This window comes from Xenopus laevis, chromosome 2S (assembly GCF_017654675.1).
Source record: "Xenopus laevis strain J_2021 chromosome 2S, Xenopus_laevis_v10.1, whole genome shotgun sequence".
Classification (NCBI taxonomy): domain Eukaryota; kingdom Metazoa; phylum Chordata; class Amphibia; order Anura; family Pipidae; genus Xenopus; species Xenopus laevis.
Genome location: NC_054374.1, coordinates 68,586,730 through 68,658,818, shown reverse-complemented (window position 1 = coordinate 68,658,818; position 72,089 = coordinate 68,586,730). Strand labels below are relative to the sequence as shown.

Sequence of the window (72,089 nt, the reverse complement as noted above, 5' to 3'; positions counted from 1 at the left end):
GTGTGACCTTGTTCACATTTTGTCTAAATATTGATAATATTATCGTCTCTAGAAAAACCACTTGAGTTACTTTTTTTCAAGCAGCATTCATATATTTTACGTAATCCGTATCCACCGCTGTAGTAGTGTATACGTTGACTTTGTAGGCATTATTTGCACAGTGTTTTCTTCAACCCGCCATCTAGCTGTGTGTATTATCGTTTCCAGAAAAACCAACTGAGTTTTTGTTGTTGTTGTTGTTTTTTTAAAAATAATGCCAGGCAAAGGCAGGCCGCCACGCAGAGGCCGTGCTAGGGGCCGTGCTGCTATGCAATCCTGTGGCCCTAGCAAATTTCCCAGTTTTAAAAAGCCAATGACCCTGAACTCCCAAAATGCTGAAGAGGTAGTTGACTGGCTTACACAGCACACCCCATCCTCTACCGTTTCTAACTTTACCACAACATCCTCCTCATCCTCCACTGCTATGGCCACCCCACGTAACACTTCCTCCACCACCGGTGCCCCTTCTTCACTGGGGTCAGAGGAGTTATTTTCCAATGAGTTTCTTGAACTGAGTAATGCGCAACCATTATTGCCAGAAGAAGATGAAGGAGATGAGGACCTTACACCAGATTTAATTCTGGCAGAGAACACGATAGAGATGGACATAATGAGTGATGAGGAGGAGGTCCCCGCTGCTGCTTCCTTCTGTGATGTGTCAGAAGAAATTGATGCATCTGAGGAGAATGATGATGAGGAGATTGATGTTTTGTGGGTGCCTAGTAGAAGAGAGCAAGAGGAGGGTAGTTCAGATGGAGAGACGGAGAGTCAGAGAGGCAGTAGGAGAATAAGACTTAGAAGAAGCAGGGAGGACAGCCCGCAGGGATCAGCAGGGCAACAACATGTATCGGCACCTGTGTTCAGCCGGCCAACGCACCCGCCATTGCCGCCAATACCGCCAACTCCGCCAACTTCTACTGTTACCGCCAGATCGCACACTTCCAAAAAGTCAGCAGTGTGGGATTTTTTTAATGTGTGTGCCTCTGACAAAAGCATTGTAATTTGCAATGAGTGCAGTCAGAAACTGAGCCTTGGTAAGCCCAACAGCCACATAGGTACAACTTCTATGCGAAGGCACATGAGCGGCAAGCACAAAGCACTTTGGGAGCAACACCTCAAAGGCAACAGGCAAACTAAAAGCCACACTCCTTCTGGTCCAGCATCTTACTGCTCTACCTCTGCTCTCCTTGACCCGTCTGAACCACCCTCCACTCCGCCTTCCACCTTGACCACCTGTTCCCATTCCCAGTCATCTGCCACCAGCCAAGTTTCTGTGAAGGCCATGTTTGAGCGTAAGAAGCCAATGTCTGACTGTCACCCCCTTGCCCGGCGTCTGACAGCTGGCTTGTCTGCACTCTTAGCCCGCCAGCTTTTACCATACCAGCTGGTGGACTCTGAGGCCTTCCGCAAATTTGTAGCAATTGGGACACCGCAGTGGAAGGTACCCAGCCGCAATTTTTTTTCTAAAAAGGGAATACCACACCTGTACCAACATGTGCAGAGCCAAGTTACCGCATCTCTGTCACTTAGTGTTGGGCCAAAGGTCCATATGACTACTGACGCATGGTCCTCCAAGCATGGTCAGGGCAGGTATGTCACCTACACTGCCCACTGGGTGAACTTGGTAATGGCTGGGAAGCAGGGAATGGGTAGCTCAACAACAACAGTGGAGTTGGTGTCACCGCCACGGATTGCACGCGGTTCTGCCACCACCTCTACTCCTCCATCGCTCTCTACCTCGTCTTCTTCTTCTTCTTACTCTGCTGCTGGGTCCTCCTTCTCCTCCTCCACACCTGTGCACCCCCAGCTCCCCCTAGGCTATTCGACGTGCCAGGTACACCGTTGTCACGCTGTCTTGGGGATGACGTGCCTGGAAAGCAAAAACCATACCGGATCTGTACTCCTGTCATCTCTGCAGTCACAGGCCGATCGGTGGCTGACCCCACACCAACTGCAGATCGGAAAAGTGGTGTGTGACAATGGAAGCAATCTGTTGGCAGCGTTGAGACTAGGCAATTTAACACATGTGCCCTGCATGGCACATGTGTTAAATTTAATAGTCCAACGTTTTGTCTCCAAGTACCCAGGATTCCAGGACGTTCTCACCCAGTCCAGAAAGGTGTCGGCCCATTTCAGACGTTCCTACACAGCCATGGCACGCCTTGCTGACATTCAGCAGCGCTACAACATGCCAGTCAGGCGTTTGATTTCTGACAGCCAGACTCGCTGGAATTCAACGCTCCTTATGTTGGAACGTCTGCTGCAACAACAAAGGGCCGTCAACGAGTACCTTTTTGAACTGGGTGGTAGGACTGGATCTGCACAGCTGGGGATTTTTTTCCCCCGTTACTGGGTGCTTATGCGCGATGCCTGCAGGCTCATGCGACCTTTTGAAGAGGTGACAAATATGGTCAGTCGCACCGAAGGCACCATCAGCGACCTAATACCCTTCGCTTTCTTCCTGGAGCGTGCCGTGCGACGAGTGACAGATGAGGCTGTAGACCAGCGTGACGAGGAGCTGGAAGCGCACGATTTGTGGTCGGAATCACCAGAACGAACCCAGGCACCTGCTGCAACGCAGGGAGAGGTGCCAGAAGTGGAGTCAGAGGAGGAAGGTGGCTTTGTGGAGGAGGAGGAGGAGGACCAACAGGAGCAGGCTTCCCAGGGGGCTAGTGGTGACCTTTTGGGGACCCCTGGTCTTGTACGTGGCTGGGGGGAGGAGACCGTGGATGATGCAGTCCTTGATAATGAGGAAGCGGAGATGGATAGCTCTGCATCCAACCTTGTGAGAATGGGGTCTTTCATGCTGTCATGCCTGTTGAAGGACCCCCGTATCAAGAGGCTTAAGGAGAAGGACCTGTACTGGGTCGCAACGCTACTAGACCCTCGGTACAAGCATAAAGTGTCAGAAATGTTACCAACATACCACAAGTCCGAAAAGATGCGGCATTTACAAACCAGCCTGCAAAACATGTTGTACAATGCTTTTAAGGGTGATGTCACTTCAGGAACTCATCAACATTCCAGGGGCAGAGGTGCCAGTAATCCTGCCACGAGCACACCTGCAAGGACAAAGCCCTTTGGCCAGTCTGTAACGTCAGACATGCAAATGTTTTTCTGTCCAAGGCAGCGCCACAACCCTTCTGGATCCACCCTCAAAGAACGCCTCGACCGGCAGGTAGCGGACTACCTGGCATTAACTGCAGATATCGACACTCTGAGGAGCGATGAACCCCTGGACTACTGGGTGCGCAGGCTTGATCTGTGGCCAGAGCTGTCACAATTTGCCATGAACCTCTTGTCTTGCCCAGCCTCAAGTGTGCTCTCAGAAAGGACCTTCAGTGCAGCAGGAGGGATTGTAACTGAGAAGAGAACTCGCCTAGGTCACAAAAGTGTCGATTACCTGACCTTTATTAAAATGAATGAGGGGTGGATCTCGGAGGGTTACTGCACGCCGGAAGACTTGTTCTGACTTCTATGCAGCTGTCCTTCTCTTCAAGCCTCATGACTCCACACACAGCTGTCCTTTAGCGTCCTCCTCCTCCCTCCGCCACCGTTACAAACTAGGGTGCAAACCCTACTGGTTTAATTTTTTCTGGCCTCTGTGCTTCAGTGGCTGCAACCAAAAAAACTGGGCAAACAATGTCTACAAGGTCAACGTATGGCAAAAAATGACTATTTTCAGCATTTATATGGCATATTTTTTCTGGCAACTGTGCTTCAGTGGCTGCGTCCAAAAAAATGCATATTTTCTGCATTTATATGGCATAATTTTTCTGGCAACTGTGCTTCAGTGGCTGCGACCAAAAAAATGCATATTTTCTGCATTTATATGGCATAATTTTTCTGGCCTCTGTGCTTCAGTGGCTGCAACCAAAAAAATTTATATTTTCAGCATTTATATGGCATAATTTTTCTGGCCTCTGTGCTTCAGTGGCTGCAACCAAAAAAATTTATATTTTCAGCATTTATATGGCATAATTTTTCTGGCAACTGTGCTTCAGTGGCTGCGACCAAAAAAATTACTATTTTCAGCATTTATATGGCATATTTTTTCTGGCCTCTGTGCTTCAGTGGCTGCGGCCAAAAAAACTGGGCAAACAATGCCTACAAGGTCAACGACGTTGACCTTGTAGGCATTGTTTGCCCAGTTTTTTTGGCCGCAGCCACTGAAGCACAGAGGCCAGAAAAAATATGCCATATAAATGCTGAAAATAGTAATTTTTTGCCATACGTTGACTCAACGTATATGGCAAAAAATGACTATTTTCAGCATTTATATGGCATATTTTTTCTGGCAACTGTGCTTCAGTGGCTGCGACCAAAAAAATGCATATTTTCTGCATTTATATGGCATAATTTTTCTGGCCTCTGTGCTTCAGTGGCTGCAACCAAAAAAATTTATATTTTCAGCATTTATATGGCATAATTTTTCTGGCAACTGTGCTTCAGTGGCTGCGACCAAAAAAATGCATATTTTCTGCATTTATATGGCATAATTTTTCTGGCCTCTGTGCTTCAGTGGCTGCAACCAAAAAAATTTATATTTTCAGCATTTATATGGCATAATTTTTCTGGCAACTGTGCTTCAGTGGCTGCGTCCAAAAAAACTGGGCAAACAATGTCTACAAGGTCAACGTATGGCGAAAAATTACTATTTTCAGCATTTATATGGCATATTTTTTCTGGCAACTGTGCTTCAGTGGCTGCGTCCAAAAAAACTGGGCAAACAATGCCTACAAGGTCAACGTATGGCAGTTGTTTAAAGAGAACAGTAGATTACTAGCCAGCAAAGCTACCTAAGCTAAAATGTCCCTCAAATCCCTGCAGACTTCTGTCCCTCCAATACAGAGCAGTATCAAGCAGATTACTAGCCAGCAAGCTTACTATCATCTGTCCCTGAAATCACTAACAGCTCTCCCCCTACACTATCTCTTCCAAGCACACACAGGCAGATTTTTCAGATACATTTTTGCCCTTGATCCCCCTCTGGCATGCCACTGTCCAGGTCGTTGCACCCTTTAAACAACTTTAAAATCATTTTTCTGGCCAGAAATGTCTTTTCTAGATGTTAAAGTTCGCCTTCCCATTGAAGTCTATGGGGTTCGCGAACCGTTCGCGAACCGCTCGCATTTTTGCGCAAGTTCGCGAATATGTTCGCGAACTTTTTTTCCGACGTTCGCTACATCCCTATTGTAGACATGCAGCTCAGTGGATTTACTCCAGTCTCCTATTAATAATCTGTATATTGACAAGAGATGCACTGAAACTAGGATTTGGCTCATATACTAGTTATACACATACTGTATATACATTTGGCCGAGTCTTTATACCTTGATGAACTAGTCACTGGTTAATGTATAATTAAAGCATTCTGCAATTGAAAGCTAGGCTTTTTTTATATATTTTTATTATATATGTTTTTTTTATGATATTTGCTAATTTTAATACAGACAAGGGAAAGTTGTGCTCACCACTATTTTTTAAAACCATTGTTTTGTTTAAAGGGTAAGGCATTTTTTAGTAGCAGTATGCACAAAATGTCGCTGTCTTAAATATATTGATAATGGGTTGAGTGCAGAGGACTCTTGTATTTGACTATATGTATTTTGTGGTCACAGCCTCATTGCACCCCCGCCTAATGGTTTTAAAAAATAGTGGTGAGCACAACTTTCCCTTGTTTGTTATAGTTTATACAGGAGCAGTGACCAGCTCCATGTTGTAGCTCCCACCCTTCCCAGCTATAGTCAGGTGATCCCACTGGTGTCTAATAAAAGGGCAGCCAAGTATGGAGGTTTACTTTGAAAGCAGCAAGTTAAGTTGCAGGTAAAACCAAGTCCCTTTGTAAAATGTATAATGAAGCAATAGAATTCTTAATGAATCAGATGAAAATTGAGCATAGGACTGGCCAGATATGGGATGACTTTGACGTAGTTGGCCAGCTTAAATATATTGCAATATATGGACAAACAATCCCTGTTTTGTTTAAAGGGTAAGGCATTTTTCAGTAGCAGTATGCACAAAATGTCGCTGTCTTAAATATATTGATAATGGGTTGAGTGCAGAGGACTCTTGTATTTGACTAATTTTAATACAGTTCATAATCAGGTTTGTATTAAGGCAAATTTTTTGTGGAGGATTCAGTTCCAAAAATAATGGGGGGACTGCTACTATGTATAGCTGTACTGCCCCAGGGCGAGAACTAGGGGTATTCAGAAGGGGCATGTGCCTCGGACACAAAGCTTAGGGGCGCCATAAGCAGCCTACCCCCAGACCGCCACTATAAAAGGGGGTGCCGCTCTCTGATGTCAAAGCATGCTGACGAAGGCCTGTCCACAATAGGACGCACAGAGGCGTGATGTGGCAGGCCGTGTTGCCTGGGGCTCCCAGCTAGCATTGCCCGGCACTGTACTGCCCACTGATTTAATGAGATTCTTCTCATACATCACACTCATTTCACATGCATTACCACCAGCTTTTTACTACTATTATTATTCTATAATCTGTGGCACTTCAGCTGCTTCTCCTATCAGCACTACACACTTGGGCACAAGGAACATTAAGACCTAAGACACGCAGATCAATTTTCAAGTTGTTGCGTCTAATCTGCAGGTGCAACAAATTATAGATTATTCGATTCATTAAATTTGTCTATCTTGTGACAAACCACTTATCAAGGGTACATTTTTTCCTGCCTAGCTGCAGCATAATAAGCTTGGTCAATGTAACCCTAGGTTATGCATGTTAGTGCTAAGAGCACAGCTGATGCTGCTAGGGTTTTTGCTGCATTTATTGGTAAAGTAAAAATGACGTATTATGTGTTTTGACATCTCTGATTGTTAGACATGTCCTACCTTTGTATCAAGGATGGGATTTGTGTTTGTGTTTACTTTGTCTGAGAGTGGGTTATCTATATATATATATATATATATATATATATATATATATATATATATATATATATATATATATATATATATATAATGCAGATATAATGCAAATTAGACCTCATTATTATACAAAATAACCAAAAGCAGCTGTCCTGTTCTAACAATTGGACTAGAGGACATACATAATCATTAATTATATTACAGTATATATATATATATATATATATATATATATATATATATATATATATATATATTCACTAATGATATGAGGTGGGCTGGTACTATTAAAACAATATAAATTACGGTTATCCTACAGCGCAATGCATTCATATGAAAATAATATTTTGCACATTATACCATCCGGCACTATCACTGTCAGTTTATAGATCAAAGGGATTATTATACAGCAATTAGAATAAATATAACAAGGTTTGCATCAAGCAGCACACTTTGATCATTATCAGTGTATGCAAAATCCACTGTGCATCTGTTGGGAGAGGGTTATCGTTCAGAAATAAAACTAGATCATTACATAGCGCTGCTTCATTATACAACACTGCATAGTGCAATGGTAGAAAAGCTAATTTAGGAGCCTTGCAACCAAAATTTTTAGAGCTGTTATGTTTTGGTAGCCGAGGATGAGTAGACTGTAACATTGCATTATTAGCAGGTTCATGCAGCCATTACTTCAACAATAGCTTCAACTCTAACACTTTAAACTGTATAGAAAGTACTATGTATACACAGTATAACTCTTGTGCACAGTGATGCCTACAGGCCATTTGTATAAACACCACATATTCCCCCTATAGTAGGAAAGAATTTGGGGGAAATGTTATAAACAGCAACAATGAAACAGTATGCATCTTAAAGCAATATTATGCATTATTCACATCACATAGTCCTTGGTCCATCCAGGTACGCCTTATAGGTTCACTTTCTTCAGGTCTATTGCAGTTGGCATCAGGAGTAGGAAAATGTCCTTCATCAAATGGAGCTTCTCCAAAGTAATTTCTAACAGAAGCAAGACGACTTGCCTTACATATGCATCCATCAGACAGTTCATATGTGTATGGTCCTCGCTGGCGTCTCACTTCAAGTGGTGTAGTAAATTTAGATTGTCCTTGTTTCAGTAGTCCTGGTTTCTTAATTCTGACTAAAGATCCAGGCTAAAAGTGCACTTCTCTTGCACCACGTTTTTTGTCAGTATAAACCTTGCATTTGGCTTGCTGACATTTGACAATGTCAGCAGTAGACGTTTTTGTAGGTACAATATTTTGTGGAAGTTTGATGTAAAGGTAAACGTGACAAACAGTCAGCAGTAACATTTTTTTAAACTTGGTTTGTATTGCATTTTGTAGTTGAAATTCGTGTCCATCTAGCTATATGCATTCCAGCTCTTCCTAGTCCCTTTGCTGTAAGCAGTGTAGTTAAAGGACTATGATCAGTGCATAAGGTAAATTCTCTACCCCATAGGTAGGTTCTCCATTTCTCTGCTGCCCAAACACATGCTAGAGCTTCTTTTTCAACAGTTGAATACTTAAGCTTTGCCTCTGTAAGTGTTCTGGATGCAAATGCAACAGTTTTCTCTGTATGATCAGTATGGATCTGTGTGAGAACTGCACCAACACCATAGTCTGAAGCATCTGTAGTAACCATAATGGGTAGTACAAGATCAAATAAAGCTAGCGCTGGACTGTTCACTATTAGCCGTAGCTATGTTTAGCAGCCTCTGACCACACCAGACTTAAAGTTCTACGTAGTAGTGCTCTAAGTGTCTCCACAACTGAAGCATGGTCATGGTCAGGCAGTAATCCCCCTTGTGAAATCATATGACCGAGAAATGACAGCTGAGTTTGTCTGAAGTGGCATTTGGAAAGGTTCAGTTTCAGTCCTGCAGAATCAATGCATTTCAGAACATTTTTTAGGTACTTGTTATGAAGATCCATAGTTGGAGTGTATACAATTATATCATCCAAGTAGCATTCTACACCAGGTATGCCATGGAGTATAGAAGACATCAGTCTTTGAAAACAACTCGGTGCTGATGCCAGTCCATAAAGTACACGCTTGAACTGAAACAAACCATCATGGGTGATAAATGCAGTGAGGTCTCTGCTTTCCTCGTGCAGTAATACTTGATGATAAGCACTCTGAAGATCCAGGGTAGAAAAGGAGTTCTGAAAATATTTCCTCTATGTGTGGCAAGGGTTGATTATCCATAACAACTGCTTTAGTAGGTTCACAGAGATCAAAACACAATCGAATACCTCCAGTTTTCTTTGTTGTTACAACAATTGGTGAAACCCATTCAGAGGATTCTGATTTTTCAATCACATCTTGCTCTATAGAGTAGGGCAATCGCCTCAATTTCTGGTGTACTGGCTTTACATCTGGTCTCAACTTAACTTTGTGTACAAAGTTGCATTGTGGTGAAATTTAATGCAGCAAAGAGATCCCTTCCAAGTATAGCAGTACCCTTATTCACAATGTAAAAATCACATTTTGCAGTATTTGATTCAAATTGTACAGTCACGGGCAAGCAAACAAGCACAGGGATTGGATCCTTTAAGTAACTGACCAGTTTCAGGGCAGGTGCAAGAAGCGGATCTTTTGCAAAGTATTTCAAGAAAATATCCTTTGGTAGTATAGAAACAGCTGAACCTGTATCAAGCATCAGGTTAATGGAGTGTCCCTTGTCAGCAGAAGCAGTACTGACATTGACAGTGCATATAAACTTGTCTGGAACAAATGTACCAGCTTTATCCACACTTAATACTGTAACATTTGGAGCAGTGACTTCATGAACATCTTTAGCAGATCTTAGCAAAATGTCCTACCTTTTTGCATAATTTGTAGTGCGTTGCATTGAACCACAGTGGAAGCAGTATTTTCTATTTGTATTTGCTGCACGGTTTTGCAGTCAATCCCTTTCCTTAGCACTGTATTTTGCCTGTGACTGTGCATTATTAGGCCACAGTGTTGAATTCACAATCTGTACATTCCCAGCAGTTCCCTGACTGAGAGTTTTAGCCTCTGCCACTGCTGTTTCAATTTGGCTAGCAACTGTAATAGCCTTTGCAAGGGTTAAATCCTGCTCTAGGAGCAGTCTCTCTCTAATGCGAGGTGAGTTTGTTTTTTCCACTATTTGGTCTCTTAGCATTTCATCTGTTAGATTATAGGCTGTCTCTCTGCTCCCAGGCAGTGAATAAGTAAAGCACCCTTTCTAGCTCCCCTTGGTCAGCAGTTATAATGTAATTTTCAAACATACGAATCCAAGCAGTAAAAGGTATGGTAGGCTCACCAGGGTTTGGAAGAAAAGGTGCAGGATGCTGCAGAGGTAGAAAAGACATCTAGTCGCCGATTTGTCATAATTTGGTAGCCGAGGATGAGTAGAGTATAATAGTGCTTTATTAGCAGGTTCATGCAGCCATTACACTTCAAAAATAGCTTCAACTCTAACACTATAAGCTGTATAGAAAGTACTATGTATACACAGTATAACTCTTGTGCACAGTGACACCTACAGACCATTTGTATAAACACCACAGAAGCCTAAAGATAGAAGCCAAAATTCCTTCCATTGCACTCTATGTGAAGTGACTGAAAATGCTTTGTGGGTTATTATTGCCTGAAAATTTGGCAGCCAGCATTTCCAGTTTTGACTCAAGTGATTGAACAAGCACTTTCAGGTAATTAACATATTGTATAGAACAATAGATGATCTTGGTTATTTGTGCCTTTCATCGAAAGCACATTAGTGGCCTGTCATGTAGCTTAATGCTGGAGACAAGTGTAAATATTAAAATCCAAATTTATTAAACTGAAGGTTAAAATCTTGACATGAACACATGGATGTTGCAGGCATGGCTTGACGCGTTTCGTGACCGTGATAATCACTTCCTCAAGAAGTGCCTTGTCTGTGTTATTCCTTATAATTCCGTATACTCCAGAGTGCCTAGAATCACCTGATACACCTGGATACAGATTTCCAGTATCATTACAAAGAGATTTAACATGGTATGATTACAGATATATAGTTATATAAGTCAAATTGCCACCATTTTGGAGTCCTAAGACCACCCAGTACTTGCCTACGTACTACACTCATACTTTATTGCTCCTGGTCTGCTCTCTTTGTTATGGTCAGATGGAAAGTGGGGCATGGTACTGACAGTGTTAATTAGAATATTTCCATTGGAATTATCTTTTTGCAAGAGAAAGCAGTGTTAATTATTTTGATAGAACAAGAGATTCCTCTATAGCCAACACTATTTTCCTTGGAATTATGCTTCTTCCCCTGTGTGCATGGGTAGAAAGCAGCCTAGGAGTATTAAATATAATGGATAAACCTACTGTATATTATTCTGCAGACCCTGCCTGCTAAAGTCGATTCAGAAATATTTTTGTTGAATGTTATTTAAACAAGTAAGTAAAACCAAGATGAAAATGTGGATCTCTTAGCACATGGGTGTCATTGGCACAGCAGGTGTGGGATTGGGGTTTGTATAAGTAAGGGGTATGAGGCAGGAGTGGTCCTTAGTACCCCAGAGTTCCCTGATGCATATGGCCATGTCTGTGTCTGGCTTTGGATGTAAACCGGTTCTTTCCTTTCTGTCCTGTTGCTCTTCAGGATTCTCCTGTCCTTACTGCTGGTGAGGATCCTGCAGGAGAACTGTGTGACTTTGTAACCGGTGGTAGAAGGAACCAGCTTGGGATGTTGCTTGGGTTCATTCATAAAATATTTAATTTAAAGGAAAGTTCCAGAGAAAGTGCTCAAATATGGGCAGAGTCTGTATTTTTGCTTTATTGGGTAATACAGTCATAAAACACAATCTGCCTCCAATTTAATACCTGTGTAACGTCTGTTTTTTTTTTTACAAATGTGGAGCTTTGGATTTGCTAATAGTAACTGACGTATACAAACAAAATATTACTGGTAAGATTGATTGATGTTTAACCACCTTTATACCAATGGCTGCAGGAAAGATTGCAGTTGTTACATGTATGGTCACCTTTAAACATAATAAAAAATGTTATTGTATCCACACACCACTCGAGCAGGGCATGGTGGGCTTAACCTTAGCTCCATCACTAGGGATAAGGTAACAGGACTTTTCCCTTTTTAGGCAGTGTAAATCACAATTTCCATCTCCTGTACGATGTTACACATCCAGCACAGTATACAGTAGTGTTCAATAGATTATTATATAAAGGAGTTGGACGAACTCGCTGCTAAATGATCAATAGTGAGTGCAATGCTTTACTTACCTTGCTACACACATTCTTGCCACCTTGAGCTTCTGTATTGATTTCTGCAGTTGCTTTTTTGGGTATATACATTACATGGAAGCTTTACAGGGAATAGTTTGATATCACTGTATGGAATAGTATGGCTGACGCCAAGCCCTGTTCCATGCATGCAAACCTCCTATATGAAGTAAAAAACAAGAACATTTTGGTCCATGTCCCAATCTGCTACAACTAGGATTGCCAACTGCTCTGTATTTCACTGGTGTAGCCACTGGTGTAGCCAGTATATCATATATCATGTATAAGGACAGGGCCTATTTGTAGCATTGCTCTGCCTACTTAAATCTTTGTCCCATCCATGATATCACAATGCTCCCCCAGCTGGTAAGTTTGTTTTTAAAAAGCGGAAACCCTAGCAACAGTTTACATGGAACAAAGCCTGCATAGGGCCGAAGTGAGGTTAGGCAGGGCTGGATGGCCTAGCCAGGGGGCAGGTAAGCCAGGATGAGGTTCTTAAGGAGAGGTAAGCGGTCAGCAAGGCAGATAACTTTGTTTTTTCTTTCTCCCACCCTCCCATTCCAGGTAAAAAGGAAGAAGTTTACGAAAGATGGTGCTCCAGGGTTCTCGCAACCAATCGCCTTGAAGGGGTCAGGAAGGAATTTTTCATCAAGCTGCTAATTAGCTGAGCGCCCATGAGTTTGTTGCCTTCCTCTGGGGTAACATTATCTGTGTTGGTCAATAGGTACTCCCATGACACAGCTGTGGCTCCAAGTACTTGGCATCAGTGTGGCTCCAGGAAGATGGACGGTTTTCAGTGAAGTGCAGGCCTACCCTTGGGAAGTTACGAGTGTGGAGCAGACTTTGACTGCACGGTCTTGTCTGAGTCATGCGAGAGGCTGGGTTAGCGCCATTATTGCACATGATGGGGAGCAGGAGGATGGACTACAGGTTGGTCAACAGAGAGCGCTCTGCCCCATGATCCCTGCTCCCTAAAACGGTTACAGTATGGGCAGCAGGCCCATGTTTTTTGTGATTATAGGAGCCGCAGTTGGTGGTTAGGGTGTACCTAGTCCTTTATATATAAGATTGTTAAATAAAAAATGTGACCTCCCCAGATTTTGCCACCATAAGAAGTCTCTGTGTTTTTATTAGGTTGGTGGGAAACACAACCGAAGGGGGTAGGGGGATCCTTTGCCTAGTTATGCTCAGACAAAATCCTACACCACTCAAAACTAGTGATGGGCACGAATTCGTGGCGAATTTGCGCGATTCGCCGCCAGTGAATAAATTCGCAAAACGCCCGCGAAAATTCGTGACAAAAATTCAAAAACGGGCGCTGGCGTCAAAAACGAGACGCCGGCGCACTTTCGCAAATTCGTCCATCACTACTCAAAACCCTACCCACTTCCAGGTAAGCCCTGCCCTTTTTGACATACAAAATTTGGGACTACTGTCTCTGGGACAACTGGGAATGAGAGCAATGGGAAAGAGAGCAGCCCAGGAGCAAGATGTACAGAGAATAAGAGGTCTATAGCTTGATAAATATTAGTAGGAGATTGTACTCAGGGGCAGGATAGACACATGCGTATGGTGCAGCTGTGGGCACGCTTTTACAGTGAAGTTGTAAACTCCATGAGTAGGGAAGTGGGTAAGTAAGCCAATGAGTATCAGGGGAGGGGGGTTGTGGCAGCAGTGACAGCATCTGTGGTGGGGGAGGTTGTTGACTAGAGTTTTGGTGGGAGCACACAGGGGGCAATCTGATAGGGCAGTAATATTAATTGGCACCTCTCTGCCCAGGGAGATGGACCCTGCGTGATCATGGGAAAGCAAGCAACTCAGGAGCAGGATGTACAGAGTGCAAAGTCCAATTAAAGGGGTTGTTCTCCTTTGAGTCAACTTGAGTGACATTCTTATTTGTGTTTTTTCTGTTAAGCAGCTCTCCAGTTTGCAATTTCAGCAATCTGGTTGCTAGATTCCCAATTATCCTAGAAAAAAAATAAAAATAAACCAGTCCTCAATAAAGCTATGTACACTAACTAGCCTTCATGTTGACACCCTCCCGATTCCATTACTTTCTGTTAAGAGTAGTGATAATGCAAATGTACACAGTGGTTGATCCAATCTATGTATAAAAGGAATCCATGGCAAACATCAGAAATGTTTCTTTTAAAAAATGGGGCAGCAGAATTTAATTTACTTTATATATGCCAACATGATATAATAATGCACAGTTTTGTGTTTTCGAACTCTGATACATTAAGAGCACTGTTAAAGAATATTTATTCCTGATGATATATATATATATATATATATATATATATATATATATATATATATATATATATATATATATATATATATATATATATATATATATATATATATATATATGCAGGTCAGTGTTAGTGTAAAGATCATTTGCATCATAATATGAAAAAGCTGTATTTAGATATGCCATTTCCATATATAGGTATGGGACCAGAATGCTTGGGACCTGAGGTTGTCCGGATAACAGATCTTTCTGTAATTTGGATCTTCATACCTTAAGTCTACTAGAAAATCATGTAAACATTAAATAAACCCAATAGCCTGATTTTGCTTCCAATAAGGATTAATTATATCTTAGTTGGGATCAAGCACAAGGTACTGTTTTATTAGTACAGAAAAAGGAAATCAATTTTAAAAATCTGGATTATATGATTATAATGCAGTCTATGGGAGACAGCCTTTCTGTAATTCTGAGCTTTCTGGATAATGGGTTTTCTGCAACGGATCCCATACCTGTACCGCAAGACAGTTATTGCTCTGTAAGTGCTACAAGCTCCCGGCTGCCTAACATTGTACATAATTACTGTGACAGTTAAAGGTCATAGCAAGACTATCAGCTACATAGGGACATTGCCAGGACTACTACTATTATTATATTATGCAATCCTCTCTTTTAATCTCTATATATAATTTGTTCCTTCCCCTATCTATTGCTTCTCTACAGCAGCACTTTCATTCACCTAAGCTCCCAACAGCAATCTCCCTCCTCTTGCCTGGGTTGATTCCAGGTAAATCACAGAACATTTGGTAAGAGAGTAACCCAGGCCTTGACTACTGCCAAACTCGTTCCTGTGGGATAAAAAGCATGGCTTCTTGGGATACAGAACACTGCACATTTCCAAGTACTGTATCTCTCTATGTACACCTGAACGCCAACCCTGACACCCCTTCTATGCCATTTTTATACCATCCTAATACTCACAGCAAAACACTGAACTGAAGCAATTACAAACACATTAGCGAGAACAGCCAGAACCTCCCCCATCCAACAGTTGAGCACTGTTTGTCACAATCTAAAAAAAAAACCTAATACAATTAGTTTCAAAATGCATTAAATCTAATATTGTCATGGCTCTGCGTTCTCCTGGGTCTGTATGATGTCAGACATGCAGGTGGAATGAAACTATATTGTACTGTATACTCTAAACGGACAAAGCATCATTTTCATAGTAGGTTTCGGCATATCTGAAATGTAGGAATAGAAGTATAATGGCATTAGTGCAAAAGATGTAGCTAATGTTCTAATATTTTCATTACAAAGCTCAAAATATCACAATGGGATCCCCCAGGAACTGTATGCCCAGCAGGCAGAGGATACTGTACATGTGTGTAAAAGCTAACAAATGAATGATAATTTGTTTAGGTTATACATATAGATGACAGTATGAATATTTTGGCATATGTGGGTCCCAGCCATTTCGATGAAAACTCACAAAGGGATACTGGTGTATATAATATTCATATCCTGTTTCATGTAAGTGTTGTATATTAAAAGGCAATGCAGAGTGGTAAATGTATTAAGTCTGGCTCTCCTCTTCCATGTGGTGCACTGTGTGGCCATGCAGACTGAATTCCCAAAAGGCTGGCTCTTCTGTTTTGCTTCAGTATTTGTAAATCATATGGCCTTTACAGAAGTACAAATATAAGAAATTGTATCTGATTTTATTATCTGCACAAAGACCATGTTCTGTATTCCCCCTTTATATAAAACTATTTTATGATAAAATGCTGTTTTATTAGTCTGAGCATTTAGCACTTGTATTAGATATTACCTAGAGATATGTGTGGGCTTATATCCGGTGAATGTGTGTGGGCTAAGCCTATGGTAACAAATTGCAAATTAAAAAAAAAAAACAATTCCCTGTGCCCTATAAATGGCTCAGTTGTTTGTCAATTTCACCTGCTGAATAATTAAAGAAATGCTTGATGGGCCTTCATTATTATCTGCCCTCCAAATGTGTTTTAAAATGAATGCAAATTATCTGTCATTAAATTGCATGAATTAACATCAATATTCTTTGTGACTTTATCATTAAATTGCAGGAATTAGCATCAGTATTCCTTGTGATGGAAAAAATCGCAACTTTCACAGGAAACTTACTTTGTTTTCTTTAGGTTGAATTTGGGGGGGGGGTATGGGGGTACTGAACTAAGGATTAACTCTGCCAATAATTCAATTCATAATTATTTGTAAATTATTAAGTGGGGGCACCAACCCATTATTCTACATTGGGACCAAACTTGTTTATCTTCAGCCCTGCTTTCCACCCCACTTATAATTTCGGTGTTTCTATTTAATTTTGTCCAGTGGGGAGAACTCACAATAATGCATCTGTTCCTTGGAGCTGCACCAAGCTTCTATTACAAACTGATACCAAAGCTTAACATGGGGCCTGGTAAGATTAGGAAGAATTTAATAAAGGGACCTGCTTGGAGCCCAGTGCCAACCCACAACTGAGGATATTGCATTCTATAGTTATATACTGTATAGCTCATACTCCAATAGCATAATCACAGCTACACTGAGCTACAATGTAATTTGGATAATCAGTGTTTTGATATGTGGATGCATGGGCATATGATATTGAACTGGGTGAGACATATGTAACTGTGTATACAAACTGTGGATACTGACTCTAGCCAAACTACTAGCCAATTGTCCCAGACACTCACTGCAGTAGGGATGGTAATTTGACCTGATATTACTCCCCAGAGGGTCCCAAAGTTAATAGCAACCAATATCATCTTATGAAGCTTCCCCTACTTGTTTGATTTTAAACAAGCATACATATGGTGCATACATATGTCATATACATCCTGTGCGCTGATGCATGATAGTCTTATTGAGATTTACACACAATTATTAGTGTTCATATTTTTACTAGTCCTTTGTTTTTTCTATATATTATTATTTATATAGCCCCATCATTCTACAATACATAGCCCCATCATCATACAATACATTTGTGGCAGTTACATATACAGACAAACATTTCACCAGAACAGTACATATAATTATATTTCTATATTATTAGGAGAAAATAGGGGGAGCTTACAATCCATATAAATCTATACAATTTTATATAGTGTTTTTTTGATACTGTACCCAGGCAAGTTAAAACCTTTATTCGCGAGTGCTGGCTACCCTGTGTACTATATATATATATATATATATATATATATATATATATATATATATATATATATATATATATATATATATATAACAAACAAGGGAAAGTTGTGCTCACCACTATTTTTCAAAACCATTAGGCGGGGGTGCAATGAGGGTGTGACCACAAAATACATATAGTCAAATACAAGAGTCCTCTGCACTCAACCCATTATCAATATATTTAAGACAGCGACATTTTGTGCATACTGCTACTAAAAAATGCCTTACCCTTTAAACAAAACAGGGATTGTTTGTCCATATATTGCAATATATTTAAGCTGACCAACTACGTCAAAGTCATCCCATATCTGGCCAGTCCTATGCTCAATTTTATCTGATTCATTAAGAATTCTATTGCTTCATTATACATTTTACAAAGGGACTTGGTTTTACCTGCAACTTAACTTTCTGCTTTCAAAGTAAACCTCCATACTTGGCTGCCCTTTTATTAGACACCAGTGGGATCACCTGACTATAGCTGGGAAGGGTGGGAGCTACAACATGGAGCTGGTCACTGCTCCTGTATAAACTATAACAAACAAGGGAAAGTTGTGCTCACCACTATTTTTCAAAACCATTAGGCGGGGGTGCAATGAGGGTGTGACCACAAAATACATATAGTCAAATACAAGAGTCCTCTGCACTCAACCCATTATCAATATGGGATGACTTTGACGTAGTTGGCCAGCTTAAATATATTGCAATATATGGACAAACAATCCCTGTTTTGTTTAAAGGGTAAGGCATTTTTTAGTAGCAGTATGCACAAAATGTCGCTGTCTTAAATATATTGATAATGGGTTGAGTGCAGAGGACTCTTGTATTTGACTATATGTATTTTGTGGTCACACCCTCATTGCACCCCCGCCTAATGGTTTTGAAAAATAGTGGTGAGCACAACTTTCCCTTGTTTCTTATAGTTTATACAGGAGCAGTGACCAGCTCCATGTTGTAGCTCCCACCCTTCCCAGCTATAGTCAGGTGACCCCACTGGTGTCTAATAAAAGGGCAGCCAAGTATGGAGGTTTACTTTGAAAGCATATATATATATATAAACCACAGAAGAAAAAAACGCACTCCAAGGTCTTGTCAAAGGTGAAAAAAAAATATCTATATATCCGCACTCTGTCTTGATTCTGTGGTGGGTGCTTGGTCAAAGGTTATCATACAAAGTTCAAATTGGACCAGCACTCCAGTTGTATTTTACAAATGATTTTATTGAATCATCACTCATATTCTTCCAAGAGGGACCGAAACTTTGGAAGAATATAAGTGATAATTCAATAAAACCATTTGTAAAATACTAGTGGAGTGCTGGTCCAATATATATTACCTATACTGTATTTATATATATATATATATATATATATATATATATATATATATATATATATATATATATATATATATATATATTACATTCTTGTTAAGAATTACATGTTCTTATGGTCCATAGGAAAATGCAGTGGGATGTTGAGAGATGTAGTTTACGGTGCTGAATACTTGACATCCCTGCATGTATCTTTACTTTTTTTCTCTTTGTGTTGCTTCTAACAGATACATGAATGGCTGCGCTGTAAAACCCAGAGGGAAGCCAGCAAGTATTCACTGCGTTTTCTGCCTCTGGCATGCTCTAGCCTACTCAATGTGTTTTCTGCCTCTGGCATGCACTGGCCTATTCAATGTGTTTTCTGCCTCTGGCATGCTCTGGCCTATTCAATGTGTTTTCTGCCTCTGGCATGTTCTGGCCTTAGGTGCAATGCAGAATCAGCTAATGGGTCCCTCATTCTGGGCTGATATTGAGCCAGAAGTAAAGAAAAGATAAGTTAAATGCAGAGGTAGACAGCTGAAATAGACAAAGAGAGATGGAGAAAGTGCAAGAGGGATTGAAGTGTAGGCAGGGGTGATTCTGGCCTTTCTGCTGCCTGAGGCGAAAGTATGGCAATGCGCCCCCTGTGCCACGCCCCTGTGCCACGCCCCTGTGCCATGTTAGGAAATGTAGGAGGGAAGGAGGGTACCCCCAAAAAATGTAAACGTCGCCTGGTCTGAGCTGGCGAAGTCAAGTCTGGCTCAAGAGGTAACGTTCAGTAAAATCTGCAAATTAGCGTAGTTACGTCACTTTTTCAGAGCGCAACTTCACCTGGCGAATTTACGCCAGCACCCGTTAAATAGGCAAAGTGCAAAAATTACATTATGCTGGCGAATTTTCACTAGCGTTAGCCACTTTGCCTTTTAGTAAATTTCCCCCTTAATTTCCACAAAAACGTTGAATTTCGTCTTTATGTATTAACCAGGGAACATACATCTTTTTTTTTTTTTTTTTTTTTTAAATCTAATTTTTTTTTTATTTTTTAACTTTTCTATACTTTTTTTTAACTTAAGCCTTGACTTTTTTATGACACACACACAGTAGGAGTGGAACAGACAGGGGTAGTACAACTATTATTTATTACAAATATTTGTTATTAACTTTTCTGTAAGTACAGTCAGTACAGTACCTGGTACTTCTTGTGAACAAACTCAGGCCCTAGACAGATGCAGCAACAGCCAGCCAGCCGCCCCAGGCACTAGTCCAAAAACAAATCCAGGCACTGCTGCAGCCTGCAGTCGAAACTCCAAAAGCCAGCGACCCAGCCAGCGACCCTGGAGATAGTGACGTCACCGGCGTCACGTGAGCAGGGACAGGGAGCAGGCAGCGGAGCGCAGCGCCAGCACGTAACAACGTCACGTGACGCATGCGCACTGGCCTGACTCCGTCTCCGCACTCCGCACAGGCACATCATAGGAGGAGTTAAGGGCGGCACTGAGGCAGCCGCCCGTCAGCAGCAGTAGAAGAGGGGATGGAACAACTGTCAACTGACATGACAAGGTGAAAGTTGCCGGTGCAGGCGCATTACATGCAGCGCACATTTAAATTTTTTCTAACTTCACAGCACGCCAGGCCAGCACAGCAGTCCAAATGCCGCCCCTTCAACTAACCGACATTTTGCCGCCTGAGGCGAGATTCTCAGGCGGCCTCATTATAGAAGCGCCCCTGAGTGTAGGAGTGGGAAATCATAGACAGAATTAATCTGCCTAAAGTGCAGAAAATGAGAGGGGGGGTTGCTGTTAATGGAAAGGAAAATAGCTACATTTGAGGGGCCAATAGATCAATCAGAGATGGTTGCGCTAGCATGTATGTTTTGCTGCCAGGTTCTAAAATATTTCACATTATGAATTTCCTAAATGCATTTTAAGTCCACTCATGAGATATCTTTCTGACTTACGACCCCAAATTTTCTTTCTCTCCCTTAGGGCCTTCTGGCAGACGTCACCCACACTAACCCTGGCACACAGAGCTGCCCTATTACCTCTGCACCACTGAGTATGGAGGGCCTGCAGCCCATTCTGTACCCTTCTCTAGTCACTGCCCCCTGAGATCGTTTTCCTAACAGTCAGGCACCACTCCAGCCCCCTCCCAGCACTGCTGAACTATTCTAATGTGTTTCTTTCACAATATATACCCGGCTCTCCAAATCTTTCTGCTAATTTCTTTTCGTTTCTATCTCTCTCCACTCCACCTTTCTGTGTCTCTCTCTGTCGCCAACACTTTCATTCCCAGCACAGGAGATCTCTCCCCCTTCCCCTATTCTCTCTCTACTTTGTTTCTTCCCCTTTCAACAGTCCTTGCCCCCTCCCACATCTTTCCTCTGGCTGTTACGCTCATTCAATCAGGCAGTGCATTCATATCTCAGGAAGTGGCATCAACACACAATGCATTCTCGGGTCACACACTAACCCATTCTTTCAGCCACCCATTTCCATCCATCTGCCCCTCCCTGGCATTGTGCCAACTGTAATTTAACAGTGTGTTCAGCTTCCAGTAAGACATGGTGCAGCCACCGCTGGAATAACTTTCCTGATGCCAAACTGGGTCTGGTATAATAATTTGTATACAGTATTTATACAGTAAGAATTGTATACTCATATCTGGGGTGGGATCTTGACTCATACTATTTAGATACTATAAATACAGTAACACACAATGCAGAATGCTATATGCTGTAATTCATTTGCCATTTGACACACACACATATAGTATTTATGAAGTTATAGACTGTGCAGATGCATCTAGAACTGAGTATAATGCAGCACACTATTTATAAAAACAAAGCACAGTGCAGGCACTTTGAAATGATGTGTTATTATGTATACAGTATTTGTGTGGAATACGCTCTTAATCTGCTTTCAAGGTGGTCTATAGAGAAGACAAGTTTAGTACTGATATATTTTAAATACACAAGAGCCATTAACAGCCTGTGCAATATATCCTTATAAATGGTATTTCATTATGACATTTCTGACACATGGTCAGGTTTGGATTGAGATTCCAAATAGGACCTGGCATTTCAAGTACACAGAGAAGCAAACAGCCCCCCATGTGCCCAATAAATAGCGACTGTCTATGGCATCTTACAGCAGCCCCTTTTGGCATTTGCCAGAATCCACAAATTGCCAGTTCGGGCCTGCACATGATCTATTTCAGCTTCTGTATTATAAATAATAATGTACCCCTATGTAAAATTTGAAAATATTAAAAGAATCATAAAAAGTATAAATACACTTGGGCTTTTCATGATCATATAAAGACACAAGGACTGCAGTCTTTTATTTTATCTGGTCATGGAATTGCTCAGAGACTGTTCTTGTATTTTCAGGGGTGTATTATGCCCAATATAATACACAAAATCCACAGGAAACCAGTAAAAAAAAACAGTTAAACATATCCTTAAAAATGTGCATGGTGCATGTCCTGCTTAGTTATGTTATATGTACAGCGCCGGATTTGCCGGGCGGGCGCCCCCAGCGGTTGCACATGCGCAAAAGCGCCAGAACACTAGAGAGCAGCGCGTCCCGAGTGCTCCCCATAGAGTGGCTGGACAGCATGCTGCCCCTAATAAGTAGCCATCCAGGCCCGGGCCTTTATGGCCTCGCCACAAATCCAGGCCTGTATATGTAACATAACATGTATTAGATTAAATATATGTCTACTATAGAAGGTCTATGAAGATTAAAATGTATCCAGGTCATTTTATACAGTATCTAGCGGAATTAAGTCAAAGGCAACTAGACATTTAGGGAGTTAATTATCAAAATCCAAATTTATCTTATTATTTTGTGAAATATACTCCAACCAAATCCGCATGGGCTATTTCACCTTATTTATCAATGGATTTTCCTGAAAAATTCCAGATCGGGGAAAAAAATCTAAAAAATTTTGATAATGGTTTGAAAATTCGAATCTGAATTTCCGCCCTTTTTAGGTTTTTGACCGAAAACCATGAAATTTTCTGGGTTTTTTTTTGCACGAACGCCATCGCAGATCAGCATATCTTCGGGACTCTTACAATTGACTTATATAACCACGGCAGGTCTGAGATGCTGGATTTTCGGATTCAGACTTTTTCCATCCTCAGGATATAATAAATACCGAAAAATTCTGGGGTTTTTTCCCACTAAAAATTCGGATTTTAAAGTTAAAAAAACCTCACATTTTCAAGTTTTTGGCATTCGGACTTTAATAAATAACCCCCTTAGAGTTTTTCTTGAAAATGTTTCACCACTCATCTGAGTGGCAGTTCAACTGAAATGGTAGGGAATTCCCCCGGCATTTAAACCCTTGAGAGTAGTCACAGACATCCAATCACAATGGTTCCAATGAACTTAAGTAAGGTGTTCCAGTAACAATGGTAAACGCATTCAAAAGGATCCGCACACAATTGTTTGCAGTCAGGGAGCTTTCCCCTTTTATTTTGCTACCAACAGTATCAATGTTTCGGGGGGGGGGCTCCTGAAAGTGCCACTTGGTGTGTGGTCTATAAATTCCTCAGTGATTCCTACTGTCTGCATAGTTTACATACAGAGGGAGGTGGGTACATTATTATTATATAAGAATACAGACACTTTCAGATTATGATGCAGGAGAACATGCAGGCAACCTAAGAGTACTGAACAGCTGGACCAACCTGATGGGGGGCCTGAATATTTCTAGTGTTATTATTCACTTCAGCCAACGTCATTTTGTGGAACACATTGCAGTCACCTCTGGAATCCTGCGTCATAATTATAATTTATACAATGATAAATGGTGCAGTCGCCTTTGATAGAGATATGGATTTTGTTCCTTTTCTTTTTCTTCCAGTTGGCATCAGCAGGATCTACCAGATTTAAATTATTTAGATAGAATTGTCACTTTCAAAGTGATTTTACGTGTTTGGCACATTATTTTGCATGCTATCCTATGCAGAGCCCTGTGCTTCTGTATTATAGAGAAAAATGTGCCCAGAATACTAAGAATGCTTTGCATTTGCACATAGTGAGCTGTGCTGCTCCAGAGACAGAACAATGTGTGCCTGTAACATGAAATGCTGGGCTTATGTTAAAAAATATAATATAAAATGAATTGTGCAGCTATGTGTGCATCTGCCACCTGCACAACAGGGATAGTCATATAGCCATTGTTGCTGCAATGAGACCCTTAGTAGGTCATGGTAATTCTTTTGTTAAATAAAATGATAATATTTTATAATAAACATATCCATTTTAACTCTGCTATACCGGTGGTTCAAGTTGGGGGGCTTATACAGTGTATGTATATGCTCAGGGGCCTTCTGCTGAATGTAACAGCTCACGTGGTAATTTGATTCGATTTGTGAATATATTGTGGATGTGTAAAGTATTAACATTAATCTTCAAGGTCAGGGCTTGAATAAGGACAATAACCTTAATGGTTTGATGACCTTTTTACAACATTCTAATCAGAGAGGTCAGAGGAGTGAGCTAGAAATTCAGCTTCAGTCAATGGGACTTTTAAATTATGTGAATTGTTTCCCTAAACTAAACAGGAATTCCCTAAGATTTCATAAGAAAGAAAGATTTATGGGCAGCAAGTAAGGTTTAAAATACTTATCTGACCATGTTAACAACACTGTTAAAACCTGCCACTTTTCTTACACAATATTGCCTATCTTTTAGCAACATCTAAGACACTCATGCTCTCACACTATCCTGCCTAGACTACTGCAACGTGTTACTAACTTATTGTTACTTTTTCTGTTTTTCAAGTTTTTTTAGTGTACACCTTTTTTTTTTTTTACAGAAAAAGAAAACAATTTTATGTACACCCATTTACAAATTTCCTAAATGTTACGTTTTTTCCCCAGTCCTATGGAAAATGTACATGCATACAAGCAAAGTGTCATAGAATGGTCAGCGTCAGACTGGGCGGGTCCAGGGTCAACTGGGATTGCTGCCTCTAGGGCCCATACACTTCCCAAGGCCCCCCATCCCAGCCACAATCCCCCTCTGTCTCTGGGCCCCCTGCCCCACCCACAACCCTCCCCTGCACACCTTATTTTATCTTGTTGTACATGCGATTGGCGTCTGTGGGGAGGTAAGGGAGCATTGCTCAGAGGGGGGGAGCAGGTTTGGGTCGTCGGTACCTATAAAAAGTTAACATTTAGTATGTTATAGAATGGGCAAATCTAAGCAACTTTTCAATTGGTTTTCATAATTTATTTTTTATAGTTCTTTAATTATTTGCTTTCTCCTTCTTACTTTTTCCAGCTTTCAAATTGGGGTCCCTAACCCCATCTATATAGAAAGGCTACACATTTATTGATATTGTCACTTTTTATTACTCATTTTACTATTCAGGCCCTCTCCTATTCATATTGCAGACTCTTATTGAAATCAATGCATAGTTGCGAGGGTAATTTGAACCCTAGCAACCAGAATGCTGAAACTGCATCTGGAGAGCTGCTGAATAAAAAGCTAAATAGCTAAAAAAACACAAATAATAAAAAATGAAAACCAACTGTAAATTGTCCTAGAATACCATTGTCTACCATTGTCTACATCATACATCATAAGGGGGTTATTTATCAAAGTCCGATTTTTTGGATTTTTCACCCGAAAACTCAGAAAACTTTGGGGTATTGCACGGACCCCAGCGCACTCCTATTGACTTATATGCAACCTCGACAGGTCTGAGATGCTGGATTTTCAGATTTGGACTTTTCCATCCTCTGGGTTTAATAAATTCCAAAAAATTCGTGATTTTTTAAAAGTCTGACTTTATAAAAAAAAATCACACATTTTTCGTGATTTTTGCATTCGTAGTTTAGTAAATAACCCCCTAAAAGTTAACTCAAAGTTGAACAAACCCTTTAAGAGCAAGTGAGGGGTAATTACAACCAACAGATTACAGGGTAGGGATATGAACACCTGCCCTACACCCTCTATATGATGCACATAAGAGTCAATTATAAAGAACCAAGCCCCCCCTTTAGATAAATGCACAAATGAATTGAAATCACATGGCTTATTGTAAAAGATGAGACATTTTCTATAATGCGAATGCCAATAGCTGAGAATAGTTCATCTGACAAAAGTGTCCGAAACACTAAAACATTTTGCTTTGCTAGATGCAAAGCAGAATGTAGGACCATTACCTTACCAAGCAAAAAAGAAAGAAACCGCATACATTTGCACATATATTCTGAAGGGAGATCAAAAATAATTCAAGTCTAAACATTTACAAGCCAACTTATATAAAACCCATGATAATAAAAATATTCATTGAACTGTTTAGTCTTGCAAAGCAGTTCATGGCCAGTCCTGGTGGACCTTGCTGCATGTCTGTGATGTGTGATGGAGGTGGAATTGGTGGCATTGATGCTGCCTGCTTGAGATGTGTGGTGGCAGTTTCCTTGTCCTGGTAGGACCTGTTGCCTGTTTCAAGTGTGCGGCTGCAGGGTCTTGTCCTGGGGGTGAGGTTGGCGTTAAGGAATCTTTTGCTGGCAGGCCCTGTTTTTTGTACAAACTGTGCAGCAAGTGTGGGGATGGCGGTAAGACACTTTTGGGGGAATGAAATAAAAGTCGGTAACGGAAAAACTATTCGCAAGGCAAAAAGTTTTGCCTTTGGGCGAACAAATTTTGCTTTGCGTGAATTTAATATAGCTTTCGCGAACCCGGAAACTTCCGACAGTAGACTGTTTGCGAAATTTATAGTTTGGGCCAATGTGCAGTAAATGTAATGAAACTTCTTAGTGAAAAAGTCATTATGTTTGCTCCAAAAGATTGCGACACCTTCAAGCACTTCTTAAGAGTGCACAATTAAAATTTGCAATGCAATAACAGTTTAAGGAACAATATTACATTGTGATGTAGAATTTTTATTCTTATTGGTGCAAATTGTTTTGCTATTTGCGACTTTAATTACATTCCCCCCTTTGTCCTGGCCTTCATATTTTACTTGCACTCCATCTTTTTAAAGATGCCTTTGGGAGCTCTTAAATATTAGCTTAAATTAAACTGCTGCCCCAACACTTCTTTTATGGAGCCTTGGCAGTCACAGCTACATGGTTCCTGAGTGAGAATCGAAATTGGAGCAGCAGTTCAGTCCATGTAAAGATTTCTATAGTAATACTTAAAAGCAGTGCACTTCAGCAAACAATGGAGGGTGCTGCTCTTCATTGGGACAGAGGCATTCTTGGGAAAGTAGGAAGTGGGTAAGTGAGGGTTGAAGTGAATTTCTTGTGGGCAGGAGATTGAAGTATGGAGAGAAAAGCATAGAGAAGAAAGTAAAAAGTAAAGTAAAAAGCTAAAGTAAATGGCACATATAGAAAGGAGAATGGCTGGTGGAAAGAGGGTGACTGGAAGGGTCAAGGGAGAATCACATTTGGGGAACAAGAAGTAAAGTAAAATGTTAAACTACAAATGTGTGTTCAGCAAATGCCCAGAGGAAACACATAAAATAAACTGGTTGATGGAAAAAGTGGGAAATGTTGGAAAGAAAAGGAGGGTATAAGACTGAGAGAAATATAATAAATAAAAAAATATGTGGCCGGTTGTTGCTGGCTGGGACTGCAGATAATGGTTAGGAAGCTCAGGCAGTGGCTGTACAATCCCATTCTGGGTTGTCTAAGAGGCACACTAGAGCCAATACCAATTGCACATACCTAGACTTAGGAGACAGCCCACAATCCAGCTTAAATACAGCCGTTCACTGTTGCATTTACTTTTAGTATAATGTAGAGAGGGATATTCTGATGCAATTTGCAATTGGTTTTCATTTTTTATTATTTGTGGGTTGTGTTATTTACTTATTTAGCTTTTTATTCAGCAGCTCTCCAGATTGCAATTTCAGTCATCACGTTGCTAGGGTCCAAATTACCCTAGCAACCATGCACTGATTTGCATAAGAGACTGGAATATGAATAGGAGAGGACCTGATAAGAAAGATGAGTAATAAAAAGTAGCAATAAAAATACATGTGTAGCCTTACAGAGCATTTGTTTTTTTAGATGGCATGAGACCAGTTGAAAAGTTGCTTAGAATTGACCATTCTATATTATGCTAAAAGTTAAATTAAAGGTAAACACTCCTTTAAACAAGCATGGTAAAACAGTGCTAAATGAGCATCATACTGGTTTATAAGAGAAAGGTTTTCAATGTTTAGTTCTGTAAAGAGTCATGAATGACATGTGAACATGTTTTCTTGTGTAAGAACTTAAACCATTGTATTCTACTCGGCTTATTTGTTATTTGCTGTGGAAACATCTGCCTATTTGCCCTATTGCACGTTGGAGTCTATAGGCGTCTTTTTCACATTGAAAAAATTTTTGCTCATCATAGCATATAAAACCTTTTCATTTTTTGTGTTACTTGTCATACATTACACACTAGGTCCTTGAATCATCTAGTAAGCAGCAAATAGAAATAACAGAGACTTTCTAGTGGGTTATAAATAAAAAGTGATCATTCCACAATGCTTGATCACATTTTAATGCTTCTAAAAAAGTCTTGTGCAAGGGTATTTGGAAATGGCTACACATATTCCCAAGGGACACAGTTGCAGGTCAAGACAATTCAACTTTTTCATGTCAATAAATCCTGCTTAGAGTGTAATGTATGTAGGGCACTTTGTGCGAATACACGCAGAGCCAGAATCAGTTCCACGACAAATATTGATTCTTTTTCTTGTGCGCCTCTGCAAATATTCATATAAACTCAATGGATGGGGAGGAGGGAGTTGCACTCAGACTCAGCTCACAGTGAATAAAGACTGAAATGTAAAGATGTTGGATGTCAGAGTTACATGATTCTTCAGGGCTCAGAGTAATCACTGTTAATCTGCACAAGGAGGTACACATCTGCTGAATTAACACATTGCTTTAGTTCCGCTGTAGTTGAAAGTGCTTGTAATCAATAGAGGCTCTGCCTAAAGCTCTTTTGGAACACAAGTGTGTGCTGGGTGCAAGGCTTCAGATCTATAACCAAAAGGGTGAAACCACAGTACATCCAGTTATAATATTTGTATTCAAATGTACAGCTGTGTTACTGCAGTGTAATGTTGTGTTTTACAAGGGAGGTTGAGCTGTAGGGGTATGCTTGTTGCGAGTTGTTTAGGACTATCATTGTCTGGTGTTTAGAAAAACATGCTATCAACCTGCCATCTGACAAGAAACAAGCAAACAATACAAACCAAATGTGTATTTAGAAAGATGTAAATATAGTAAGCTAAATTCCCTTTTTGCTGCATTTTCCTAGGTATGATTTCAACCTTACTGTCTCCATGGACTTTGTGGGGCACATTTACCTAGGGTCGAATATCGAGGGTTAATTAACCCTCCATATTCGACCGTCTAAGTAAAACGATTAGAAGGATTTTAATCCATCGATCGAAGGATATTCCTTTGATCAGAAAATTGTTAGGAAGCCTATGGGGACCTTCCCCATAGGCTAATATTGGCCTCGGTAGGTTTTAGGTGGCGAACTAGGGGGTCGAAGAATTTTTTAAAGAGACAGTACTTCGACTATCGAATAGTCGAATAGTCGAAAGATTTTTAGTTTGAATCGTTCAATTCGTAGCTGAAGGTCGAAGTAGCCCATTCGATGTTCGAAGTAGCCAAAAAAAACCATTCCAAATTCGAAAATTTTTTCCTCTATTCCTTCACTCGAGCTAAGTAAATGGGCCCCTGTATGTTCTCCTAGTTCTTGTGTAGGTTTCCTCTGGGTACACAAGTTTTCTCCCACACTAAACAAGCATACAGGCAGATAAATTGGCTTCTGATAATATTGGCCGTGTGAGAATGTGATAGGGACCTTAGACTGTAAGCTCTACTGGGGTAGAGACTAATATGAATAATGTATATATAAATAAAGAACAATAATTTGGCCCATGGAGGTATCTTTATTTAGAGTATGTTTTTCAGATACTTTAAAGAGAAAGCCCAGCTGCTCTCGCTAGTATGAATAAACACAAATATATAAATAAAATAAATCTCCATATAAAGAACCGTTATATTTTCTGTGAAGGATACTAAATTATGTTAACCATATGTAATGTATGCACCTTTTAAAAAGTAGTTTTCAAAGATCACACCAAGGTTGCATCAAGCATTTTCAGTCTGTCTGGATATAAAAACCAGGAATGTGGAATTTATAGGCAAATGCTCACCAGCTAAAATGCACAAAACATTGGAACTTATTACAAATGAATCTCTACAACCTCTTTACAATGAAACATATATTAAAATATCCTTAAAACAGAAAATACATGATTAAAAGTCCCCTTAAAATTAGGTAATTCTATTTGTGGCAAAAGTGGACACTGATGGGCAAATTGTCTCTCATCCCACAGAAGGGACGACAATTGAAATTAATGGGCACTTTACATATAAAAGTTTACTAGTTATTTATCTCATTGAATGCCCGTGTGTGCAGGGAAAAACTCAAATGCGCATTCATCTAAATGAAAAGAAAAGCTGTATGCATAATTACAGTATGTCAGTGATAGGGATAAAAAACAACAAATAAGGAGTTTGAAGCAGAACTGCTGTTAGCATTGTTTCAGTTTATACACACACAGCAGCTCCATTATGGTGGTTTGTTTTAAAATAGGTAACTTTCCCTATAGGTGGGAACCTTTCTATAATATGACTTAAACAGGAGGCAGCTTAAATAAAGAAAAATTATGTATTATACCCAAGAAAACTGAACAAGTACTTTGCTTGCGGTTTATTTATAAATTAGGTTCAGTTCTTTTTTTTGGTACAATATAACTTATAGGGGCATTTTAATTGTAATTATTTTACAGATAATGAAAGTCTACACAAAGGAGTTAATGTGGTAACATTATAGGTTTACAACTATAATTGATGGGCTATTAGGGTTGCCACCTTTGCCACTGGCTAAACCCGTATAAAGGGGGCGGGGCAGATATCATTGGGGGTGGAGCAGTGATGTTTGGGTAGGCATGATGACATCAGAGATGATGTTGTGGAGTTATGATACTGGGTCGGGGTTATTGCATCACTTGCAACTGGCTGTATTTCTGTCCAGTTTTCACAATGTTTTAAATGGGACAGTTTTAAACAGACAGCCCTTTGACAAACTGAAATGTTCAGCTGAAACCTTCATGGCTGGAAACCCTACCTCATTCTATTCTGCCCCACGAGTAAAGGTGGCCATACAAGGAGAGACCAGATCTGGATCGGTGAAGCCCGTCGGGGGGCCCCATACACGGGCCAATAAGCTGCCGACTCGGTCTGTAGGCAGCTTTTATCGGGCCGTGTATGGCCACCTTAAGGGTGGACATACACGGGCAGATAAAGCTGCCGATATTGGTAATTTAGACTAATTTGACAACTTATCTGCCCGTGTATGGGGGCTTCCTACAGGTCTTCCCGATTGATATCTGGCCATGATATCGATCGGGAAGGTTTGATTTTTACCCGACAGACCCATCGGAGCCCATTGGCGTATCGTAATTCGATTGTTCGACCATACGTTCGAACGTTCGAATAACCCCCGATATAGCAATGCCGTTAGTGGCATATTGGGGAAAGATCCGCTTGTTTGCCGATGTCGCAAAATGAGCGAATCTTTGAGTCTATGGCCAGCTTTAGACCAATCCTTTAACTACAGGTATGGGAACTGTTATACAGAAATCAGTTATCCAGAAAGCTTTGAAATACAACAATGCTAATTTCGAAAAAACTTTCTTGTTTATGATTGATTTGCATTTTTCTGTAATAACAAGAAATTAACTGCACTTGATAATAACTAAGCGGGGTCAAGGTGAGTATCTTGGTATTTAATTGGTTTTCATATATTGGCAGATTATTGTTAGGGTTTCATAAGGCTGAAAACAGAACAGAAAGTTGAGACCCGAACAGGCCTTAGAAAAACCGATTAACAAACTTGTACTTGAGGATTTTCCCCCAGAAGCTTGTGCAGTCTGAATAAATGCTGCCGCAGAATAAATGCTGTACAGTAATAGCCCGCTTGGAAAAAGACTGTGTGCCTTTTCCCTTTCATGTGTACAAATGGACATCAAAACATATTGACATATTGGTTATTCTTCAAAAGAAGCTTATTTATCTCCATATATGTGTTTATTCATTTGAGCAGTAGCAGCCATGATTGATCTGATGGGTAAAGCTATAATGAGACAGTAGCAGATTATCATGAAAAATAGCAGAATGCTCACTTGACTCTGGTTATAATAATGTTTGAATGAAGCAACTCTCAATTTTTTTTTGCTCACCAATAAAAGCCATGCAAAGCTTGGTGTTTTCTACATACATTATTGATTAGTGAAATGTCTTTTTAATAAAAGATGCATAAATAATGCAGCAATAAAAAATGTAGGCAGCCCCACATCAGCTTATTTCATATGCCCCCACCTATTGGAATAGGTTAGAAACCTACCGAGGGCTCCTCTGCTTCATTTAATAGCATTTCATGAAATAAGTGGTTGCCTTTTATCCGTTATGTTGCTGATGTGTAATTCTAAGGGTATGGGAATGTTCCAATACGCAAGCACTCAAACCAAAAATGATTTACCTATGCGAGGTGCAAGATCAAAAAATTGATATATATCATATAAATGGATCAGCACTCTCTATAGGTGAAAAAATCAAAATGTATTTGATCATGGTCAAACACATCTCAATCCATAATCCATAAACCAGTTTAGCAGACATATAGCTTGTAGTTGGAATTTTATCACTGGATGTGAAAGATACTTACCTCCAAACTGCAACTGCAGAGTTTTTTTTAGATTTATAGTAGGTTAAAAAAAGATGACTCACATGTTTACCACTTGGTTTAGAAACTTCCCTGTGTGTTTTTGCAAACATTTAACAACCATTATTTACAGAGGTCTGCTAAGTGAAAAATTTGTATTTTTTTTGACAGAGGATTTGTAATTTAATACCATCAGTCCTATGGATGGATTCTAAACCCAGATCTGTATCGCACCCAGTTAGGATCTGGTTTATTTATGGATTAGAATTCACAAGGCAACTATGATGTTACCAGAGAAGAAGATAATCTGATCTTATTTAGCAATTTTCTCACAACAGTTTGCTATATAAAGAAGGTTTGCAAAGCTGGAGCTTGATAAAGGAACTTTGCCCAATAATATCTGGGCACAGAAGCAATTACAAGACATTCCAGCACCCTGTGTGTCTTTGGATGCAGAATGCTGTAGTCGCTATTTTGAGCTGATTAATGCTTAAGATAACTCAGAAATGGAAAAGTAAATGTTGACCAGCCCCAGCAAGCTGGAGGTGAAGAATAATTTCCCTCTCTTCCTTGTAAAAGTCAGACACTTTACTACAAGATTAGAGTATCTCCTATAGGCCCATCCACCAGAACACTGCTATTTCAACATATTCTAGGAAAAACCAAGATACACACAACCAAACTATTGCCATAATGCTGGACTGACTGAAGAGGTTCTGATACTCATTTATCTTATCAATTGTGGTGAAGGGACCTTTCAGTCTACCACTGATTCACTTTTGCTGCTAAGCACAACCACCCATTTTCTGAAATACAGGTATAGGATCCCTTATCCGGAAACCCGATATCCAGAAAGCTCCGAATTTTGAAATGGCTGTCTCCCATAGACTCCATTTTATCCAAATAATCCAAATTTTTAAAAATGATTTCCTTTTTCTCTGTAATAATAATACAGTAGCTTGTACTTGATCCCAACTAAGATATAATTAATCCTTATTGGAAGCAAAACCAGCCTATTGGGTTTATTTAATGTTTAGATTTATTTCTAGTAGACTTAAGGCATGAAGACCCAAATTACAGAAAGATCCATTATCCGGAAAACCCCGAGCATTCTGGATAAGAGGTCCCATACCTGTACAAACTCTGACTGAAAGGAAAACGTTGACTAATGTTGACGCTAGAAAGATTTTAGAAAGTTTTCTTTCCTTGGCTACTTTATCTTGAATCTTGAAATGTAGTATTATGATTTAAAGCAGTGATTATCAATCTACGGAATGGGGCCCATAATTGAACTGCTATGCTCTTTATAGTGGATCTCCAGGACCCTAATTAAGTTTTCTTTTAAAGTATGAGTTCAGTCTTATGGACTATGAGTTAAAATTAAATTAAAACCTTTTAGCCCATCCTGTTGGTAAATGAGAATGTTGAATGTTGACGTCCTGTGCAGAACGTGAACATTGGGGCCCATTTATCAAAATCAAAGTCTGCAGCTTTTTCATGATTCGAGAAAAAATGCAGCAAAAATGGGAACACAAATATACTCGAATATAGTCTGAAGAACCTTTGAATTTATCATGGTTCTCACTGGAATGTGACTTTCTTCTGTTATAAAAAGTGCACTGAAATATTCAGTGTATTTTTCTTAATGAAGCTGGTGTTTGGGAAAAAAGTTTTGTTACTTTTTTTGCACTCAACTTTTGCTTCCTCAACCTTGAAATTATGCTTATGGATGCACCGAATCCGGCATGATTTGGCTAAATCCAAGTGCCTAGCCAAATCAATTTAGAATCCTTAAAATCACGTGAAAGAATTACAGTAGATGTTTTTTTTTCTGCACATGCATGTGGTTCTTTTTATCCCTTCCTTCTCTAATTTGCATACTGTATGTAATTAAGGGTTCCAATCTGATTTGGGATTCAATCTAATTCCAAAATAGTGGATTTGGTGCATGATTAGATTCACTGAAACCCCTTATACATTAACCCAAATAAATTGGACTTTCCTTGCATAAAGGATGGTCCTGTGGAGCTGCCATATTATGATAAGATCCAGTGGCAGTATTGATGGTATTATGAATGTGTATTGAAACTGAACATATTTGTTAAATGCCTTTAAATACTTTTAATACATTTTTACATGAATTATGTCTACTTAAAACCTTTCTTACCCTGACCCTTGAGTTTGTAAATATAGTTCAAGGAGCATTCCTTTAGGTGTAAACAGGCCCTACCATGGAATTTTAAAGTTTATATCTGCTCCAACTGGGTGGTTAGTGTTAGAGGTACAAGCACCACCCTAATAAAATGTGTACAAGAGAATAAGTTCAGCACATACTTACATTTTGTTTCTTGTAAGACTGTATTTTCCAGGAACACTTCCTGCTCTGCTACTGCAGAGGGAACTAATGTGCACATTACATGATGCAGCGTTCCCATGTTCAGGATTAAGAGAATGTTCCTATTGTAGTAATTAGGTTTGCCACCTGTCCGAATTTCTCCTGGGCAGCCTGGTTTGGAAGGGCTGCCTGGGTGAAAAGTGCCTGTCCAAATTTCGAATTAGGAAATCTGGACAGGACTTTGAACTGAATGTCATGTAAATCAGCCAATCGATGATTGTCATCATCATCAGTCCCTCCCCTATATCACCCACCCTACATCACTGAACCACCCCAATACCATCCGGTCCACCCCTGACCTCACCCGTCCCGCCCTGACCCCCCTCTACGTCACCGGACCACCCCCTGCCCGTTTTCCCCAAATAAAAAAGGTGGCAACCCTAGTAGTAATCCTAAACCTAACAGTTTACAAAATTATTAATTGTTTATATGCCACTGCAAACTAGTTTTATACTGCCCTCGGCACTTACAGCCTGCAGTGAGCTACAGCAGACAGACAGTTACACATGCAGAACCAGTGCACATAATAATACTTATTATAGATTATTTATGCTGCAAGATGTACAGTTTACTACTTTATATAAACCACACTATTATATTATATGATTACTATTTGTTACATGATTGCTAGCACAGTGCTTGTTATATTACCTATATACTTGTGTACAAATAAATGTTAAGTAGTTTAGGAACTTTTACAGGATGCACCAGTTTCTATGTGCATGATTAAGAGAATGTTCCTGTTGTCTTTCAGCTCCCTGCAATAAATTTAATCAGGCCCGGGCCAAGGCAGCCGGGTGCGACCCCGCCAGCTGCTTCACCCCCTTGCTGGCACGGCCTTGACTGCGCATGCGCACGCATCCGGAACTGCACATGCGCAGGAATCAGAGCTGGGCCACACTGAGTTGATGTCAGAGCTTAATGCGCAAGTTGACGCCGGCACGCATGTGCAGAAGCGCCAATTGGTGTGCGCACAGAAGCAGAAGCACAAAAAGACGGGTAGTGAGGGGACCGGACATGGGGTAGGCGACAGAGCAGGTACATGCCTGGCGCCCCCAAGCTTTGCGCCCCAGGCACGTGCCTACTCTGCCTACCCCTAGTTCTGGCCCTGAATTTAATTACTTCTCTCTTGCCCTACCCTCGCACTCGGAATTAATTTTCATATGTGCAACTTTAGTACAGGGCTGGATTTTGCACAGTAGCATAACTATGAGCTTATCTTCAGGGAGGGCCTGAGCCCCCCACAGCTACAGGGTCTGCTGTGTGGTAGTTCACTGATTTTGCACTGAATAGCTGGCAACAGCCGTATTGATTGCATTACTTGCACTTACTGCACTAACATTTGCACTTTGGCCTGCCTTGCAATGTGTTCAGAGCTTGGGTTTAAAATACTCTACAAATGGACCTGGAGTCTCAGGGGACATCTGGCATACAGAGCATTTTGTCTGCAGTGTAGTGTCCCAGATTTAAGGACTAATTTATCACAGATTTGTTAAATATATAGGATTGTATTTGGGGGAATTACTTTGTAAGTACAAGAGTTGTGCCGCAGTAAGATTCTCAAGAGAATCATACTATGCAGTACAGTAGCCTTGGATTGATACCAGAGGTCATTTGAGTTCATTTCATTTCAGATTTCCTAATACTTACTTTAAATCATCCAGAGATAGATGGGCTACAGAAGCAAGTTCTGGATTGCTAAGGGGGGGGGCAAAGTTGGATTACTCAGGCCTGTTTTTTTACTGTGCATTTTGCACCATTTTTGTAAATAAGCCCCAAAATCTTTTACATGTAACATAGACCTGTAATGTTTGATGGGTTTCTTGCATGCACAGCCCCCACACAGCATCTTGGTCAGATTTAGATTCGGGCTTTGACTTGGCCATTCCAGGACCCTCCATCTCTATTTTTATACATTTATTGGTGATTTTATGCATTTTTTGTAATGTTGCAGGTCCATATTTGGCTGAGCTTCAATCTTCTAAAGATGGTCTCATTTTATCCTCAAGCTGCCTCTGGTACAATGAAGAAAATTCCTGTGGTGGTGAGCTATTCAATTCCTGATGCAGCAAAGCAGCCCCAAACCATAACATGTTTACCACCATAATTTACAGTTTCTATCAAGTTCTTGTTAGGAAATGCTGTCTGATTTTTGCCAAACATGTCTTCTGATGCCATAGTCAAGTAAGTATCTATGCCTGTCTGCACAAAGTACATTGTTCCAGGCAGGCCCAGAATGGCAACCCAGTACAGACCAAGTTCCAAGTGTCCATAGACACTTGGTCCATAAACCTTTGAGCCTTGATGTTCTTTCTGGAGAACAATGGTTTTCTCTTGACACACAGCATAAATCTAATGTAGTACCTGTTGGTCTGTGATGAAATTCTGTGGTTCTTTCAAACTTCTTTTAGCATATTGCTATTTGCTCTCAAGTTGAATTTTCTGGGATGGCCTTGCCATTTTGGCAGTTGTTTGTAATGTTCTTTACTTGATCTTCTGGACAGTGGAATAATATTTGTTCTATCAATTTTTATCAATAATATACTTATTAAAATGAAGAATGTGCTTACTTACAGTATTTAATTTCCTGAACAGGCCTGGAAATCACAAAGGCATCAGTCTTATGTGCAAGAAATTAGAAAACTTTGTGGGTGGAGGGGCATGATGCTGCCCGTATTTAAAAACTAATAAAATTCTATGCAAATGTAGATGTACTAAAGCACCCATTTCCTCTATTATTGTGAATAAGGCACAAGAAGCCCTGACGTCACGCAATGCACTCTGTTTACACACAGATGAAAGCACAGCAAAACTGGTGCTTAGCCAGTGCTACTAGTGCCATAAGACAAGGTGAATTACAGCTTAATAGTAGATTTTTTTATATTAATTATGAAAATAAAGCAGAACTAAACAACGTTAAAAAGGAATATGGTTAGAAATTCAATGATTTATATATATTGAACTTAATGAACCAACCTTAAGGTTCAGCATCTCCATATTAGTAATGGTGCAGGCCTTCATAGTTCCCATCTTGGATTTTGCTGTGACACTCACATACACAGTGTGCTTTGAGCAGCTGTTGCGAAACTAAGTTTAGAGGTCATCACAAATCATCAAGCAGAAAGTGAGATTTGCCATATATTTTCATATAAGTTGACGCTACAACGCAGATTATTAATTCTGATGCTAATTGTGCTGGTATGTACCAATAATTATTAACTAAAAAGTCTCAGCCTTTTGAAATTTATATATTCAGTATATTGTGCATTGATCCCTAAGCTCAGTAACTGACAGCAACACAGAGGATGTGCAGTGAATCAGCAGAAAAGAAGATGGTGAGCTACTGGGGCATTTTCAGAGACACAGATCTTCACTACTAAAGAAAGTTTGCCTTGGGCTGGTACAGGAGCCCAAAACATAATGTAAAACATTTCTTCCCTACTTCTTTAGTTAAGCTTTAAATAGAGGAACCAAGGTGTCTTGTTAGCTTTTTCCTGTACCTGGTGCATTGTCCCCACCATGAACCCAACATTTTTGAGCTTCTAGGTTTGTATTCTACATGGCCGCACACTTTTCTTTGTTTTGGTTTTCTATTAATAATGTTGAGATGCTTTCTTCTGGAGCATAGATCTCTAGATTAGGTGTGTTTATTGACAAGTATTAGAAGAAATATCGGAGTGGTCCCATATTTATGTAATTGTCTGCACCTTGACGAATGATGCTCCTTTCTGAGACATTGCAGCATGATCTAAGATTATCAATTCATAAACAATCTGATTTTTCTTTACTTCAAATAGCACTAGGGGCAAATATTTCCCTAAATGATGTGCCTTTCCTTACAGAACCAAAAGACACAAGGACTATTGCATTTCTAGATTTAGTGATTTTTTGCCTGCACAAAATTGCCGCATAAATACATATTTTGTGTGAATGTATATGTGTGAGTTTGCAGCTTAATAATTACATCTCATTTAAGTGTAATGTCAACAAATCTTTAATTTGTATCTTCCTCTGCGGCTCATTAAGTGTTTTTAATCATCACCAATTAACTAGCTCTTTATCCAGCCAATTACAACATTCAGCTGCTTCATCAACTTTATTAAGAATTACAAAACTAAATGCACAGGAAAAAAACACTTAAGGAACAGTTGAAGATTGGGTTCACAGTTATATCCCACAATCTATGCAACTTGCAACTTGGGTACACAGTAATTGTTGGCAAGTATTTCTGTGTGCGCCACATTTTACCTTATCGGTCCATTTTTTTTCTTTTCAGCTTCCTTCCCATTTCCCTCCACCCCCATTCTCTGTTCCCATCTGTGCTTGATGTTTACATCTTGCCACATTTTCTCTCCTTGCAGAGAGAGTGATTGAGAGAACTCCAACAGCTATTATGAAACTAAAAGCTTTGAAAAAATATGTTATATAACTTAAAGAGGAATAAGAAGTTAACCTCACAGGGTTACGGCTAAATCTGTGCTGTACAGTTGGATGCCCATGAGTCAAGTGCGGCCTTTAATTACATTTTTTTTGGCCCAAGTACTCTTTTGTACGACATCATTATTTTAATCCAAACTGCTCCCACATATTTGTCCTCATTTACATAAAGTTGGACAGAGCTGATCAGGATTAACAAAATAAGATAGCATTGAGTGTATGGATTTTCTTATCCCCTGTGTTTATCCTGCTTATTTATACTCATGGGAAATGCCTTAGCCAATGTTTCCATTTATAAAAAAAGAGCCTGCATTTTTAAAAAAAGGCCAAGAAATAGGCACCTGTTAGGTATTAGTTGTTGAACACTTCATTTTCCAACGGATTAGATCTCAGACATGTCATTTTCCATGTGCAATTACCGGCATCTCATATTGAGAGGTCACAAGTATAAATAAGTGCCCCAAAAATGGGAATACTTAATTAAATGATATGTATAAAATATAATGGTTTTAGCACTTGTTAATGAAGCAAATAGTATTCAATAGGCACAGCTGTCTGATATTCTGGTTGCTAGGGCTAGATGAATGAACCTCAGTAACTTTGAATATGGCCTATTTGTATAGAAAGTTTGGCAGGACCTATAGTATTGAGCACTCAGCATGTGAGGTTTGCCATATATTGTCATATAAGTTGATGCTATAATGATGATTATTGATTCTGATGCTAATTGTGCTGGTTTCTGAGCTGGTATGTGCCAATAATTATTTACTAAAAAGTCTCAGCCTTTTGAAATTTATATATATTCAGTATATTGTGCATAGATCCCTAAGCTCAATAACTGACAGCAACACAGAGCATGTGCAGTGAATCAGCAGAAAAGAAAATGGGGAGCTACTGGGGCATTTTCAGAGACACAGATCTTTACTGCTAAAGGGCTGTGGTTGGCTTGGGCTGGTTCAGGAGCCCAAAACATAATGTACAACATTTCTACCCTACTTCTTTAGTTAAGCTTTAAATAGAGGAACCAGGGTGTCTTGTAAGCTTTTTCCTCTACCTGGTAGAGCAAGTGCATTGTCCCCACCATGAACCCAACATTTTTGAGCTTCTAGGTTTGTATTCTACATGGCCACACACTTTTCTATTAATAATGTTGAGATGCTCAAAATGTGTGGTTCAGTAAATACCTCACCAAGGCATTTTATCACTCTTGCGTCTCAAGGCCCTTGGAGTCTTGAGTTCTATACATTATACTTACATTAGACTTAGGATCATGTTTTAAGCACAGAAAAAAAAAAGCACAGAGCAAAGAGGTTATTTTATCACACTTCTGATTGGCTAAAAACCACATTAAGAACCACATTAAGAGGACCGTGTGTGTTGCCTACTGTTGTGCTGTTTGCCTAATGCATTCACCAGCACAGGCGCATAAGTTAATATTCAAATGCAGTAATACTCTGAAGGTGCTCAGAAAGCTCAAAACCATTCTCATATCAAAGTCACATATGTCTTCCACTCACAGAAAAAAGCTCTTTCTCGTAGACAAACGATTTTCCTCCTGTAGCCCTCTAGCTGTTAGGTGCCACTGGGAGTTGTGGTTCCACATAATAAGAGGATTACAGTTTGAGTTGTCCTTTAATGATTCCTTTTGAAATTTACATTTACCTTCTCTTATTCTTCACAACTGTCTCTTTATTCACACATAATAATAAACTTAAAAATGTACAGATATTTTGCATGTACATATAAATATATATATATATATAGCTTTTTTCTATACATCTACACTAATAAATTTCCCTTCTAGCACTAGCAAAATGAGTCTCCTAAATATAATGTAAAATTTTAATTTCAAGGCAAATAACATTTCCCTGACTGCCACTGAAATGGCCTCAGTATCTGGTCTCATAGTTGAAGATAGATATATATATTAGTAACATTTTTCACAACTCCCCAGAGAGATTTTGCTGGTTATATTTAGTTAACAGTGCTGATGATGACTAAACCCTCTTTTAGATTTATATACATTACTGCTTTTGCTCAAAATGACCCATTCTGATTTCATTGTCAGTGAGCAGCATAAGAAGGACAAAGGCCTTTTGTCTATGATTGTTTGTACCCTGTCTGTACGGAACAAAGATCCCCCTCATCATGCTTGGTTCCATTTTGCCATAGAACAGTAAGAGGTATGTGCTACTCTGTCCTCTTCCATGCTTCCCACGTGTCTGCTGTTTCTGTTTTCACTCAGCAGTGTGATATGTTTTATCATAGAGGTTGCAAGGTCTGTGTGCAAGTTGTTTATTGCTTCTGCTCTGAGAAAGCTAATCCAAATGTAGTTCCTCTGGAGGATTTGTCAAAGCTTAAGAAAAGAAATAACCAAATAAAGTTATCCTTTAACAAGCCGGTCTTTGCTGGTGCTGTTGATCTCCTTTGTTTTTTTTTTCTTCTTCCAGTCTTGCAAAGATTACATTTGGATTAGTATTTATATATGAAAAAGGGATACTAATGAGGAGATGAACAACATTTTGACCTGGAACAATTTGATTTCGATTTCCCTAAACCATAGTTTAGGAAAAAATAATTTTGCAGTCTGGAAAGGAAAGTGACCACTGAATTCCTGTCTGAATATATAGCTGCATTATAGCAGCTTTAAATGATGAAATATGAACGAAATGATTAAGTATAACTCCAAACATTTCTGAATGTTAATATCTGTAGATGTAGAGAAGAAAAAATAGTTGTATAGAGCCCCTGCCATTGAAACGATTTGTGGGCTAATTATCAAGCTTTCCATAATAAAGGGGTATGAAGTTCCTGTGTAATGACATTTATGTTGAGAGCAATCTTATTATTGGAGTGAAAGCTAAACATATCTTCTTCCATGGTGTGGTTAGTCTTCATGTATATTTCAGTACTTTGATTGTCAGCTCTGCAGAAGAATGATAAGTATGTAACAGTATGATAACGAAAGGGGAATATTCATAAAGCTTGTATCTGATTTTTCATTCATAAGTTATTGTCCTGTCCTTGGTAAGAAAATATGCTGCTAAAATTCAGTAGTGCTGGTAACCTGAGTGACTTCAGAATTCAAATCTTCTCCTCTGCGGCCTCTGGATCCTCTCCTTCGCCCATCCATGTCTAGTCATACCGGCTTGTCTGGAGCATGAGATTGGGCACAGGTGGACACTTGATCCCGGGTAGTGTTACGGGCTCTGCTAAAGCTGCTCTGCTCAGCACGAGAACGGAATGGAAGGCAAAACTCTCGAAAACATCTCTTAAAATTCTCATCCAAGAAGGCATAAAGGACAGGGTTAAGACTGCTATTTGTATAACCGAGGGCAATGCAGAAATGCCAGCTTGCTACAACATAAGGATTCCTCTTGTCGATGTCTACCATTGTCCACACAATGACAAAAATATGGATGGGTGTCCAGCAGATTATGAATGCAGCCACAATCACAAGGACCATGCGGGTTATTCGTCGTAAATTTCTATCTTTTTCCCTAGAGCCAGATAAAAGGCGGACACTGCGCAGGCGCAGGATCATCAGCCCGTAGCACATAGTGATTATCAAGACCGGTATGACAAAAGCGAATATGAAGACACAAATTTTAGTTACAGTGTCCCAGTACCAATCAGGACGTGGGAACTGGAGGGTACAGGTGATTGTTCCAGCTGTTGAAAAGAGGAAATAGGTATACATCAGTGTAATGTCCTCTCATCCTGGTCTATGGATATGCCAGGCATAAGATCCACCTCCCACCCTGTAGAGAACTTCTACTCTGTTCCATAATACTTTGTAATATTAGAATTATGTAAGGCAAACACAGGCCAACTTACACAAGAGAACAGATGTGAGGCAAGGGACCCTTTTTAATAGTTCAAAAAAGACTGCAAATGACCACAATAAACATTTTCTGCAATTACACCCCCTGTTTTTTTCAAAATGGTTTTGCCTTAGGTAGGTGCCTCTGCTGGAAACAAAAAAAAAGTGGAAAAAGAACAATCTTGTAAATATGAACAAAGTGACATTAGATGTTAACACCAAGCATACAACAAGGTGCTACGCCACACAGCTACTAGAGTCCTATAAATTTCAACACAACTAGAAAAAATGACATTATGAAAATATATATTTGACCATCACTCCTGTGAAAAAGTAATCTTTAATAGAGTATCTCTTCATGCTTACCAAGCCTTGTGACAAAAAAAAAAGGTTAAAAGACCTTCAGCAAGGCAAATATTATTTATGTGTTGTGTATAGTATATAGTAAATACTGCTATGCAGGGATGCCTGGCTCATACCTCCTTACCTTTGTTAGTCTTGGTCACTGCCATTACCATTATTGGAACCCCTATGACAGATGACAAGATCCAGATGCAAACGTTGATAGCTTTAGCCTTGGAGGGAGTTCGAAAATCCAGTGCTCGTACAGGGTGGCATACAGCAATGTAACGATCCACGCTCATCATGGTCAGTGTGAAAATACTGGTGAACATGTTGTAGTAGTCTATTGATAGGACCACTTTGCAGAGAGCTTCCCCAAAGGGCCATGTTTCCATAAGATACTTAGCACTCTGAAAGGGAAGGGTGCTAGTGGCTAGAGCATCAGCCAAAGCAAGGTTGAAGATGTAGATGTTGGTGGCTGTTTTCATCTTGGTATATCTGGAAAAAAGAATTAAAATAAAGCCCTTTATGTGACATTTTGTGACAAATGTGATATTCTGCTGCAATTGTTTGTTAGAACATTTCTAAAGAGAAGAATGGTCTTCTAATGGAAATACATGTTATAGACCAGTGATCCCCAACCAGTGGCTAACGGCAACATGTTGCTCACGAGCACCATGCATATTGCTCCCAGTTGCCTGAAAGCAGGTACTTATTTTTCAGTTCTTAGCTTGGAGGCATAAAAAACAGGTGTACTGCCATACAGAGCCTCCTCTAGGCTGTCAGTCCATACAGGAGCTACCACATAGCCAATCTTAGTCCTTATTTGGCACTCTAGAACTTTTTTATGCTGGTGTTGCTATCCAACAGTAGTGATCCTAGAGGGGGGCGGGCCCCCACCACTGCTATCCAACTCCTTTTACATTTGAGTGTGTTTCATGGGTAAAAAAAAAGGTTGGGTACCCTTGTTATAGCCTCTTTAAGCATATGAACGCCATTCCCATGTCCATTTATAAAAGTTTTTAAATCCTTTCTTAAAGGTATAGTTTACATTAAAGGGCCTATTTTAGAATGCTCAAGTGTTCGGACCTGAGTATATGGCTACTAAAACTATGCAAGAGTTTCTAAACTCTTGCATAGTTTCTTCATCAAAAAAACTCAGCTTCCTGTTGATTAGGGTTTTATGTCCCTGGAGCTGGCACTATAATCTGCCTAGTTTTTAGTTTTTTGTCTGGGAAAAAAATCTAATTTGTCAGGAAGCTGAGATATTTGAATGAAGAAACCACATAAGGGTTTAGGAACTCTTGTGTTGTTTTAGTATCCAAATGCTTGAGCCCAAAAGCTTGAAAGCATTGACGCATATCTCTATATCCTTTCTGTAGTTTAAACAGCTATTTAGTTGTTTTGTCTATCTTTCCCTAGCAACTGGGCAGTGATGATGAAGTCACAATCGAAGCTAAAGTGATGAAATAGAACAATAAAAAAGAAGAAGCCTCATAAATAATCAGCCTTCTGGTTGCTGGGGATCATTGATCCCAACCACTAGATAACATTTTTCTTTGCAGCCTGAAGAGAGGCAGAATAGGAAGGCAAACAATAGGTAAATCAATAACATACTGAAATTACTGTAAAGGTGAACGGCCCTATAAGTGAATATTAATGCAGAACATAAGCACCAGTCCTAACAGTTCTAGGAGAACCATAACAGTATCAGGGCTGAAGTAGGACTTAGAAGGTTGCAAATAGGAGCTTCTGGCTTTTGTCTGCTCCTAACTGATCTATTAATATGTTTCACTAAACAGCCACCTTCACTGCTTGCCCCAAGCTTAGGTAAACTATATAGATAACAACAATTTTGGAAAACTTAATGTTATCTTCAGAGTTCTATAAAATGATACCATGCTATACATTACTGCTTAACTCACTTAACTGCATACTAGGCATATATTAATATATATATATATTTATTAAGACTGTGGAAATCATGGCTAATTCCTAAGGAATGACTGAATTAAGAATTTCTGGTCTCTTCCTGAAATAACAGCAAAGCTAAAAGCTTTTGTATTTTTGGCTGCAGTGGATCCCACTTGTATAGTTGTTTCAGATCGCAGATCATTCAAGATTTGGGTCCTGAGCCAGACTGCAGGGCAAAGCCAACTGTTATGTTACATCAGGGACTCAAACACCATGAAGGTAGAGCAGAGGTCTAATAAAAGAAGAAATCACAGAGATTCCAAAAAAGTGAAATTGTATATTTAAATGTAAGATTAAAGCACTGTGTTAATTTAAAAGAAGTGGTTACATTAATGGTAATGTAAAGATTTGGAAGGGTAATTAACTGGAGGGCTAAAAACTAGAGTCAGGTTATATTGAGACCTATAGGGAATTATAGGTAGCGGTCATATGGAAGTGTAGGGGTAGTTAAATGGGATGTAAAGATGGGGGAGTATAGCAGTTTGCTATGGTTATGTAGAGAGGTAGTGGGAGTTTAAGGCAGAGGTTATATGGAAAGATTTCCTGGTATAAATAGTGGCTGAACTGCAACTTTCTATGGTTTTTAAAGCGTTGACTCTAAAATTCAGTACTTTTATAGTTTATAAAATTCTTGCACAATTGCATTTACCACTTTTCCAGTTCAGTGTTGCAATTTAAAGCTCAAAAAGCTTTAATACAAAAGAAGATGTGTAGAAAAAAAATCTGCAATTTGAATGAGTATAAATTTACAGGTCTCTCTAGGAACCTGAGACAGAACTTTAGTAGCTGGGGCAAGCAGTATTTCAATGTCAGTTGCTAATGAGGAAAGACAATGTCAAATGCAGTCATTGATTAAAGAAGTGCATTCTCTTTATCTGAGAGAAGGGGGGAGTTGTTTTCTTGTATGATCTGCTGCTGCTTTAGTCTCATTTCTGAGATACATGGAATACATACATTAAGTTCAAATATGTGATTAGGGATATAGTGAACTAGCTGCATGCTAGTTATGTCAGCATTATTACAACTAGCACTACATAATTGCCTTGAAAGAGAAAAACCAGTAACCCATATCAGTGCTCATTTACAAACATAAGAGCTAAAGTGCTATGTTTGGATGTATGCTATGCTAAAACCAATCCAATCAGTTATTAGCTTTTAACAGTCTACTACAAGTTACAAAATTAAAGCAAAGGTTTGTTTGGTTGCTATTGGCAATGGTATTTCTGCAATTTAGCAGGTATGTGTTCTAAATGAGTCATGTAAAAAAAAAAAAAAAAAAAAAATATATATATATATATATATATATATATACACTATATGTACATAACTTTGCCTATTATTTGATACATACATGTGCAATGTATAGGGATACATAATGAATGAGAAAATCCATAGCCTTTGCTAATCAAACCCAAATCTTGTGTAGTATAGTTTCTACTCAAGTTGAGTTGTTGAACTTTACTACATTGCATTGTCATAATCATAAAAGAGCAAACTCTCATAGCTCTATGTTCAATATAGCACAGAATGACCAACAACTACAGAAACTGCCACCTATTCAATGTCCCTATACACAAGTATTCAAGTACTGTATATACAGAAGTGAATGTGTATGCATGCCTAGCCATCAGGGCAAGATTATTGGACAGCTTCCCCTTCCCCCATACCTCACAATCCCATACATGACCAGGACATTGCCGAGAAGTCCCACTACGCAAACCACAGAATAAAGAGCAGTGATTGCCACTGCCATTATAATAGAAGCATGATTCCTGGAAACCCCTTGTCCTTGGGTAGTTTGGCTGGTATTGGGCAGGATTGATGAGGAGAGATTTTGAGTAGCATTGTAGGAGAGAAAGTCTGAGTACAGCCTAGATGTGGACAGTTCCAGTTCCAGATCCATATCCAAGCAGGGGAGAAGGTACTCGCTCCTGGTCTCTGCTGCACGGATTCTGAATAGAAGTGGTACCCGAGTCTCTGTTGCCAGGGAGACAGAAGAGAGGATGCCGAGGAGCGGATGATCAAGTCGAAGCAAACTGAGAGAATAAGAGGGAGTGGGAGAGAGAAAAAGGCACCCTCCCTTGTTGTCAGATCCTCCTCTTCTACCCACTTCATTCTCCTTTCCCCCTTCAATAGAGCCACCCCCTCACTCTTTTCTTTAATCCTCTTACCCACTCCCCCAAATCCTAGACATTCTGCCTTCCTGTCTTTATACTACTTAAGGTGCTTTGATTTTTTTACTCCTCTTATAACTTTACCAAACCTTTCTTATGTTCTATTTCTGTTACGTCTCACACTATCAATTCTCACTTCTCAGAGGCAGGATCCTCTTCTTCACCAATTTAACACATCTTCCATACATTGCTATTTACACATATAGCACATCCAAATAAAAGGCTACCATGTCATTTTCTTTCTAGCAAACCTGTATATTACTTACCATTTAGCCATTCCCACTGCACTTTTTCAATACCTTTATACTGAGTCTCCCCAAAACCACTTACTCTTGCTCTCTAACAGAGATTTGGTTATTTAAACTAGCATATTGCCTTGTCACTTATAAGGTTTAACATTCAGCCCTTTAAGCATTTATACCTCTTCATTAGGCAGGTAATCTGAACCCAGAGACCTACAATCCAGCTGTCTTTATCTATTATATTAGCCAGTAAAAACACTTCTGCTGTACTTCATCTCACATCAGTGCCCTCTGACAGATGTCATTAAAAACTTAATTCTTATTAAAGCTGAAGATACAATTTGCTTTGTATAAACAGAGGTCAGTACAGTGATGTAAAATACTCAACATTGTTTGTACACTAGTTATGACATGGTTCTATTATTTTAAGATCTCATTTCAGTTAAAATTAAAATTGCAGCAAACATCTCGATGGTTTTGACAGTGCAAGGTAAAAATCAGCATCTTAGTGATAACCTGCAGTTAATTTACATTTCTAAGCAGATTGCTGAGAAGAGCCTGCAGACCACCCCTGTGCCTTAAAAGCAGCTGCGCAATCTTGTATATACACAGTAAACAAGCCAATAAGTGACCAATCAATAGATCTATATACTGCTGTTTTGCAACACCCTTCTGTCTCTTCTAGCTAATATTACAGCCATAATTAAACTGAACTCCCTAAATGATACTGTCACCTAACAGCTGTGAAACACAGAGCTTACTGCATCATATCATTAGTATACTAAGCACCTGCACAGATGCTGCATTATCACTGGCACTCTTTGAATGAGATCCATTCTCACATCCTATTACTTTCTTATATCATGCTACTTTGCATATGTGCTGAGAAACATTGCCTTATGCAAAAAGCAATAGCAAGAGTTATGCTTCTTTTACTTTATAGGAACATTGTATGACGATAAAGTTAATTATATGTGCTGCCTTTTCAATTTGTATATTTGAGTGGGTGCTGCCATTTGCTTTATTTGGGCAAAACAAGACTTCTACATACACCAAACCCTTCTGGCTTCTAATTAGATGCTCTGGTTTCCTGTTAAGCTTACTAGACTACAGTTATTGTTTTCTTTTCTGGAAAATAAAATGCAGGCTTTCCTCTATTTGTTATTATCCTTTCCTATTTCCTGGAGAAAAGTATTACTTTGACAGGCCAAGCTTGTAAATTATGAACCAGGTGTCAGTCCTAGCTGCAACTAAATGCTCGTAAAGGATAACGTGTACCCTTATACTAGAACCAATCCAATGCTTAGGTAGCTTGGTACCATTAAGAAGAAAGGAGGCAATGGCTAATTCATGAGCGTGGAAATGCATGCTGCCACCTGCTTTATGAATGATATACTGGTGCTTTCATCTTTTATGCTGGTGGCATAAAAAGCAGCAGCTTGTTTATATAAACTATAGTAAGCTTTTGATGCAAAGACCCCTTTTTCACTAATGCAGCATAAATGTGTGTTTTATTTTCATTACTTTAAAACTTTAAAACATTTAGATTTTTTGGTGTTACTGTTACTTTAATAAGTGACCTATTAAATTTTGCCATTTTACATATATTACACTGAGCCACCATTTTGTAATAAACAGATACTAGGACTCCAGTGGATAAAGAATGACTCCTTTTATTCAGTAGGCTGCTAAAGTCACAAGGCCTGGTACATTTTGTGATTAATCATAGGAGCTTACCTACAACTATAAGATTTTTCGACCTTGATACTATGTACAAGTACACCACCCTCTAGTGGTATATTAACAAATGACTCTGTTTAATTGTATATCCTAAAGAAGTAAAATAGTGAATAACATGTAGACCTCATTAGGATCACATCTAACTAGTAATCCTTGGCTGACATGGATACGGATATTTTCAGCATTAAATGTGTAAATATAGCTTAATTTTAAAACTGTTAAGTACAATGCCAACTATTTTTCCTTTGTGCGAAAAATTGGCGTAATGTAAGAAAGGGTCCCTGTTTGCACATATAATTCACTATTAACACAAACATTGTTTTTTCTTGTGTAATGCTTTTGTGAGGGGAGATCATATAAAATAGCTTCTGGCAGCTATGGAGAATGGTGTAATAGAGCAATTTGTGTTAATGGAAAAAACTATGTTTTGTCCCGGATTTTCTTAAGCAACATGGATTTATTGATCAACCAATGTAGTGTTGTTCAGTAGCAATCCAGTGGGTATGCAATATATATATATATATATATATATATATATATATATATATATATATATATATATTTTAGGGATGCACCGAATCCAGGATTCGTTTCGGGATTCGGCCAAGATTCGGCCTTTTTCAGAAGGGTTCGGATTCGGGCGATTCTTTGTGTATGGCCGAACCGAATCCTAGTTTGCATATGTAAATTGTGGGGAGGGGGGAAGTAAACCAATTTTTTTCCACTTTTTCCTTTCCCGCCCCTAATTTGCATATGCAAATTAGGATTTGGATTCGGTTCGGAAAATAGTTGATTCGGTGTATCCCTAATATATATATATATATATATATATATATATATATATATATATATATATATATATATATATATTTCGATCCACCTCTGGACCTTTATCATTATTATTATTATCAGACTCTGAAGAAAAAATCCCTGTGTGCACCAGCATTTACTTATCTATATTTTGTAACTTCTGGGAGCATCAAGGTATGTGGCTGAACTACAAGTGTGTGCAGTAGCCTTGGAATATATATATATATATATATATATATATATATATATATATATATATATTATTATTTTTATTTTTTTTTATCTACAATGATAAGGCACCTTTGGGTTACTCTTATTGGGAAACCCCTTGCCCACACATAACACCTGGGGTTCCTGTTCTGGCGGATATCCCAACAGGGAACTGTGTCTTCACAGTTGAGTATAGAGCTGCTTGTCTATCTATTGTTATTACAGGGTTTCATTTTAGAAAACTGTGATTTAATGGATTATGCAGCACCTATTGAAGAGGACTTTGATGCCCAGTGTAAGTATTTTTCCTTTAGATATGTGGTTTTATATATTCAGCTCACTCCTTGAAAACGGTGAATATCCGTATAATCCATATAATACACAGGAGTTATGCATATCCTTATTATGTATTCTTAATATTATTGCACACCCTTTACCCCTCCTATGGTCTCATACTTTAAATGGGGTGCTTCACCTTATGTTATAGAATGGCTACTTCTAAGCAACTTTCCAATTTCCCTTAGTTTTTCCTTTTTTTTTTTATAGTTTTTTAATTATTTGCCTTTTTCTGACTCTTTCTAGCTTTCAAATGGGGGTCACTGACCACATCTGAAAAACAAATGCTCTGTATGGCTACACATTTACAGTTATTGCTAATTATTATTACTCCTCTATTAAGGACATCTCCTTCTCCTATTGATATTCCAGTGTCTTATGCATAGTAGTGCATGTTGCTAGGGTAATTTGGACTTTAACAACCAGGTTGCTGAAATTGCAAACTGGACAGCGGCTGAATTTATTAAAGCAACACAAATAATTTAAAAAAATGAAAACCAGTTGCAAATTGTCTCAGAATCTCTCTACATCATATGAAATGTTAATTTAAAAGTGAACAGCCTCTTTATTATGGTTATGAATCTCCTCTGTGACTCATAATATCCTTATATTTTATAAATGAGGGTGCATTATTCACTGTATAATTTTATGTGGGGTCACTTGAATGAGGACAGCATTCGGGCACAGGTGTAACTTCACTAGAGAAAGAGACAGACGCTAGCGCTCATTCGCACTCTATCGCCAGGCGAAGTTTCGCTCTGGTGAATGGACATTACTCCGCAAATTCACTAGACCAGACTTGCTATCGCCAGCTAAGACCAGGCGAAGTGCATTGGAGTGCATAGATCTTCCTCAATCTTTTAGTGAAAAAAGTTTCTAAGTCCCAAAAAACACTGACGTCTTCCTGCAAAAGTCCTTAAAATCTATTTTTGGGTAACCGGGTTTCCCCTACATTATCTAACATATGGAACATAAACTATACAGTGGGCTCACGTGTAGGGCATTATAAGAACTCTATTTTTTTATTAAGGTTTCCTGGACTTGTGTAATGTAATGTATCTGCTGCAACATATATGTCCATTCAACTTAATTTCCCACCGTATGCAAATTAGCCTGAGCGAAGACCTCTAACGAAGTTGCGCTAGGCATAATTGAACGCTAGTGCATCTTCAGTTTGATTGCCGACATAATGCTAATTAAAATTCGCCAGCGTTCGGCGCCCTGGACGCAACTTTGTATTTTAGTAAATTAGCATTGTCCTAGGAAATTTACACCTGGCGAAGTGTTGTGATTCCTGCGAAGCCACTTATGCTTCCATCCATTTAAATATGGAGGGTTCATACAGGTCATATGTATGTCTTTATTAGTGATGGTGAAGTTGCTGGAAGTGGCCGCTTATTAAAAATGTTCAAGTCCGAAAAGCAAAATAAAGACAAAAGACATTCTCTATTGTCCTAAAAATGAGCCCACCCTAAACAAATGTGGCTGAGCTTCAAATGGTTAAAAAGGTGTGAATAATATATATTTAACAGTTACTTTTAAACATAATATATGAAATAAAATGCTTTTTTTTAATACAAGATATGATGTCACTGACATAGGAATGTTGAGGACGTAGCTTCATCTTAACAATTCACCAGTTAACATCAGGCAAGGTAGACTCTGTCAAAAAGGGTAACATTTACACTTTGATAAATTTGCGGATTAATGAACGTTCGTCTGTGCGAAATTTGTCTGGCAAAATGGCACGAACAGTCTCTAAAATAGTGAATTGTCTTCTTCGTCTTTTAGTACATTTGTGAATTTGCTGTGAATTGTCATTTTGGCTAATTTTTTGCCAAGAAAACATAATTCGCCCTTTAGTAAATGTACCCCCTAGAGTGACTATAACAGAACTGTCCTTGCATGTACTTCACCTATTCCGGAACCTTTCTTTGTTCCAGGGCCTATGGAGCACCACTGTGCTTTCTCCAGCAAATCTGCAGCCCAAAGAGACTGAGCACATGGGACCTTCTCCTTTAATAAAATAGAATAATGATATCTACTGGAAAGTCACTGAACTGCTAGGACAATAATTTCACACAGGAAAAGGAAACAGCTTCCCTTCTATAACTGAGGACCCAATCAAGACGACTAAGTTATTCCCAGGGGACCAAAGGACCTAAAACCTTTACCCTCCTACAGATCTATGGCAGGGTGACACTGGGATATTGGGGAACTCCAAACAAAGATATTTCTGCTTTCAAATACATTACTGTATGTACACAATTATAGGCCTTACTAATCCTTTATTTATTGTGCTCTCTACTGGGTCACATTGAAATGCAACTCAGGACCTGCATACAGAACATCAAAATATTCATAGAAATGCTTTATTACATGGTCAGAGAACTGTCCTAAAAAAATACAGACGGGGAATATATTAGCTGATATATATAATGGCTTAAGTTTGGCATATACAAATACTTGCTGCTGTGCTGTTTATTTAATTAAACCCATCCTTCATGTGTTTTTACAGAGTTACCTCCAAGGACATCTTTAGGGGTAAAAAATCATAACAGGTTGTAATGTGTACCCCCTAATGGTGCTCTCCTACTATACTACTGTTTGTCAATAATAAACCATGGCATGATCAACCTTTCCCATGGGGGAAATATTGACTAACCAGACTGCCTCTTCATATTTCAAAATCAAAGGCAGCTCCCCTGCTGCTCTAGCTTATTAGCTGATCTTGACACAAAGATATGTTCTATACTCACTATTCCCCTTCCTTCCATGATACATGAAGGATTGTCAGTGTCCTCTTGTGGCACTGTGTGTATGTGTTGTATATAATGTGTATATTTACTGAAAGATTCACTAGAAGCAGGTACCTGAAATATGTGCCAAGAGCAGCAAGTGCCTATGTGCAACTCCACATAACAAGATCAAGCAATATCATTTTGTCATTTCCCTTTGCCAACCCCAGGGCAATCTGAGATAAACTCAGAAAGTATAAAACACTGATGCTCATATTGAATTATTTCTCTCACTGGATCATAGTCAGATCTCCTCCAGGCAACTTCCATATCCCAATGCGCCTACCATCTCCATTTGTCTTTGCCTTTTTTTCTTTTCTCATTTTGCTTTATCTCTTTCTTTTTTTTTTTTCTTTTTTTTCTCCTTATTTAATGCTGTTGTCGATCTTTCTCATGTATGCTTTTTCCTATGCCCTTTCTCTTCACCTCTTTTCTCCCTGTAGTGTTCCATGGTCCCCCTCTGTGACTTATTTGCCTTTTGCACTGACACTTCCTTTGTCTCCTGCCTCAGTTTCTTATCTGACATCCCATAAAGTAAGATACTTAACACATTCGGCAAGATATATAAAATGTCATCACACATACTCGAACATCCGCACAACAGGAAAGCACAAGAAAAATTACAGATGGAATGAAAGGTTAATAGCTGTCCAATCAGATATGTTATAGAGGTGAATGGGGAGGAGGATTTGTTGTATGTTCCTGTAATCTAATAAACAGAGCAGAGCGGTTATTAAGATTTATTCTCTGCTCTCCACCCATCATACATGGAACATCCTCCTATTGCATGATCTTGGGGATTACTATTTCAGATTACTAGCATCTAGACAGTCCCACAGCTGTAAGAAATTCAATTCCAATTTAAATTGGACACAAACCCAGAGCCTTTTTAACTCTTGCTAAACCAGAAGAAGATATCCTCTGGAATTGTGAGCTCTACCATACTAGTGGCTGATAATGTGGTCAGAGCTATCTGTAAGGGACCAGACAGGGCATGAAACCCAGGTCCCACCATATATTGAAGCTCAGAGAAATTGCAAGATTGTAACAGTAGGATGAAATAGCAATGGCAGCACTTTCTATTAGTGTTTCCTAATTGCGGCTCTTTAGGCCATCATTACAATTTACACCACCCTTTTACTGTTGGGGGGTACTGAGAATTGTAGAGCAACAGCACCTAAAGGGTCATAGGTTAGACAATTTTGTGGCCCCAGGAAATCTATTTTGCCCTGCCAGTTCTAAACCCTGACGTATAATCTGTAAGTAATCTGTTTCTTGGCAGGAGATTCATGCAGGAGAAAGACATAGTGTAATTTTGCTGAGTAACTCTGTAGAGAGAACATACAAGGTAGTATAGTTGGCATAACACAGACATGGTTATTTCTACCCTTTACATGCACTCAGAAACAGATTCTGACAATGTAGTGTGGGAGCTCTGCTGGGTACAGGCAAGATTCCATATCAGTTTATGGTCTGTAGATTGTTGTAGTGCTATGTTTTCCTTCCCTACTTCTCAAAGACCCCTGCAGAGCTCGCAAGTGTAACTGCTATGCAGCCAGCATTGAGTGTTACAGCTCTTGTAAACCCTGATTTTTCCAGCTCTCCATCATGTGGCAGTGTAACCTGCCAAGCCAGGAAACAACCCTTTGCTGCAAGACAAAATTTGGGGTATATTTATCAAAAAGTGAAGTTAGAGATCGCCACAGTCCTCTACAGCAAAATTCCGCCACTCTCTGTTCATTTCTATTGGATTTTGAAAGGCGTATTTTTCAATGGGTGAAAGTGAAAGTTCATCTTTTGATAACTACGCCTTTCAAAATCCAATAGAAATGAATGGAGAGTGGCGGAATATAACACTAGAGGACTGTGGCGATCTCTAACTTCACTTTTTGATAAATATACCCCAAAGCACAATCCCCCATATGCAATAAAAGGCACTAAGTTTGCCCAGGAGCAGTAACCCAGAACAACCAATAAGATGTTTCCTTTTAAACAGGTGACTAGTAAATTCTACCTGCTGAATTACTGCTCCTGGGCACACTTAGCAGCTTTAATTAAATTACCCCCAATATGCCTAATGTGGCGGGGTAAAGGTCGCCATATATGGGCAGATTGCATCTGCTAATTCTGGTCCTTTAGATCAATTCAACAGATATCTGCCCACATATATGGTGCCCTCCAATGGGTCCACCTGACCAATATCTGGACAGATCTGGCAGGTCTGATTTTCCCATCGGATTGAGGACTGTATCGGCAAGTTGTAATCGAATCATTTGTCCATGGGGCCAACAATCCGATTAAGCCTGATTTCACCCATCTTAGGCACGTATCTCGGGGGAAAAGTTCTACTTGTCTGGAGAGGTCACCAAAGAGCAGATCTTATAGTGTATGGCCACCTTAAGCGAAAAGCTTGCAGATTGTGGCAATGCGATGTAACCCATTCGTCACCAGAAAGAGAACCTTGCTCTGTTAATGTGTACCCCTTTATTGCCACACAGAAATCTCCACAGATCAACCTTCTTTTTGACATAAAGACTTCTCTGCAGATTGGAAATGACTGTCATGTTTCTATGTCACTGTCATAAATGACATAAGTAGAATGTTATGCCAAACTTGCAACCTGACAGATTAACACTTACTTTACCAAACAGCGACAATACAAAACATTTGTGCGACTCTTTGTTTTGAATAAGTAATAATTTGTCACTCTGAAGAATGGGCAAATAAATGCATCAATGAAAATTACATTTTCTAAAGTACATGTGCTTAATTGCACTCATCTAGTACTGAATCACCAATATGCCGGCTGTACATAAAGAAATGAGGGAGCCTGCATGGGCAGAAGGAGGGCATGACTGTAAGGCAAGGGGGGAGAGGAAGGAAATACAAGTATAGGAAGCAGTAAAAGGTTAGCATAGGGGGGTTGGGGGGATAAAAGAGAGTGCGGGGAAAAAGCCACTTCCTTTTCCTACCAGCAGACGATTCAGAGATCAGGAGCAGGGCCACCCTTCCCTCCCCTTTTCTTTCTTTTCAAGAGAACACGGAGTCCAAATGGTAAGCAATTAAGGAATTTGTGGCGGAGGGGGACTTCGAGGAAGAACAGGTGAGTTAAAAGTGTAGTTACTTGTCACAGCGTTGGTGTAGTCCTTGGAAAACAGGGAGTTAAAAGGAGGAACTATGACGGGTTCTGGAGAGAAGAAGGAACAGTGTATAACTGGCCAACTTGGGTATTGGGTCCCCTGGTTTAAAAAAATTTAAAATACCATTGAGTCGGTGTACTGCGGCTGATGGTTAAACAAAAAGTCATGAAGGGTGCAGCGGTACGGAGGTACCGTGCTCAGGATGGTAATCCCAGGACCATCTGCTCAGGGCAATCAGGACAGGTAAAGAAATAATTAGGGTTAAAAAATTGATGGAATGTTATGTATGTTATAATGCAATTGTGTTGTAAAATGGTTAATAACAGATTATTGGCGGTTAAATGTTTTGAGCATGAAAAGTTGATAAGGATGCTCCGGCCATTATTATCCAACAAAGACTGGTGTTGTCTGATTTTGTTGGGAGAAAAGGCTTTGGAGGACAAGGTCGCAGACAAGGGGGTGAGTTGATCGGTAAGGTCCACTATATTTCCTCCACTCCAGGCCTTTCACAGTCGTGCATAATGGGAAAAACTACACAGTATTTCCAGGGACTCCTTTGTGTGTTGCACCTATGGGCAGTCCTACATGCTACTACTCGTAAATAAGTGGCAGGTTCCAGTGGATGCCACTTAGAAGATACTACCCGCTGGCAGCGCAGGCAGACATATCCACGGGAAGTGTTAGGGTTAATATCAATTTGCAGTTTTATTTAAACATACACAGTGGTTACAATTAATGGGTGTACGGTAAACTAACGAGTTTCGTGCCCAAAGACTCTGAGTGAACTCTGAGGAAGTGCCCAGTCTTTGGGGCACAAAATGCGTTAGTTTACCGTACACCCACTTATTGTAACCACTGTGTATGTTTAAATAAAGCCGCAAATTGATATTAACCCTACAGCTTCCCATGGATATGTCCGCCTGCGCTGCCAGCGGGTAGTTTCTTCTAAGTGAATTCAAGTACTCGGTTGGAGTTACCGAGATCCTGCGATAGCTGCAGCGGACGAGGTGAGACGGAGGAAGAGTAGAGAGCTCCGCCATCAACTCTTCTTTGCAAACATTGGCATACCATTGGATGCCAGCTTGTGATTCAGGAAGTGGAGACAAAGATTGCTCTTATATTTAAAAATGGTAACGTTCTGGAATTCTTGGTAAGAAAATTGCACCAATGTTTAGAATGTTGCACATCTGGGGCTGATTTACAAACATTGTGCTGTCAATCAAATAGTTTTGAGCAGTCCCTTATAAATTGAAAATAAAAGAAAATACTTCATTGGTTGCTACTGAAAACAGTACTTGTTCAAGTTAGCACCTATGTTAGGAAATAAACCCTTCGCTCTGCATCACAAAGTTTTAGGGTTCTCTCTCTTATATAAACAAACACATTTCTCAGTCTTTTTCACACGGTATATTTCTTAAGCCACACAACCGTTCTCTCTTCCTACACACTGGTAAGGCTGATAATCAATCATGTTTGTATGATGTTCGTGCTTGTCTCATTGTTATCCTTATATTATGAACATGCTACACCAATTTTCAGTGCTGTACATTGTGCATTAATGTATTTATTCTCTGGCCTTTACCTGAGCTGTAGATACTATAACCATTTCTCTGTCAGATAAAGAATGCCAGTGGTTATGTTTCCCAGCACATACAGTTATGATTTAAAACATAAAATAAAAAATTAAATCTTCCCACACAAGTCTTGTATAAGATTCTAGGCATAGCAATGATTTCCCTTCTATCTGCATTTCTCCATTGTTCTTTTCTTGCTTCTCCTCTCTCCTTCTCTCCATTCTCCATCCACTACCCCATCTGCCCCTTTCCTCTTCTCTTTCTTTTTCTTTCCCTCCAATTTCCTCTCCCTCCCTGTCACATTGCCCAGCACTCCCCCCTTAACATCTCCCCCTGAGCTCTTAACATCTCAGATAAAAGACGGAGTGCCGCATTGAGTGAGTGACGCTCTCCTTCCGCGTGGGAGCGTGGGAAGATAAAAGTGACATGTTTAGGGTTATTAAAATATTTTAAGCTCGTTTTCTTAAGCGATTGATTGGTAGTTAACCCTATAAAGAATAGAGATCTCCAGTTTGCTGCATTGCTAGGGTTATTTACATGATAAGAATTGGTGGCAATTTCATCCAGACCAACCATGGACAGGTAAGAGGTGACTGACACACACTAAAGAGTTCTTGGACAGAGGAAGCAGTGGAAGGTTATGCTGACATTTCAGAAGTCACTGTCCTCCATTGCACATCCCTTTATTCTGTAGGGATTTCTGGCAGGGATAGAGTTTAACATTCACAAGCAATGTGGGACTTGCTTTCGCTCACCTGGGACCTTTGAAGGCATTTAATTAATTTAGGTGTCTTTCCTGTCCCATCTCATTCTAATGACAAGTGACAAGGACATCCGAGGTCATTATAACAAATGTTAATTACTGGCATATACTATAGTGAAATGTAACATATACATTGTACAGATGGTATGGAAAACTACTGATTTGGAACTACTTTTGGACAATGTTCCAAAAAAAATAAGGGTTTTACAGTTTTAGCCATAGCCAGTAGAACACAGGACAAAAAACGGTCTTTTTACACTTTTTACTCTTAATGATTAAATGCTATAAGTTTAATGACCAAGGACATAGAACTTTTACAAAGCAATCTTCTGGGATTTCGAAGCTTCCTTTCATTAAGTAAATGTCAGCATGAAGAAGGAACCTCAGAGTCCTGAAACCTTGGTTTACAATATTTCTATAGAAGTTGTTTCTGTTATTAATCTGTGCTATTGGTGCCTGTGTGCTTTCCTCTTTTCCCTATGGAGGTTACAGCAAGGTTATTGGATCAGAATGGGCCTGCTCATGCTGAAATGTTAAAGCTCATTTAGACAGTTGTTGTCGTTTTCCTTGAAACAGACATTTACAGTTCAAATGAAACTCATTTTATATGAACAATTTCATTTTTATAAAGTTTGCCAGGCAGCAGCTTCTGTTTTAGGGCACTTTCATATGAAAACCTGCCACTGCTGATTGCAGTAGGAATTAAATGTCTGTGGTGAGAAGGAGGTTTAAAGTAGAGGCCTGCAACTGAACTGCTGGGATTTACAATTGGGCCTCACAGTACACAGATCACAGTTTACTATAATTACTGTATTTAATGGTTGCTGCCTTATTACTGGTTACATGTATGATTGCATATAATATTTAGCAAGTGCAAGTTACAGTGTTATTTAGTCTTCCTTAATGGTAATAATCAAACAAGTACTCCTGAGCAATGGTTCCCTGCTTCTCCTTAGCAACAGGGCCAATAGGAAGGGATCTGGTTATAGGCAGGCATCCTTACTATGGGGAAATATAACCTATACTTAACCTATACAAATTCTGGTGTTTTACCCCAAAATCGTGAAAATCTTGACCTCGTGAATCGCGAAAATCTGTAAACCTGTGGAAATTAGTGTGAGGAATTCCGGAGTTTTGCACACACTGAAACACATCAGGGGCCATCTTGGGTTTTCAGGAAGAGGTATCTTTAAAGTGGAGACATTACGAACAGGCTTTAGGATTCAACACTAAGGGGCAGATTTACTAAGGTTCGAGTGAATTTTCGAAGTACAAAAAGTTCCAATTTCGAAGTAATTTTTTGGATACTTCGACCATCGAATAGGATACTACAACTTCGAATTTACTTCGACTTCGATTCTAAGTAAAAATCGTTTGAATATTCGCCCATTCGATAGTCGAAGTACTGTGTCTTTAAAAAAACTTCGACTTCAATACTTAAATACCAAATTAAACCTGACGGATTGCTATGTTAGCCTATGGGGACCTTCTATAAACTTTTTCTAAATCTTTACACATCGAATAAAAATCCCTCGATCGTATGCTAAAATCGTTCGAAACGTTCCATTTTTATTCGATCGAACGATTGCCAAATTCTGTGAAAAAACTTCGAATTCAATATTCGAATTCGAAGTTTTTCAATTCGATGGTTGAATTTTTAAGTTTTTTGTACTTCGAAATTCGACCCTTGATAAATCTGCCCCTAAGGGTCGAATTTCGAGGTGAAGTGAAATATACTTTCGAATTTTCGAAGTGAAATATACTTCGAAATTCGACCATCGAATGGCTATACTTCGACTTTGAATATCGAAGTCAAAGTTTTTTTTACCGAATTTGAGCGTTCTTCAAGTGAAAGTTCTTTTCCTCTACCCAGACACTGCCCAGAATTAGACAACATGTTATCTGCAAAAACCCCTAGATCCTTCTCATTTAAAGGAGAAGGAAAGGCAAAGGATAAATAGGCCTCTAATCAAAGGCTTTTACAAATAGTACTTACACAGCCTTTGAAAATATTAATCCGTTCAATGGACAGTAAGCTGTTCCTCTCAAACGCAGACTGCAGTGGCAGAGTGGGGTGACGTCACGCTTTGCAGAGGCATCTTGTTTCAGGCTGCCAGAGGCAGCCTCGATGTGCATTGTGTACAATTAACATCCACTGCGCAAGTACAGTGGGTGCTTCCTTTCCTCAAGCCATGATGACGCGCATAGTAATCAGCATATGCGATTGTTTTTTTTTCTTGCGCATGCGCATTAATAACTAAGAAGTACAGGAAGAGGGCGCACCTGCACTAATATGGCGCCTGCGTACATATTGAACCGTTGCGCACAGTAACATCGGTTATAATGGATTTCATCAGCGCAATGGCAATTCCAATATAGCGGTTCAGGAGGTCTGGGGGAGTACTATATTATGAGCAAGGTATGGTTTTTCTCCTTTCCTTCTCATTTAAGGAAACTCCCAACACACTGCCATTTAGTGTATAACTTGCATTTATATTATTTTTGCCAAAGTGCATAACCTTGCATTTATCAACATTGAACCACATTTCCCAGTTTGCTGCCCAGTTTTCCAATTTAGTCACATCACTCTGCAAAGTGGCAGCATCCTGCATGGAACCTATAGTTCTGCACAATTTTGTATCATCAGCAAAAATAGACACAGTACTTTCAATGCCCACCTCCAGGTCATTAAAGGGATTCTGTCATGGTTTTTATGATGTAATTTTTATTTCTAAATAAAACTGTTTACACTGCAAATAATTCACTCTACCATATAAAATTTCATTCCTGAACCAGCAAGTGTATTTTTTTTTAGTTGTAATATTGGGGTGTAGGCAGCCATCTCAGGTCATTTTGCCTGGTCATGTGCTTGCAGAAAGAGTGAAATCCAGCACTTTAGGATGGAACTGCTTTCTGGCAGGCTGCTGTTTCTCCTACTTTTTGTAACTGAACATGTCACAGTGGGACCTGGATTTCACTTTTGAGTGCTGTTCTTAGATCTACCAGGCAGCTGTTATCTTGTTTTAACGAGCTGTTATCTGGTTACCTTCCCATTGTTCTTTTGTTAAGATGCTGGGGGGGGGGGGGTGATATCACTCCAACTTGCAGTACAGCAGTAAAAAGTGACTGAAGTTCACTAGTCACATGACTGGGGCCAGCTGGGAAACTGACAGTATTTCTAGCCCCATGTCAGATTTTAAAATTAGTTATAAAAAAATCTGTTTTCTCTTTTGAGAAATGGATTTCAGCACAGAATTCTGGAGCAGCACTATTAACTGATGCATTTTCAAAAAAAATTGTTTCCTATGACAGTATCCCTTTAATAAACAAGTTGAAAAGCAAGGGACCTAGTACAGAGCCCTGTGGTACTCCACTAACAACACTGGTCCAATTAGAATATGTTCCATTTACCGACACTCTTTGTAAAATATCCTTCAGCCAGTTCTCTATCCAAGTACAAATACTATGTTCCAGGCCAACATTCCTTAAAGGGATACTGTCATGGGAAAAAAAAAAATTTCCAAAATGAATCAGTTAATAGTGCTGCTCCAGCAGAATTCTGCACTGAAATCCATTTCTCAAAAGAGCAAACAGATTTTTTTATATTCAATTTTGAAATCTGACATGGGGCTAGACATATTGTCAATTTCCCAGCTGCCCCAAGTCATGTGACTTGTGCTCTGATAAACTTCAATCACTCTTTACTGCTGTACTGCAAGTTGGAGTGATATCACCCCCTCCCTTTTCCCCCCAGCAGCCAAACAAAAGAACAATGGGAAGGTAACCAGATAACAGCTGCCTGGTAGATCTAAGAACAACACTCAATAGTAAAAACCCATGTCCCACTGAGACACATTCAGTTACATTGAGATGGAAAAACAGCAGCCTGCCAGAAAGCATTTCTCTCCTAAAGTATCCCTTTAATTTAACCAGTAACCTTCTGTGTGGCACTGTATCAAATGCTTTAGCAAAGTCTAAGTAGATCACATCCACTGCCATCCTAGTTCTCAGTTTTCTTTGACCCTGTTATGTATGTGCTGGTCACAGCAAAAGTGTGCTGGCTGCATGTAACGAAGAAAATGGATAACCATCACTAAAAAAAGACTATTTGCTCCTATTTCTGTGCTGCACCGGCTCAACTGCACATAAAATAGCAATTGAAGTCACCCTTACACAGGTTTATTTTTAACATAATTAAAAAGGTGCAACTCAGAAGCACAGATAAGGCAAACAACTGTAAAAAAAACACATTTTGCATGTATTTTCTAATACATATTTATGGATGTAACAATTTTTTTAAACATAGTATAGAGTCTAAGGGGCAGATTATTATTTGGTGTAAAAAATGGCAGAATAATTCCCCACACATTGCCATGTAAAAAAAATAGCATAAAAATATTTAATGTGCTTTTTCTTTAAGCAACTTCTGCCTCAACATACATACAAAGGTCTGAAGCAGTGTAAAATAGCAGCGGCAAATCTGGTGTTTGCATGGCCCAAAATAAAACAAACTTTAATAAAATCGTCATTTATTTTACACAGCTTTTACACAGTTTTTTCTGCAAATTTTATTTTGCACAACATAATAAATATGCCCCTTAATGTTATCTGGGTGCTATACTGTTAAAGGGGTGGTTCACCTTAAACTTAATTTTTACTATTTTATAGAAATTGTTTAACTGCCCTTCATTTGATCTTCTTTATAGTTTTTGAATTATTTGCTTGTTCTTTTGACCCTTTCCACGTTTTAAATGGGGCTCACTGATTCCCTCTTAAAAACAAATAATCTGTAAGCAGAGCCGGGCCAACCCAGCCAGGCGCCCTAGGCAACCTGGCTGGGCACGGTGCCGGCTGCGTGTGCATGCGCGAAAGTGCACTCGAGCGCACATGCGCGAAAGTGCGCTCAGTCACGCATGTGCAAATTTACATGCGCTCGAGCGCGCATGCGTGAAAGTATGTGCGCACATGCGCAGAAGCGCATTATTACAAAAAAATATTAGTGGCAGTCGGGGAGAGACAGGAAAGGAGAATGGGGTAGGCGTCAGAGCAGGTACGTGCCTGGCGCCCCCCCCCCCAGCTTTGTGCCCTAGGCACGTGCCTACTCTGCCTACCCCTAGTTCCGGCCCTGTCTGTAAGCCTACAAGTTTTTGTTATTGCTACTTGTATTACTCGTCTATACAGGCCTCTCCTATTTATATTCCAGTCTCTTATTTAAATCAATGCATGACTACTAGGGTAATTTGAATATAAGAGTTCCCTTTTCCTACTTTTTGTCCTTTGCACTTGTCCCACAAAAGTAAATGAGCTCTAATATCCTATAAAAGAGAACACAATCCTTATATCTATTTAACATTTATTTCACATTAGATAATTTCATGAATTAATTTTCCCCCAGAACTGTTGGAATTATTAACTGATCTTTGCCTTTCCCAGCCAACTGCTTGAATCTATAGGGCTGACATAATAAAGGAGCCAGACATGCAATGTGATAGGCAGCTGCAGCATGTTTATTTTTGGCTCTTGAACCTGTGCCTGAGAATTGGCATATTAATCTCTGTGGTTAGGGCACTGTGCAGAGGTCATAGTGCTCTAAATAATGAGCCCTCAATGAGTTGGGAACTGATTTAACTAGCACATGTACACAAACATGAACACAGGTTTTTGCTTTTGCCATAACTGATCCATGTAAGACTTAATGAAGCTATTGATACTGCTGACAATAAATCAGGCAGTATTGATAAATATAATTTCCTATGAAGTTGTAAATAGTATAGTGGTAGAATCTAGCACACAGGGTAAAGAGCAGAAATGTGGTTGCAATACAGCTCTGTAATGAATGTCTCACATAGGCAAGTACAGGAGACCATTATATCTTGCACCATTCAGTGTTCCCTAGTTGGATATAGGAGGTGCCAGGGAGATGCCCATGTATGGGCCCCAGCTGGTTAAAATACTGTATTAATAGGAGAATTCTGGATCCCAAAGATGTGTCTAGGGCAGGGTGCAAAATAACAGGTTACAAACATGGTGGGTTGTACTTCTTTTATGGACCTTGCCCCCTACCCCATATGTGAAGGCTTATTTATTCAAGGTTGAATTTTAGTGGTTTTAAAAGGTTTTTGAAACTATGACTAAACTCACAAACTCTAAAATCACTATTGTTATTGAATTTATCAAAAGATCCAAATATAAAAAGTATGAACAAATAAAGCACCGAATGAACAAAAAAAAGTACAAATAACTCAAAAATCTCTAAAAAGTCAAGTTTTTTTGGACAATTTCTAGCTGAAAAAAAAATCCAAAAACCGAATAGATTTAAAGAGGTCCAATAAGATCAGCGTAGCTCCCATTGACTTCTATAGGACCTCAACAACCTTTACTGGGCAAAGTCCTGCATTAGAGGTTTTCGTGGTTTGTACACTGAATAAATCTCACGTTTTTAGAGCTTTTAAGAAGTGTAGGACAACTACAAATTTTTTAAGATTCGTGGTAAAAAAACACACAAATAGATTGTTCATAAATTGGCCATTCAGTATATGAGGCATTGTGTCCCTTAGGGGATCTAAACTCAAACAAATTGTTTAATTTAAACTTACTCAGAGTACTTCTCTGAGTACTCAGTTTGACTGCAAATTGGGTATTGTGAATGAATGGCCATTGGTCAGGTCCAGATTCTATTTTTTCACCTTATTTATGACTCACTAGTCTTGATCTGAGACTATTTGATGCACTTATATCAGCAACGGTAGGCTCAGATGATGGGGCCATTCCTTGGTAAAATGACTAACTGGAGCAACAGTCACCATTTCACCCCATATCTTCTATTTTCTACCACTGTTTCTGTTCTTTTGTTTCATTTTCTTATTTGATCCTTATTTTAAAATTCCTCCACATTTTTATGTTTCCATCCATATACAACTTCTGTTTCTCATGCCACTTTGCCACACTCCCTGAAATCTTCCATGTTTGTTTCTTTTCCTTAAATATTTTTTCATTTGCTGACTCTTTCTAGAATGTTGTATTGTCTTTCTCACACATTTCCCCCTCTACAGCATACACAACAGTTCACTCTTGTTTGTCATCTCAATTCACATTGCAGCCCCTAGAGAGAGACTGTACAAGGCACAGTGCATGCAAGGAGTTAAGGTCAACCATTGATCGAGTCCAACCCTTTCTTCTATAAACTCTAATTATACTGGGTAAATGTACCTTTCAAAAATATGTATTGCTTGTAAAGATATTTCAGACATATAACATGTCAAGCTAAAACTAAAAAAAGATATGTTTACCGGTAAGTGGAAAGTAATGTATGTTTTTTTCAATTCAGAGCAAAAAATATACCAAATTTATAAGCAAGAAATGTTCCTGAAATAGGATGACAAGACTCAGGCCAAGTGAACTTTAAACATTCACATTCATTTTCTACAAATTTACACTTTTACATATCATTGGCAGCTCATACAATGGTTTAATAGTCCTTTAAAAGTCAAAGGATCAATAGTGCACATTTGTATACTATATACCTTTAGATTAAGTAAATCAAGTACAGGTAAGGGACCGGATATCTAGAATGCTTGGGAACCTGGGGTTTTCCGGATAACGAATCTTTCCATAATTTCGATCTTCATACCTTAAGTCTACTAGAACAACATATAAACATTAAATAAACCTAATAGGTTGGTTTTGCTTCTAATAAGGATTAATTATATGTTAGTTTGGATCACGTACAAGGTATTGTTTTATTATTGTAGAGAAAAATGAAATACTTTTTGTAGAAATATGTAAAGGTGTGGGACAAATCCAAGGCAGCAACTGGACTGTAAACCTTCTTTATTGGGGAAACATGTTGTGTACCTCTATCCCCAATAAAGAAGGTTTGCAGTCCAGTTACTGCCTTGGATTTGTCCCAAACCTTTACATATTTCTACAGATTGACTTAATTGGGATATCACACACAGGATACCCCGTGGGAAAATCCGACAAAGAGATTTGGTGAGCTCCACTTGTACTCTTAATAGCATGTTTAAAAATGTGGATTGTTTGGATAAAATGGAGTCTATGGGAGACAGGCATTCCTTAATTCAGAGCTTTCTGGATAACAGGTTTCCGGATAACGGATCCCACGCCTGTACTAAGGCCTTTTTCTACAGTCTGAGGGCTTCCCTTCAAAAGCTGAGTGATACAGAATACAAAAATGCAGTAATGTTTACAGCTGCAAACATCAGCTTACGTCCCAGGGTATTCCCAGTAGAGTATTTGTTGCTCAGAGCTCTTTAACCCAGATAGGTCCTCACTGAATAGAAAGAAAATGTAATTCTAATAAACTTTAAGCAATATTTTTATTTTTAAATATATTTGTAAACGTCATTGCCGTTGAAAGCAACATGCGCAGGGGCGTAACTACAGAGGAAGCAGACCCTGCGGCTGCAGGGGGGCCCAAGAGGCATAGGGGGCCCCATAAGGCTCTAATTAATTAGGAATTTTAATATATATTGTTAATACAGGGCAGCCATTTGATATTTCGGGAGCCCTAAAATTATTTTGCTGTGGGGCCCAGTAACATCTAGTTACGCCACTGAACATGCGTCTTTCCTACGATATTCAAAGCACTGGTAGTTCTGACTTCTGGAACTATTTAGTAGGAGTCTTGGCTGGAGCAGAACTGACTTCTGCTGCGTTGTCAAGAATCAAGAATCAGAACCAGGAATGCAGAAGGGAACAGACAAACACTGCTTTCAATTACATATCAGTTACATTTTCAAATAACTTTAAAACCAATAACAACTTTCAATCAATGTAAGTTGGAAAGTTGCTTAGAATTGCCTTTTCCTTTGAAAGCCAAGACTTTATTTGTTGAGCTTACATCCTAATTAATTGCTTTAAAGATGACAAATGCCAGACAAGGTATTACACAACAAGGTGCTGGCTGTACTAGTGTCTGCTTCCTTGACTAAAGCTAAAGCTGTATCAGTATAAATCTCTCCACCACCTGCAGGACATTCCTAAATCTGTATGGGCCTATCCTCTTCCCACTCATGCTTAAAGGACAAGTAAGGCCTGTGTGTCACAGTTTATGCAAAAGGTGCACACCACTTCTAATATAATAGTATGTTTACTTGTGGCAAGTAAATGCTACCTGCTAAGTGGTTGCTCTAGGTTAGTAGACCTGGTGCTCCCTTTACATTAGCACTTACTATATGATCCTTAATACAGGTTTCTGAAGGTATTTGTTAACCTAGGTAATCGTATATATATATATATATATATATATATATATATATATATATATAAAATCAAGAGATGGACAGCACTCACTTGTTAATGCTTAAATTCTGTATTAAAAGATAAAAAACTTTACATCACCATATATGTGCACATATCATTGTGCCGAATGATATGTGCACATATATGGTGATGTAAAGTTTTTTATCTTTTAATACAGAATTTAAGCATTAACAAGTGAGTGCTGTCCATCTCTTGATTTTACATACTATGGGAAGCTAACCGGAGCATCCCCAAGGACGAGCACCACATCTACATTTTTCTAAGCTTGAGTGCTGTTACTAACCTCCTTGTATATATATATATATATATATATATATATATAAAATATATCCAACCTGGTGCACTCACAACAGTCTAACACATTGCCTAGGTGCTGGTCAAAATAATCATTCAAAGTATCAAAAACAGACCGCACTCCAAGGGTTTTTTTAAGTGTATAAAACTTGTATTTTATTTTCGACGTTTCGGCGCCATAACTCGGGCCGTCCTCAGGAAGGTGAACTCTACACATCTACACACACAATTTAAAGGTGAGCAAATTGGCGCCAAAACCGACTTGTATGACGTCATTGGTGGGTGTGGCTAATTTTGTGCAATCCCACATGTGCCCTATAACATTCTTATGTTGCCAAAAGCTCTCCTAGGCAACGGGGGCGGAGCCTCGACGCAACACGCACACGCAGTGAAGCAGCTCCGTGCGTATTTGGCGATGTCAGCGTACCGATAGAAAGGGTAACACAGCAATTCTTACTGGTGTTGCCTGATGCACTATTGGGATACAAGGGCAGTTGGAATCAGATCCTTACGACTCCTGGGGTGAGTGTTTTTAAATGTTTTTTAACCCACTTCCCGCTGCTTAGGGGAAAGTCACGATGGATGTTTATCTTGACACTTTGTCACTTGATGCTCACTACCAGGACTTTGCACTGTTTAATACACAAGTTCTTCACTTGACAGTACTCATCATGAATGTATATTTTGGCAACATAAGAATGTTATAGGGCACATGTGGGATTGCACAAAATTAGCCACACCCACCAATGACGTCATACAAGTCGGTTTTGGCGCCAATTTGCTCACCTTTAAATTGTGTGTGTAGATGTGCAGAGTTCACCTTCCTGAGGACGGCCCGAGTTATGGCGCCGAAAGTTTTTTTCACTTAAAAGCCCTTGGAGTGCGGTCTGTTTTTGATACTTATAGCTATATATATATATATCTATATATATCCTATATTTATGGACATTTTATTAGCATTGAAGTTTGGATTTAAGGGGTCCCACATTCACAAACAGATCTGAAGAAGCCATTTGCTATGGGCAGTAGGTTAGGAATTTGCATAAACTGATCGAGGCTTGGGAACTGGTGGTCATTGGGAACATAGGTGTTTGGGGAAGTTAAAGGACCATGTCCTTCCTGCCTCCCACTCCCTTCCTGTTGCACCTGTTGCTCTCACAAATGTTTTTCATCTGTGTACCTGGCTTGGAGGGGATGGGGGAGGATAGCCTCTAGCTATACCTCTACTAAATTACACTGTTAGCTGTTTAGTCAATATCTACTGATTGGTAACAAAGGATCCAGATAATGTTAGTTGCAGGCTTGAAGGGATATTCTACTATGGATATATTGAGGAATACTGAAACCAATACTCCACCCCCTTCTCCTCCTTTCCCCGTTAAGACAAGTGTAACACAGTAACAGTTGCTATGGCAGCAGAGTTCTTCATCATTAAAATTTGTACATTTGAAAAGAGTGTTCACAATGACAGAGTTCTGCATATTTAGGGTCAGTTAGGATATTCTCCAGGGTGGGCATGCAAAAACAGAATAAAAGATACAAACTCTTCCTTTGGCTCATTTAAACAGTGAGAATATTAATGAGTTACTAATGGGATCATTAAGGTCCCCAGGGGGCCCCATTTAAGGAAGCGCCTACCTTTAATCTCATGTATGATATATGTAGGATTTAGAATAAATGAGTCAATGAGTTCTGCAGGCAATGCTTTCATGAAGCTGTTTGTATCTATCAGTTATCAATCACAGCCTCTCTTGATCTAAAACACTTGTTCTCCCATTGTAAGTAAATAAAGAAGGATGGCAATAGGTCAGAGGTGCAACGCAGCAGTAAAACCAACTGTGGGAGAGGGAAAAAAAACAGATTAAATAATTTTAAAGAAACTTGCAGATGAATATAAGTAAGATGCTCATACTGCCACCTTGTGGTTTCAGAAAGGGAGAGCATTAAGTTATGTAGTTAGTACCAATGGTGATGTACTGTTCTGAGGCAGCCTGGAGCTCCCTGCTGTTATACTGGATTAACCCCTGCTGATCCAGTCAGAATCTGGCTGGCTGTGTGGCATCATAACCTCTTTTCTGCTGTGTTCTATCCTTCTGTGTGCTGTTCTCCTTTTTTTTTTTTTACTGCATCCCCTTTCCCTTCGAAAGCAGATGGTTTTTCTATTTTACAAACAGTATATGCTCCAGAAAAAAAAACAGTTACCGCAAAGTGTTGCACAAGTGATGGTAGAATACAAGTTCATTTTAGAGAATGGCAAACAAGTGTCATTATGGCTGGGATGTGGCTCTTTTTACATACTATCCCATTACGCATGATTTGAAAGAGTCACAATGTAGGCACAGTTTTCTTGTAGTCAATGGCAGGTGTGAAGTATAGAAGAATATACTTTCTGTATTTCATTTTAATGCTTGAAAACGTGCCTAGCAATGCTCTCTGTATAAAAGTGAAACAGCCTGAGCAATTGTAACAGCAATGGGTGAAGATAGGTTGTGGCTACTGGAGATCAACCATGCACTGGTCAACATAGTTCATCGGCAAATAGAATTTTCAAACCTGCATGGCTTACTAACTGACCTATAGCTACAGTACAGAGACATTGGTCAGGACCATAAAGCAGGCATACGTGCAAGATAATTTTATCTGTACATGAATGGTAAGCTCTAGTGATTGGTAAATTAGCCCTTAAAATGTGACATTGTACATTAAATGCAGATAAAATACACAATTTCTATCCCCTTTCAGTGTTAGTTCAGAGCTCAATATTCTGCATGGTTAAGTATAGAAGAGCTATATGTACAAGGACTGCTAGAGCTGTTTCATTTTAAAATAGTCTCATTAGGGTATAATTACCCTGCACATACATTAAAACTCATCTGCTCTTGGATATCAAAACCTCCATTCTGTTCATACAGGATATCCTGTAAAGATCATATATGTTGCACACAATTCTGCATTATCCACAAACACAGATGCACTGCTTTTAACGTTT

The 72,089-nt window shown here is 39.3% G+C and overlaps 1 protein-coding gene across 1 annotated transcript; it reads right to left on the bottom strand.

Annotated features, from left to right (window-relative positions):
* Positions 1 to 42,560: 42,560 nt before the first annotated feature.
* On the bottom strand, positions 42,561 to 47,894 carry oprd1.S (opioid receptor delta 1 S homeolog). Its single transcript, XM_018248733.2, has 3 exons — positions 47,402 to 47,894; positions 43,906 to 44,258; positions 42,561 to 43,267 (listed from the first exon to the last, which is right to left on the bottom strand). Exons 1-3 carry the CDS (start codon positions 47,635 to 47,637, stop codon positions 42,735 to 42,737), a joined length of 1,122 nt encoding a protein of 373 aa, XP_018104222.1. The 5' UTR covers positions 47,638 to 47,894; the 3' UTR covers positions 42,561 to 42,734.
* Between the last annotated feature and the right edge of the window lie 24,195 nt (positions 47,895 to 72,089).

Coding starts and splice junctions, on each gene's coding strand:
- oprd1.S (XM_018248733.2), bottom strand. CDS start 47,637: ATGGATCTGGAACTGGAACTGTCCACATCTAGGCTGTACTCAGACTTT. Junction 44,259..47,401: donor GTCATGTATGGGATTGTGAG/GTATGGGGGAAG, acceptor TCTTTTTTCCAG/ATATACCAAGATGAAAACAG. Junction 43,268..43,905: donor AGTGACCAAGACTAACAAAG/GTAAGGAGGTAT, acceptor TCTTTTCAACAG/CTGGAACAATCACCTGTACC.